Here is a 71,152-nt window from a genome sequence, read left to right as displayed (position 1 = left end):
AGGGCTCCGGAGTAGTGTGTAGGCTGCGGTGGCTGCTTGGCGAAAGTTGGCAGTGCCTCGGGCCAGGATGCTGGCGGTTTGGGGCGACAGGGGGCATGGGCGTTCAGTCCATTCTGGAGCCAGCATCAGTGTGACTCAGGGACGGGTTATCATCCAAGTGAGGGGCGCCGTCCTGCTCAAGATGGAATAGCTCACTGGCTCTCCCCGAAAGAAAAGCCCGGATAGGTGCAACCTGCCAATTCCTATGGCTGAAATATTCCCAACATGGCTGGAGTTGAGACCAAACTGAACCCCAGCCGGCTCCTGGTTCCTTGTGGTCACCGTCTTCTTCCTTATCCCCATCCCCTTTTGCCTCCCTCGTCATTACAGCCATCATCTACATCATCTCCATCATCTCCACCATCTTCATCGTCACCACCACCATCGTTTTCTTTATCACCATCCCTTCATCAGCAGCATTGCTGGGTTGAGGGATAAGAGGACTGCTCTTTACCCATAGTTTCAAATCTTTGGCCATGGCTGAGTCCTACTTGCCCATTTTAAACAGGGGGGCAGTCCTGTGGTGGAGAAGGAAATGGTAACCCACTCTAGTATTCTTGCCTCGAGAATTCCATGGGCAGAGGAGCATGGGGTCTCAAAGAGCCGGACACGACTGAGCAGCTAACACTAACGCAGTCCCGCAGTGGCACCGAGCTGGGAATAAGGAGATGGCCGGGACATGGGGGTGTCTGTCTGGATGGACGAGAGCCCCGCCTTATTCACAGCGCTGCGTCCAGCAGGACCCGACAGGCCCTGATCCTTGCACTGACGGGGGAGCCTGGGCCACCTGCCGCCTGCCCGCTGCAGCGCTGGGCCGCCACCCTCAGGCACAGACAAGCCGGGGCAGGCCCTTGGAGGCTCCGTGTGTGTGGTGCCAGGGGGAGATGGGGGGCAGCCTGGCTGTCCAGGGTTGGCAGGGCGCCTGGACCCCTCACCACGGGATGATGCCTGCACTGTTGGTGAAGACGTTCCGGCAGGGGAACCTGAGGCCCTGGGGCTAAACCATCAGGGGGCTGGGCCTGGCTCTGCTCTCTCCGCAAGTCCGGACGGGGACGGGCTTGTCCAGCTCTGGCCTTCCGGGACTCTGGACCTGACCCCGGGGCACCGCGGCCTTCTTCTTCCTTCTGGAGCCCAGCCTGCACCCTCTCTTTGAAGAGGGTGGGCAGACGTGTCCCCCCAGCCTGGGGGCAGAGCACATGTCTCTCTGCTCGGGTGCCTCCTGCTTGGGCACTCAGAGGGGGCTCAACGCTCGGGGGGGCTGCCCCAGGAGCCCAACGCCTCACCTCCGAGGGAGAAGCCGGGGTCCACGAGGGGAAGGGGTGCCTCAAGGGGCCACCACGCTGCTTCCCCTACAAAGGCCATGAAGGAAGACAGACCCCACTCACCCTCCAGGAGACGAAGACCTGCAGGGAGACGAGCGATGAGCACGTGAAATAGACTCACAGGCGCAGAAAATAAACTCATGGTTACCCGAGGGGAAAGGGGGGAGGGGCAGATTAGGAGTTTGGGGTTAACAGATGCTCGCTATCACACACGAAATAGACAGACGACCCTGGCCCACCGCACAGCCCTGGGAGCTGCCTCAGTACCTTGCAATGATGTGTAGCAGGAATCAGAAAAAGAGAATCACTTCACTCTCCACCTGAAGCTAGCCCAACATTGGAAATCAGCTATACTTGGATTAAAAAAAAAGGCACATCAAGGCGACGATGGCAGACCTTAAGCCCAGCGGGAGCCCTTCTGAGCCCCAAAAGCCTGAGCAGTGGCCCCGTTCAGAGGCGCAGCGGGGAGGGTCTGCCAGCCAGTCGTTTTCAGGTTAAGAGACACCTCACAGCAAAGGCATTTCGCAACACCTGAGTGTGGTCCTGAGCGCTTTCTCTCAGTCGTTCATGCCGTCATCAAGCTCTGAGCTCCCACCAGACCCTGCGTCCTACTACAGAGGCCCCACGACTGGAGGCTGGTCCTGTCTCCAGCCTTGGACGAGCAAGCACCCCGCACCCCAGGACTCCACGGCCCCTCCTCGCCAGGCCTCCCCACACCCACCAGCCCGGAGCTCCTGCTGGGCTTCTCCTCAGCAGTCAGATGCCTGGGGCTCGAGACCTGAACGCACCCCGATCCCTGGGAGGGGTCCCCAGAGCCAGCGGGGCATGGCATCCCGTCGCTTCCCACCGTCACCTCCCCCCATCTGTCCATGTCCTAGGGGCCCTCCCTCTCTTGCCTGCATCGCGCTGATCTGCAGTCACTGTTCACCCCACACAGTGGGTGTAACATAACTCACAGTGCAGTCACGCTTACGAAGTGTGCAGATGTGCGCACCCATGTGCCATCCCGCCGGTCACGACACGGGACACACCCAGCCTCCAGGAACGCCCCACCTTCTGACCCTGGTCCCCACGCATTGGTGTCGCCTGCTCGAAACCTTGCCATCAACGGAATCTCACAGAATCACATCTGGATCTCTGGCTCCGGGATCCACTCACGCGTGGCGGGAGGGCAGAGTCCCAACTGGGCAGCCTCGCCGGGCCCTCCATCACCGGCCCTGCTCATCTCCCCAACCATGTCGCTGGCTCTGGGCCGGCATGGACCTCACATTCCAGCCGTGTCGAAGGCACACATGTCACTTCTGTCCTTCTGCACCGACTGTCCTTTCCGCTCCATTGCCCTCCCCAGGGGGCGGCTGCCTTATCTTCTGAGATCTGACCAGAGCGTCTTGGAGACCTGCTGACATCTCTCCGGCCCTGACGTGCATCTTCCGGCCACATCCACCTGCCTGCTCGAGGCCACGTTGGCTCGAGGGCTCTGCTGAGTACCCTGGTTTGCACTGTCGGGGGGGGGGGGGGTGCCCCACAGTGAAGGCAGCTCCTTCCTCCCAGCAGGAGGCCTGGCACATGGGAGGCCTCAGTGAACATGCAGTAAAGACACATCTGCTCGTGCTAATGCCCACATGTCCAGAGTGTGCAGCCCTGGGAATCAGAGCACATCTGTGACCCTCGAGTGACCACCCAGATCAAGACACGGAGCACTCGGGGACCTCCGTCTGACTCTTATCCCCAGAGGTCAGTGTTGCCTGTTCTTGAACCTGACATAAGGAACCACACAGAATGTCCGCTCCGCGTCTGCCTGCCCCCGCTCACTCCAGACTCACTCACTCCTCTCAGAGGCACCTCCCCGGGCCTGTCCCGCCACCTCAGTGACCAGCAGCCTTGAGAGAGTTCCTTCCTCTCCCAAGATTTCTCTTCCTGCTTCTCCTTCCGTCCTCAGCCCGGGCAGGGGCTTTGTCAGCAAGTTACCCTTGAAATCCAGGGACCCGAGCCGTGGCCGTGCCCTGGTCCCACTCGGGGGTGCCCGTCACTGTCCCTGCCCCCTGCGCCTCACTGCGGCTCCTCTTTGCAACCCCTCCCCCCCCCGCTGACATCTGGCCCAGGATGTGACCCTGGTCCACCTGGCCACACCTCCAACCTGAATCCTCAAGGTGGGGCCCCCAGACCAGCAGCATCAGCACCCCCTGGGAGCTCAGAGAAGCAAGTTCACCCCAGACTCACTGTCTGGGAAAAACCCTCTCTTTCTTTCCTTTGGTCTCATACTCCCAGCACTTCTGACCACAGATGTGTGGGTGTCTGCCCACAGCGACTGAGTGTCAGACCCCAGCTCGGGGGGGGGGGGTCCTATAGTTCAATTCTGCCACTAGCTAGAGACTGCACAGACCCCACAAGTTAAGGGCTCAGTCTCACCACGTGACCCCACTTCAGATGACCCACAATTCTGTCCACCTTGGCCACAAATCAGAGGTTCCCATGAACCACCAACCCTTGGCTTCGCTATTTGCTGGAGGAAACCTGGGAAAACACTTTTAAATAGGATTCCCAATTTACTAATTACAAATGATGTTTTAATGGATACAAATAAACAGACAGATGAAGAGAGAGACGGGGGAGGTCTGGAAGGGTCCTGAGCACAGGCTTTTCTGTCCCCCGTGGAGCTGGTGTGTGCCATCATCCCGGCATGCAATCATATGCACCCACCTGGCAGCTCTCCAAACCCCATACTTTGGGGACGTTTATGAGGCTTCATCAGGTTCAGTTCAGTTCAGTCACTCAGTTGTGTCTGACTCTTTGCGACCCCATGGACTGCAGCACGCCAGGCTTCCCTGTCCATCACCAACTCCCAGAGTTTACTCAAACTCATGTCCATCGAGTCGGTGATGCCATCCAGCCATCTCATCTTCTGTCGTCCCCTTCTCCTCCTGCCCCCAATCCCTTCCGGCATCAGGGTCTTTTTCACTGAGTCAGTTCTTCGCATCATGTGGCCGAAGAATTGGAGTTTCAGTTTCAACATCAGTCCTTCCAATGAACACTCAGGACTGATTTCCTTTAGCATGGACTGGTTGGATCTCCTTGTAGTCCAAGGGACTCTCAAGAGTCTTCTCCAACACCATAGTTCAAAAGCATAAATTCTTTGGCGCTCAGCTTTCTTTATAGTCCAACTGTCACATCCATGCATGACTATTGGAAAACCCATAGCTTTGACTAGACTGACCTTTGTTGGCAAAGTAATGTCTCTGCTTTTTAATATGCTATCTAGGTTGGTCATAATTTTTCTTCCAAGGAGTAAGTGTCTTTTAATTTCATGGCTGCAGTCACTATCTGCAGTGATTTGGGAGCCCCCAAAAATAAAATCTGCCACTGTTTCCACTGTTTCCCCATCTATTTGCCATGAGGTGATGGGACCAGATGCCATGATCTTAGTTTTCTGAATGTTGAGCTTTAAGCCAACTTTTTCACTCTCCTCTTTCACTTTCATCAAGAGGCTTTTTAGTTCTTCTTCACTTTCTTCCATAAGGGTGGTGTCATCTACATATCTGATGTTATTGAATTTCTCCTGGCAATCTTGATTCCAGCTTGTGTTTCATCCAGCCCAGCGTTTCTTATGATGTACCCTGCATATAAGTTAAATAAGCAGGGTGACAATATACAGCCTTGATGTACTCCTTTTCCTATTTGGAACCAGTCTGTTGTTCCATGTCCAGTTCTAACTGTTGCTTCCTGACCTGCATACAGATTTCTCAAGAGGCAGGTCAGGTGGTCTGGTATTCCCATCTCTTTCAGAATTTTCCACAGTTTATTGTGATACACACAGTCAAAGGCTTAGAAAATAAAGCAGAAATAGATGTTTTTCTGGGACTCTTGCTTTTTCAATGATCCAGCGGATGTTGGCAACTTGATTTCTGGTTCCTCCGCCTCTTCTAAAACCAGCTTGAACATCTAGAAGTTCACAGTTCATGTATTGTTGAAGCCTGGCTTGGAGAATTTTGAGCATTGCTTTACTAGTGTGTGAGATGAGTGCAATTGTGCGTAGTTTGAGGTTCTTTGGCATTGCCTTTCTCTGGGATTGGAATGAAAACTGACCTTTTCCAGTCCTGTGGCCACTGCTGAATTTTCCAAATTTGCTGGCATATTGAGGGCAGCACTTTCACAGCATCATCTTTTAGGATTTGAAATAGCTCAACTGGAATTTCATCACCTCCACTAGCTTTGTTCGTAGTGATGCTTCCTAAGGTCCATTTGACTCCACATTCCAGGATGTCTGGCTCTAGGTGAGTGATCACATCATCGTGATTATCTGGTTCATGAAGATCTTTTTTGTATAGTTCTTCTGTGTATTCCTGCCACCTCTTCTTAATATCTTCTGCTTCTGTTAGGGCCATACCATTTCTGTCCTTTATTGAGCCCATCTTTGCATGAAATGTTCCCTTGGTATCTCTAATTTTTTTGAAGAGATCTCTAGTCTTTCCCATTCTATTGTTTTCCTCTATTTCTTTGTATTGATCACTGAGGAAGGCTTTCTTATCTCTCCTTGTTATTCTTTGGAACTCTGCATTCAAATGGGAATATCTTTCCTTTTCTCCTTTGCTTTTCGCTTTTCTTTTCACAGCTATTTGTAAGGCCTCCTCAGACAGCCATTTTGCTTTTTCACATTTCTTTTTCTCTGGATGTTCTTGATCCCTGTCTCCTGTACAAAGTCACGAATCTCCGTCCATAGTTCATCAGGCACTCTGTTTATCAGATCTAATCCCTTAAATCTATTTCTCACTTTCACTGTGTAATCGTAAGCGATTTGATTTAGGTCATGCCTGAACGGTCTAGTGGTTTTCCCTACTTTCTTCAGTTTAAGGTCTAGAAGGGCTCTGAGCACAGGCTTTTCTGTCCCCATGGAGCTGGCGTGCATCACCCTCCCGGCACGGGGTCACGTGCACCCACCTGGCAGCTCTCCAAACCCCATACTTTCGGGCCGTTTATGAGGCTTCATCAGGTAGGCATGATCAATTATTAACTCACTCGCCAGCCTTTCACCCCTCCCTGGAGGGCGGGACGGGGGCTGAAATCTCCGAGCTGCCCATCCCCGTGGTGTTGACCAGACCCTGGGGACATCCTGAAGGTGTCCCCGAGCCCGCCCAGAGTCACCTCATTACTACAAGAGATGCTCCCCTCACCCAGGAAATTCCAAGGACTGAGGAGCTCTGTGTCCAGAGCCAGGGTCAATGATCAACCATTAATATAAAGGATGCTGATGGCATTTTATCATGTGGGAAATGACAAAGGTTTTATATGCTCTGGCCAGGAGCTGGGGATGTGGACCAATACATATTGTATCCCAATATCACACTCACCAAATCCAAGACTTGGGGGTGAGGCTTGGCAATCTGGGTTCTCACAAACCCTTCAGGGATCCTGGTGCAGCTCAAGGTGAGAAGTACGGATCCCTGGTGTGGGAACACGCTGGCCATGAATCCATCAAAATGGGAACATGACTTCTCTGGAGTAGAAATGTGTAATTGTTTCTCTAAACACTGCCAAGGGGGTCCCAGTGCTTGGGGCTGACGTGGTCTGCCGTGTCATCGGAGCACCAGACCCCGCCCCCTCGGGCACAGACGCCCGCCCCACGCCACGGGGGATGAGGATCAGAACTGGGTGTCTCTTGCTGTGTTTGATCAGAGGGAGAGGAGGGCAGGAAGCAGGTCAGAGGGCAGGAGGAGAGAGCGGTCAGGCTGTGCTGTGCTGGCGAACACAGAACAGCCGGTTCCAGGGGGTGGACCAGCCCCAGTTCACAGTGTCTGCCGATTTCAGTGGTGTAAATGCTCCTGCCACGGGCGATTTCCCATTCCCCACACCACAGCCTTACACACGGAGCTGGGAAGAGACATGCAGGAGCATTTCCAGACACATCGATGTAGGCAACCTCACGACTGTAGCTCGCAGTGAAATGGAGCGAAGTCATTAGGGAGTGATGAGTTCTGAGTAGGCATTATCTTTGATGGAGTATGATGCGTTAATTGTAAGTTCACATAATTTAAATCTTCAGAACAGGTGTGCTTATAAACTGGCTCACAACATTCCTGAAGGGTTAAGCGTTGGCTGCTGTAGGCAGGCAAGCTGTCACGCTCGCTGTCTGCCGCTTGGGAGCGTCCCCCTGGGGTGCGCTCCACACCCGAGGTGCCTCCTCCCAGTCTGCCTCTCACCTGGCTCCCGGGACACCTTCTCCTCTTGCCCCTTTAGCCCGGGCAGAACTCAACGTCTCTCCTTGTGCCCCAGTTGGGGACCCCAAACCTGGTGTCCTGGGGCTGGGGAACAATGAAGCAGAAGCCCACCGCTGCCTGGACCCCAGCCCCCTCCACTTCTGCTAGTTATCACTCTTCTGCAGAGGATGGGACGGTTGGATGGCCTCACTGACTCAATGGACGTGAGTTTGAGCAGACTCAGGGAGATGGTGAAGGACAGGGAAGCCCTGGCGTGCGGCAGTCCACAGGGTTGCAAACAGTCAGATGCAACTTAGCAACTGAACAATGACGCAGTGGGAGAAATGATTCTGAGGCCAGAGACCAGAAACCTGAGGTGGGGGGCGGGGCAAGCTTCTGGAGGACAGAAAAGCTCTCTGTGAAAGTGCCTGCATGTGTGGGACACATGGATGGACCTTGAACTTCAGAGTCAGGAGAGTCTGCCTTCAAGTCCCTCCCCTGCAGCCCTCCAGTTCTTCTCTGATCCCTATCCCTGGACCTAATATATAACACTTTGCAACAACTTGCAAAGTATTTTGAAAATTAAATGAGCTAATTTACACACACACACACACACACACTAGAGAAAGTGCCTGCATCCCTCGGGCATGTGGGTGGGCGGGGCGGCTGGAACCCTCTCTGTCACCATGACACCATGACACCATGACACTGCCTTGGACTTGGCAATGCCTGGGGAGGTGTTTGTCTCAGAGACGGACTCGCACCTGTGCAAGACGCTGTTGGCCTCGAGTTACTCATTACAGCATTGTTCCGAAGAAAACAGGACACACGGCTCAAGTGCCGCTCAGCAGGAGACTCATTACATGTGGAGAAGGTTCTGGTACCTTCTGACAGTGGAATATTTCACAGCCATTCTTTTCGGGATGACGTGAAATGTTCTCCGTGACTGCGAGTGAAAACATTACATCGGGGTGGCGGCAAGGCTTTGCTTCCATTTGCAGGAAATGAAGAAAGGAAGGGAGTGGGGAGGACGGTGTGTGGTCTGGGAGGACGCCGGGCAGCAGGCGTCTCTGGGTGGGGACTCGGCTGGCTGGGGACCCAGCTTCTCATGGGAAACTCACTGGCGCTTTCTGGAACTGGGCCATTTTCATGTATCATACTGTCTGGTCAATCAAGAGATACAATTCAAACACAAATGAATACACACACTCCTGGTACTTAACAAACGCCTCCTCCTGTTCATTGTCAGCTCAGCCTCATCACCTCGGACCCCTGAACTTGAGTGAGGCCAGCCCCCCCAGCCCCCTGCTGGCTGGTCAGGGGGCACCCACTTGGCAGGACTCTGGTTTGGCAGGCAGGACCCTGTGTCTCTCTTGTCTGCGGGCTTCACGTCCATCCTCTCATCCCGCCCTCGCTCCGTGGGCTGAGCGTGGTTACACCCGCTTGAGAAGAGGGACGTGAGAGCTGGGTGTGCAGTGAGGTGCCCACGGCCTTGCCCGGCCACACACCCTGCAGCCTCCGCGTCTGGATCAGGGCACACCAGCCACGTCTGTGATTGCCTGACCGCTGCACCAGGACCCTGCTGCTCTCGACTGACACCTCCTTCCAATGGAGGAAGCCTGATTTCAGGCGTTTTTGCCTTCCTTTCTGAGGGGATGGGGTTTCCACACTGACACATCTGGTGGCTGAGTGTGTGTGTGTGTGGCTGTTTACAGCAGCATTTCCCAAACTTACTGACCATGCACCCATTCCTCAAGGTGCACTTTGCAGAACCTGTTCCTTGGAACACACTTTGGGATCCCCAGGTTAATTATTTACATAAATAACCCTTGTCACCCGTGGAGGCCTGGAGTCCAGGGACCTGGTGAGTGGAGAAGGATGATTGAGTCCCACAGGACTAGGAGGCCAGAGGACAGCAGAGCCTCCACCTCTCAGCCTGGCCCGCCTCATGTATTCACCCGGGGCCAGCTCCAGACACGTGGGTTTAATTGGTATGGGGTGTGGCCCAGGCACTGGGGTTTTATTCCCCAGATGATTTCTGTGTGCAGCCGGGCTTGAGAACCACCGCTCCAGAGCCAGGCTCAGCGGGTGGGGCAAGAGGGAGGGCCTCTGAACGGCAATCTTGGTCATGTTAATAATGGCATCACCTGCAGAAGGTGGGGGGTGATGTCCTGCTTGATCAACAACCAAGCAATGGGCAGGGCGTGGGAAGGGAGTGGGCTCGCTGAGGAAGTGACGCCTCCAATGTGACCAGGAGGATGTGGAGGAGCCTCCAGGCAGCGAGGACCTGGGGCTGGGAGGGCCGTGGTGGGTGCGAGGGCGGCCTTGGGACCCAGGGTGCTGAGCGCTGGGGTGAGGGTGGGGATGCCGGTGGGAGGGCACAGGGCTCTGAGCAGCAGGGCGGCAACAAGCTAGCCTCAGGGTTTGTTTCCCTGCTGTGTGGCCTGGGCAAAGTGACTTAACCACTCTGGGCCTCAGTTTCCCCACAGGTGAAATGAGGATAAGAGTAATAAGCACTACACAGGACTGGAGAAGACTCTTGAGAGTCCCTTGGACAGCAAGGCGATCCAGCCAGTCAATCCTAAAGGAAATCAACCCTGAATGTTCATTGGAAAAGCTGATGCTGAAACTGAAGCTCCAGTACTTTGGCCACCTGACGTGAAGAGCTTACGCATTGGAAAAGACCCTGATGCTGGGAAAGATTGAGGGCGGGAGGAGAAGGGGAAGACAGAGGATGAGATGGTTGGATGACATCACCGACTCAGTGGACATGAGTTTGAGCAAGCTCCGGGAGATGGTGAAGGACAGGGAAGCCTGGCGTGCTGCAGTCCATGGGGTCGCAAAGAATTGGACGCAACTTAGTGACTGAACAACAGCAAGACCACGGGCATGGGGATGGCACTTGGTGCTGAGAACTCTCCCTGACCACAGTGAGCCCGGCAGAAACGCCAGCTGCCCCCACCACCACCAGCATCGCCGTCCCCGCCGTTGCCGGGGGAGCCCAGGAGGCAGAGCCGGGGCTGGGGCTCCGGGTCTTTTCCGTTCACTGCTCCCTCCCACCTCTCCTCGCACACACACCCCGATCTGGAAGCTTCTGCCGCTGGCAGGGGCCCAGGGCCTGGAGCCCGTCCAGGCCCAGGAGCTTCCGTGTCTCTAAGGCTGTGACCACATCCCTGGGGAAGACCCAGTGCCCCGCCCACCCCTGGCCCGCCGGGCCTCCTGCTCCGAAGCGGAGGAGCTGGGGTGCGGCCTCCGGTTGCGAGGTGATGGGCGATGCTACGGGGTCACAGTCACGGGGGCCTTGCTGGGGCTCGGAGGGCAGAGCCAGGGATCCTCCTGGCCCTGGTGGGGACTGGGTGGGGCCGTGGCCTGGATGAGGGCCTGACTCCCTGTGCCAGGCTGCCCCCCCTGCGCCGCCGTCCCCGGGCAGGCGGTGACTGGCAGAGGGAGACACAGCCAGACAAAGACGTGGGGCCTGCCTGGGAGCCCAGAGCGGGCGCCCCCACTGCCCACCGACCCCTCCCCAGAGCAGTGCTCTTCATCCTCCCAGCTGCTCAGAGCCAACCTTTACACGCCCACCCGGCCAGCAGACCCCACCGACTGTGCCCGCAAACATATTGGCAATTTGACCACCTGGCACCCCCCTGGATGCCGCCACATCTCTGCCCTGTGTTGCTGCAAAGCCTTCTGTCCGCACGGGGTGCTGGGTCTGACCACGCATGGCTGGTCCTCCACGCAGCCGCTGGGACAACCACACCAAACATGGCCAGGTGGGGCCCGAGCCCTCCGGCGACTTCCCTCTCACCCGGCTGTAAAGCATCCTTTCTGACCTGGCGTTACCTATCTGATCTCTCCCTGCCTCTCTGGGCCTCTCCTGGGCTTGCACCCACCACAGGGCCTTTGCATTTGCTTCGAGAATGCTCTTCCCCCAGACATCCCTGGGCCTTGTTCCCTAATTCATCCAGGGCTCTGCTCAGATGTCTTCTCAGAGGCCAGAGCCCGGGATAAAACAGCACCCCCCTGCCCCCCTCACCTGTTTGTCTGCAGAGCTCTCACCACCACTTCCGTACCACACGCTTACTTGCTCATTTGTTTGTCTTAATCCACCTGGGGATGCAGCTTCCCAGAAGGCAGGGTGTTTTCTGCTCTTTTCCCAAGTGGGTGGCAAACGCCCAGGACAGGGCCTGGCACACAGGTGTTCTCTGAATACCACTGCATGAATTGAGCCCACAAACACTCCTTCAATGAGAGACAATTAAGACACCCCTCCGGGGCTCCGTCCTCTAGGGCTGACCGCTCAGCCCCTGCAGATGCGACATGGGAGCGGTCAGCTCTCCCAGGACACCTGCAGACCCCTGGCTCCCTGGTTTCTCATCTGCAAGTGAGCGGGTCCCCCGGGGTCCTCCCCGGGACTCTCCGCTCAGACATTCTGGGTGTCTGGTTCTACTGCTCCCACATTCTATATCAGGGTGCATGTTTGGGGGTGGGGGGTGTGCAGGGAGTGGCTAACAGGAATTGTCGGTCGAGATGCAAGCTTAGCCACAAGAACTGCTATGAGGCAAACCCTGTGTGTCTCCACGTCGGTGTCCAGACACCACCATATCCTGGGGAGAGGGGCCTGGACAAGAGGGTGAATGGCAGCCCCACGAAAGAAACATCTGAGTCCTAACCCCAGAAACCTCTGAACACGGCCTCGTTGAGAAAATCGGGTCTTTGCAGATCACAAGGAATCACGCTAAGGATGCTGAGATCTTCCAGATTGAGTGGGGCCTAAACCCAGTGATGCGTGTCACAGAGAGGGAGTTCTCACGGGGACAGGGAAGGCCGTGTGACCCCGGGGGCAGGGCGGGGAGGGATAGGGTCACAGCCAAGGGAGTTGGAGCCCCCAGGGGCTGGAAGAGGCAGGAAGGACCTTCCCAGAGCCTTGGGGTGGGGCCCCAACCACACCTGACTTGGGGCTCTGGCCACTCAGTTTGTGGTGGTTTGTTATGGCTGCCCCAGGAGCCTCCCGCAGGAGGACTTGCAGGGGATTAAAACCTGCCGGGAAGGTGACCTTATTGAGGATCACCTTTCCTTCCAAGTTTCAGGTCTGGGCTTTAAGCTCGGCCCCGCCCGGCTCCACTGCGTCCCGGGGTTGGGGTGTGGCGCGTCGGGGCAGGGAAGGTTCCGGGTGCAGGACCTACAGGGGCGCGGTGTTCGCTCCAGGAACAGGGGGCAGCGTGAGGGGTGCAGCCTGACCTTGGCTGCCTGTGACTGCGGCCCTGAAGCCCCAGTCAACCCTGCTGTCAGCCCTGGAGGCCGTTTAACACGCGAGAACGGGCGGTGAGGGCGGCGTTCTACCACCACGGGCTCTCCGCGCGGAGGCAGGGTGCTCCCCAGGACGCCACGGACGGACCACTCCCCGCCACGGGGCCAGCACTGCCCCTGCCGCACGTCACGGGGCTCCTCGGGGAGCGTGGGTTACAGACGAGGAACGAGAGGCTGCACGGCTCCCCAAGGGGACCCCTTCGCCCAGGAAGTGCAGGGCTGGGGTCACCACCTAGTGTGGCCACAGCATCCCCCGTCCGGGGGCCTTGGGGATCCTTGCAGCTGAGGTTCCTCTGCAGGACTCAGGAGGACCTGCACCCTCGGGAAGCCCTAGATAGGCCTCCTGGGGAGCTCGTTGGCCAGCGACCCTGAGTCAGGCAGCTCGGGCCGGGCTCGGTCAGCCTGACCAGCGCCAAGGTGGGTGCCAGAGGTCCAGGGGAACAGCGGCAGGAGCGGGGGGTCTGGCCACTCCCTCTCCCCTGGCCCTGGAGCAGCACGGGGTGGGACGCTGGCCGGAGCTGCTTCTTACAGAGGGCCCACGGGGGTCGGCTCCGGGTGGAGACGGGAGAGATGGTGGTCACTTACGAGGCTGATGACCTGCTTTGGCACCTTCTGCATGCTGTGGGGAAGGGAGGCGTGTGCCAGGGCCTCCCCGCGAGGGCTCCCTTGGCCAGTTATCCCATTTTACTGCTGGGGAGACTGAGTCTCAGGGGTCACGACACCACCCTCGACTGTGCAACCAGAGCCCAGGGCTCCCGCCTGGACCCCTGACTCCACAGCCCCCAGCTTCGCCCTCCACGCGCCAGGGCCACAAGGCCTGGTCACCACCTCTCTGGAGGCCTGCCTCCTCCCTGCTCCCTCCTCCCTGCAAGGCTGCCTTCCTTACCTGATGACGGGAGGGCTGGGTCTGCAGGGCGGAGAGGGGACCAGTGCTGGCTGGGGAGGAGTGGGCACCGTGGACCTGGCCCTCCCCTGGGGGACCCCCCCCCCCCCCAACTTGGATGTGGCATCAGGGGAGCGGGAGGACCAGAGGCTGGGCTGGCCCTTTTGTCGCATCACAAAGTCCTGCCCTGGGCTGGCCAGGGCTCTGCAGAGGGAAGCCTGGGAGAGCCTCCGCACTCAGGACCCTGCTCCCAGGCCAGCTCCCGCCCTTAGCAGTGCCTCCGCCATCCTCAGCCTTGGGGGGGACACCTCGAAAATGGGTACATCTTGTCACACAGCCAAGACGTGGGAGCCACCTAAACGTCCACTGACAGGAGCGGAGAGATAAGATCCTTAAACCCAAAGGAACACCACTTAGTCGTAAAAAAGAAGGAGACCAGGCCATTTGCAGCAGCGTGGATGGAGCAAGAGATGATCCCACCAAGTGAGGTAAGTCAGGGAAAGGCAGATATCATACGACACCACTTACACGTGGAGTCTAACGCAGAACACAAGTGAACTTGTCTATGAAGCTGAAACAGACTCCCAGACATAGAGAAGAGGCTGGTGGTTGCCAAGGGGAGGGAAGGAGTGGGAGGTTGAGGTTAGCAGATGCAAACTATTATAAATAGAATGCACAAGAAACAAGTTCCCACTATAGAACAGGGAACTGTATTCAATGTCCTGTGATAAACCATCACGGAAAAGCATGTAAATAAATACTGGATGTGTATGTATAACCGAACCACTTTGCTGCACAATAGAGATGAACTCAACACTGCAGACTAACTCTCCTTCAATGAAAGAAGTAAAATTTTAAAAATCCCTCTTCAGGTGCCAAGGGGTGAGGGGGAACCATTTTACAGTTTACCTGTTTTATAAACTAAGATGGTTACAACTACTTCTTGTAAACTCAGTAATGGCTCCATAGCTCGTAAGTGATGACGCAGGGTTAGAACCCATATCTGGGTTCAAATCAAACACATCCTAACCTCTGTTGTCACAGGTAGTCTTTTGTAATGACAAAAAGGGGGGAAAAACAATGGAAAGCGACAGTTTTTATGTGCCTGAAGGTCATTGTAGAGCAAAGACGGCCACACAGAACACGTGTGGGTGTTCCGTGGACGGGGTGGTGGGTTGGACGGTGAGAAGGTACAGGCGTGTCTAACTCAGGAACCATGCTGTCACTCTGGGTGGCTACCCCTGTCCCTGCTGGAATCCCCTGGGTTTCTGCCATGGGAAAGGCAGGACCTCACGCTGGGACGGTGTGTCTTCCTTCTCACCTGGTCTCTCCTGCCGCTCGCATGGCCCTCTGCTCCGGAGCGGTGGCATAACCCACCCGCCCACCACCCAGCATCGGGCACGGTCACCACCCAGTGTCGGGCATGGTGGTCTTTTGATTCAAGGACACAAAGGAACATGGAGAGTGTTTCTCTGGGCTTGACTAGTGTCACTGCAGGAGGTTTAGGTTGGAGGGACAGAGGTGATAAGTGTCCGTCAGTAAATTTCTCGTGTGTGTGTGCGCGCGTGCATGGGGGCGTGTGTGTGAGACCCTCCAAAGTCCATGCCCCTGGCAGCCCCCTCCTGCCTGGCTGACGATCCCCACTGCTGCTTCAGTGCACGACCTTCCTCTTCAGAAGGTCAGCTATCGGCCGCTGTCTTGCAGGGTGGCAGCCTCGTGATCCTGAGGTCATGGGTAAAAATCTCTTGGTGACAAGGCTGTTTTGAGAATTGCAGAAACTGGAACTGAAAGGTTAGGGGTGTGTGGTGCTTGTTTCAACAAGCTGACCCGTCTCCGTGACTACACAGAACCCTGGGGAGAGTGGAGTCATGCAGATAAAAAGGTGCAAATGGTCAGAGTTTTAGACACTGTTGGCATGGGCTTCATTCAGCTCAGTGGGTTTGGGGACCAGCCTGGGTATCTGAGGGCCTGAAGAGGTTGAGAGTACCTGGGGCCCCAAGCTCCCGTGTGCTGGCCTTTGAGCATTGCATTTATGGAAGGGCTGTTTCTCTGCAGGTACAGAGCCTCCACAGCAAGTATCTCATAGCCCCAGGAGGGCCACTAACACTAGCATCCATGCAGGGAGGTCATGTGCAGACCTGTGTACAGATTTTTTTTTTATTAGAAAATTTTAAAATATTTATTCAGCTGTACCAGGTCTTAGATCATAGCATGCATCATCTATTTTAGTTGTGGCACATGCGATCTAGCTCCCTGACCACGGATTGAACCCAGGCCCCCTGCACTGGGAGTGCGGCATCTTAGCCAGGGGAGGTCCTGTGTCCAGGTTTTCAAGTGAAGGTTTATTTGCGGAGCTCAGGAAAGCCCACAGAGCCCAGGCAGACCCCAGCATCAGGGTGCCAAGTCCTCGCCAGGTGGAATGGGGAGCCGCCCACCTCCTGGCCTGAACAGGCTGAAATGCCGGGTTCTGGGTTCTGCCTGCAGGTGGCTTTCCTTCTGGTCCTCGTACTGACCGCGGGGCCCTGGAGAGCAGAGCGGCAGGAGCTTCCGTGGACACACCCAAGGGAGAAGTGTGTGTCCAGAGACAGGACCCTTCAGAAGGAAGGTCCCTGGAGTGAGAGGCACGTGCCAGGCTGGCGGCTTTTGGACAAGGCCAGGACCTCACTGAACCCTCTTCCGATTCCCGTTCTTCCAAAGTCTTTCGAGTTCTGACTGGATCCTCAAGGGGAACGTCTGTAGATCATCTGGTGCTCTGTCCAGTTTTCCCACTCTCTAACACACATCACAGACGGCAACCACGTTTATCCAGAATTTTATAATACTGCTTTGTCTGTAACATATTCTTTATTGACACGAGATATTGAGTGTTCATTATGTCCATGATATAAAAATCGCCCCGGTTACCAAACGTCTGTAAGTTTGAGGCCACGGCCTCTGCATTTGCAGGATTTGTGATCTGGGCTCGGTGCTTGAACCAGAAAGTCAGTCTTGTGTCAGCCTGCGTGGAGACCCGCCTGCAGGCCTGGGGAGGGGGTGCCCTGGGACACTGGGGAACATTTCCACTCCTCTCCACTGGAGACAGACCGCCAGCTCCAGCTGGGGAGCCCTGAGAGCCCTGGGGATGGGGCAGGGGTAGGTGAAGCTTTGCGGAAGCCAGTGGAGCAGCAGGCTTGGACAGCTCGGGTCACTTGGCTTCTGTGAGAAGATGGGGCGCCTGCGGCATCTGGGGGCAAGTTTCAGGGGCTGCCCGGATCCAGTGGGTTTGTTACTTTGTTGTTTAGATGCTAAGTTTTGTCGGGCTCTTGCCTTGGGAGCCCATGGACTGTAGCCCTCCAGTCTCCACTGTCCATGGGATTTTCCAGGCAAGAATGAAAGTGGGTTGCCATTTCCTTCTCCAGGGGATCTTCCTGACCCAGGGATCGTCTGCCGCCTTGAAGGCGGATTCTTAGGGCTGAACCACTAGGGAAGCCCACTGTTACCGAGTTGCGGTTAAAGGGCCCAAGTTCAGGAAGGGGAGGGGCAACACCGCCCTCTAGTGGTGAACGGTGTGCACAGCACCCACGATGCCCACGGTGGGGATCCAGGCTCGGAACCATTCTCAGCATCAGATTGGTCTCTGACCCCGCGTGACGATGGCAAAGGGGGATTTGCGGGCTGCCTCCCCCTCCAGCCACGGCGAGTCACCACCACAGGGCCACCGACCTAAGAGTTTGTGTGTGGCGGACGCCGTGCTGGGCTCCTGTCATCCCGTACAGACTGCGTTCACCGCCAGGAGGGGGCCTCGGGGACACTGTGCAGCTCAGGGGAGGGGACGTGGGGCTGTGGGGAGGAGAATCGTGTCCTTGAACTTCCCTGCTCTGTGTTTGAAGGGAACCAGTCCCGATGGGTCTCAGGTCACAGGGCACGGCTGTGAGGGCAGCACCCAGCCCGTCCCCCTGGGCCTCCCTTCGCGTCCTCAGCCGGCAGTGGGGACACGGGCTCCTGTCACAGCCCCTGCGGGGTCTCACGCTGAACGCACGTCTGTGGGCAGCAGGACGGCCGGGGGTGCGCCTGCTGGGGTGCCGAGTGATGGGCAGAGCGGGCTGCCCAGCCCTGACCGCTGCTGGAGGGTGCCTGCTGAGGGCTGCTGGGGGCACTAGCCACGCTGCTGAGAGGTGGACCCGGAGTGGGTGAGGCCTGTGGGGTCCTCTCTGGGGCAGCGTGAAGCCTCTTCTCTCCCAGGAACAGCGTTTGGAACACTTAAGGCAGCTCTCTGGTCTCCCCCTTCCCTGCCAGTTATCGAGGTGGGACTACGTTATGCCTAGGCCTCACCATCTGAGGCACATGAATGAGGACCATTGTTTCTCCAGTGGACAGAAAATACCTCCTGGGCCCTGGCTGCGAGCCTGGCGTGGCAGGCAGATTCATAGGCACTTGAAATGCACAAGCCTGGAGGTTCCAGCCTTTGTCACCTACACACAGCAGGCTCCGTGGCAGGTGGGTTATGGCCCACCCTCGTGCACCCGCCTCCTGGGAACTGCCCCCGCCACTGGTCACCTCTCATCACCACGAGAACAGTGGACATGGCTCTACTACACAGGTCGGGAGATGAAGTTGTCTTCCTGCAGGGCCACTCCCAGGGCCCGTCTCCTCATTGCTCCACCCTGGCCAGGCCTGTTGGGGTGATTAGAGGTGGGGCGACCCCGAGAGGTGGTCCCTGCAGTGGTGGAGCTGTGGGCAGACCCAGGATAGAAGAGGGTCCCCAGTAAGTAGCCCGAGGCCTTGGAGAGGATGTGGGGTCCTGAGCAGGACCCCAGTGCGTGCCCTGCTCTCCCCCCCACCCCGGTGGTCCATGCTGCCTCTGCCCACGTGCTCAGCTGCCCTGGGTCCGAGGGAACAGGGGTCTTATGGGCCGACACTGATGCTGTTTGCCCTGAACTGGCTGGAGCCGGCTGTCTGAGCCTGACCCACGAGGACACCCTGACTGCTCAGATTTTAGAGAAGCCGCTTGCTGACAACTTCCTGGGAGCCTCCCCCTTTCTGGAATGTTACTGTCACAGGACGTGCCCATCCGCAGCCAGGCTGCCTCCCCGCTTCCCCCTTGCTCCTGCTGGGTGCTGGCCTCCGGCTCTGGGGCTTTGCTCGGGCGGTGGGGTCAGGAGGCAGGGCAGTGCCGGAGCCTCGGTGTCCTCATCTGCGAATGAGAGTCATTCCCTTGGGCTTCAGGGTGGGAGGCGTGGGGAGCGTCTGGCCCAGAACAGAGGTCAGTGCAGTTTCTTCCTCCTTTTCTGTGTGATGAAGAATTGTCTCGTCAAGGGACTTTCCTGGCGGTCTTCCTGGTTGGAAAGTCACCTTTTGGTGCGGGGTGTGTGTGTATGTGTGTGTGTGTGTGTATGCAAGTTTGATCCCTAGTCAGGGAGCTATGATGCCACATGCCTCATAGCCAAGAAACCAGGGTATAGTGCAGATGCAACACTGAATATAACACATTCAATGAAGACTTAAAAAATGGTCCACGTTAAAAAAAAATTGTTTTAAAAAATTAGCTAGTCGAGAAATGCAATTTGAAAAGAAAAAAAAAGACCTGGGGTCATCTCTCCCGCTTTTTCTAAACTGCAAAGAACGCAGCAGCTCTGTGTGGTGATGAGAAATTATGGGGACGCTTCTTTTTCTATCCTAGAACACCTCAAGATGGACTTTATTATTCCAATGAATGCCCTACAACTCTGTTAAAAATCAGAGACAGTTAGCTCCATTTAAAACTTAAATGTACCTTATGCCTAATTTAGAACAAAGCTCAGAGTAAGCTGATGATCGCCAAAGTGCTAAGAGAGCCTCCACCCTTTTAAGCCACACAGAGAAGGTGGCCCCCTTCTGCAGAAGGGTAAAGCCCCTCAGTGACCGAGAGAGGGCAGAGCTATGCAACCCTGAGCTCCCAAGAGCTAGAGGGCGGAGATGGTCCAGCCCTCCGAGATGAAAGATGCAGGGTGGGCGGGTGGGGGGGAACTGGGGCACGCAGGAGAGAAGTAGGGGGGGGGGGCCTGGTATCTGCGTGACTCCAGCCAGCACAGAGGAGCAGGCTCAGGGCCTGTTAGACAAGCCTCCGGCTGGAGAGCTCCGAGCTCGGGCCGAGCTGCTGAGCCCCCAGCCCCTCATCTGACAGTGGGGTGCTGCTTAGTTACTGGGGCGGCGAGGATGCCTCAGTGCACAGAAGCTCCTGGGAACAAACTAGTCCACTGAGTCAGTCATCTCGTAGGACAGAAGCCAGGAAACCATCACGACGCTAATTTCCAGATAGACCTACACCCAGGTGAGTGTGACGGTGGTCCCAGAGTCCAGATGTATGAACATGTGAGACCCGGTGGGACATAAACACTCAGAGCATAGCAGCCTCCATACCCACCCATCCAGCATGCATCATTAACCTGTCATCCACCCACCCATTCCATCCACCCACCCATCCATCCCATCATCCACCCACCCATCCATCCATCCCATCATCCACCCATCCATCCCATCATCCACCCATCCATCCCATCATTCACCCATCCATCCATCCCACCATCCACCCATCCATCCATCCCATCATTCACCCATCCATCCCATCCATCCATCAATCCCATCATCTGCCCAGCACCCATCCAGCATCCTTCATCCAGTCTTCACAGAGCACCTACGTGTGAGGTCTTATAAGAAATAAGACTTGACAAAAATGGAAAATTATCGATGACTGTGGAAGCTGGGTGATCAGCACACAGGGTCATTAAACTACTTGCCCACTTTTGTGTCTTCTGTTTGAAGATTCTCACATACGAGTTGAACAGAGATAAGGTGCAGAGTGCGGGAACTGGGTACTGCAGTCTCAGGCCCTGCCTGCCACATGCAAGCAGTCGGTGCCTGAACTCTTTCCAAGCTCTGGGGGGTGGTGACATTAGGCCCACAGAGCCCCAGCGCCTCCAGCATCAGCTCCAAGCAGCACCCAGGAGGACCCTGCTTCCACCAGGACACAGAAAAAGCACAGTTTCTAGCTATGACCGAGATCGCGTTATGTGTTACCAGGCCCCAAGCAGACACTGAAGATCACAGAGAAGGCCCAGGTGTCGGGAGCCATTATGGGAGATCCCACCCATGACGAGTTCATGAGGAGAAGACCTGACACGCGAGGCCATTCAGGACACAAGGGACCCTCCAGGGTGGCCCCGGCCTCTACCCCATCCTTTCTCCTCCCCACTTCTCTGCTGTTGTTTTTGTTTGCCCTGCTGCAGATTGTTGTGTTGCCTGCCGAGAGTTCTCCTGCTCCTCTTTCGATGAATAAAGACCAACTTAAAACCCTAATTAATAAATCTCCTGGACACTGGTACCCTATGAACTGACCAGGGATGAAGGAAATGCTTCAATTCAAACCCTTTTGCTGGCATTCTGGCTTGTTTGATAAATGTGTGCTCCCATTGCAAAAAATGCTCATGATTGTTCTAAACATCCTAAGCACAGTATGCTAACAAAAGAAACCATTAAGCATAGGTCCCTCCGCAGGGTGAGAAAAACTCCACAAATAAAATAGCCACAAAGGTGCCTAATAAAAAATACTTTAGATAGAGATTAGCTGGTGACTTCTTGCAGGTAATTAACTTTTAGACTAAGAGCCTGTTTTGTGCCATATCTGCTGTTTTTGCAATCCTTTGCATTTCTGTTCTGTAAAAATGTAATCCTATCTAGTTCCCATGGAGATGACACCTAATAGAAAGAAAATAGATTAACCACAAAAAAGACAGGGTCTGCTACTGAAGTTGCTTAAAGTTACACCAGGTGCAAGCCATAAAATGTCAACAGGCCTGAAGGCCAAAAGATATTATACATAGAGATTAACCATAAAAAAGGCCCTAATAGGCACAGGGCCCTTCGAGGGGTGAGGAAGCCCTATTAGAGAACACAAAAAATATTGTTTTAAAAGTGGTTATTGGATCAGCATTTGATTGCTGTTAATGTGCTAAGGTTGTGCAGTGGAAACTATTGTTAATATAGTTAAAGATCTAGAAAAATAAGAGTTTAGTCCTAGTGTAAGAACAATAAGATAATTGTTCATTTTAACCAGGAGTGCTAAACAGGGGCTCCCTCACCAGAGCTGCAGTCTTTGTGTGCTAAACTTTTTAGATAAATTTAGCTAAAAACTTCTGCAAAAAGACTGATTTTTGTGTTAACAGGATTGTACTTCTACTATGTTGCAACCTGCTGTACCATGAGATTGCCACTTTTCTGTTTTCTGCTAACCTCAAGGCCAGAAGATAATGTACAAAAAAATCTATGGAAAAGACTCATAAACAAAAAGTATACAGAGCACACCTGGTTTCGTGAAGGACAAGCTGATGTCATGTTAAACTAAGTCTATGTGCTTATCTCCCCTTAGAAAATGTACTAACTCAGGGTATAAAAGCTACGGTGAAAAATAAAGCGCAGGCCAGACTGCTGCACACTCCAGTCTGGTCTCTCTCTCTTTCTCTCACTCGCCGACGCCGTTCATCCTGAGGGTACCCCTGGATCCTGCGGGGGCAAGGACCCCGGCACCCAGGGACGGGTCTGGAAGGTGAAAGGCAAGGAAAGTGGGGGATCTTTCACTTTCACAAAGAAAGTGAATCAGATCTGCCATCTGATTCAACACCACATGCCCTGCGCCCCCCACAACCCCCTTCCCCTCTGTCCTCAGGCCACCCGCTCCAGGCCGGCTTCTCAGAGACCAGACGTGCCTGTGGGCTGGCTGGGGACCAAGGGCACAGCTAATGAGGTCTCGGCCCTCAAAGACGACCACCACGCGACTGTGAATGACCAAGCGTTTAATGCCTCACAGAACAAACCTGTTCTCTGCTATGAAGTTCATTATGAACTTGAATCACTGTGACTGTCGAGTCTATAATCCAAGTTAAATCCCGGGCGATGACAACTCTCGTGTCCAATAATTTAACCGAGTGAAGTTTGTGCACATTCACAAACCTTTCATATAGTCTTGATCTCCAAAATTTAACGAGTGAGACGCAGCAAGCCCTCCACCCCGCCGCCATCAGTGGAGAGAATCAGCTAAGGCGACCACGGCTGGACCGTGTTCTGAGCTCGGAGGAACATCCATTGTCACCTGGGCCATCTGCCTGGGGCCTGGCGCCCACCCCGCCCTGGGACGAGAGCTGGTTTCTGAAGGCCGTGGCCAGGGCAGCCGGCCAGGCCGAGGTCATGACGGAATCCCCGGGGGAGGGCCCCGCGTCCCCACCCAGCTCGCAGCCACTGATACCCACCACCACCCAGCGGTAATGCGCCTTCCCTCTTGCCGTGGAAGCCGGGGCCGGCCTCCCGTTGTGAGCCCGCCACAGGCCAGAGACCACAGTTCAACTCCGCTTTACTCTAGAAGCGCCTCTGGGTGCACAACCCCACGGCCCCACCCCGGGGGAAATCGTCGTTTCCCTGGCCGGCGGAAGTCCAGACGGCTTCCGCGAGCGTGACGCTAGAGTTTGCTGTTCTTCTGGAACTGGGCCACCAGGCTGAGGACCTGCTCGGAGGCCTTGATGCTCTTGCAGCCGAGGTAGGCGGTGCTGTTGGCAGCCGTGTCCTCCAGGAAGTAGCGGTAGTTGACCATGAGGCCGCAGGCGCCCGTGACGCCCTTGAGGCTGACGTCGGCCAGCCAGTTGATGCGCCAGAGCACGGCGCCGTTCTGCAGGTGGAAGTGCGCCACGGGGTTGAGCGCGTAGCCGCGGTGCTTCTCCCCGTGCAGGTACCAGGCGCACAGCCGCATGAGCGGGGCCTGCAGCGCCCGCGCCAGCCGCTCCGACTGCGCCCACTCGCCGCTGCTCAGCAGCGGCTGCAGCGTCTCGAGCGCGGGGCCGCCCGTGAGCTCGGCGATCTCCTGACTCTCGCAGTCCGTCAGCAGTCCACTCCGCCCGTGCTCCTTGGCTTTGGCCTTAAGCAGCCCCAGGAGCCACTTGGTGAAGCCGGGGATGGGAGACAGGCTGGAGAAGGCGCCCAGCTGGGGGAACTCCTTCTGCAGGCGCGGGGGCGGGGGAGGAGGGGAGAGAACACACGCAGGGTTCAGGGCTGAGGCGCGGACACGGACACCCCCGCCTTCACGGCCTAGTGGCGCGAGCCTCCCGGTGCTGCCGCCTGGCGGACGCGGCACCGCGTGCGGCGGGTTACTCTTCCTTCTCTCCCGGGACAGTTAGCAAGAATCTGACGTGCGGGGGTCCTGGAGGCGTCCTGCGGCCCCAGGACAAGCGTCCCCTAGTGCTCTGTCCGCCTGCACCACCATCCGAGCAGGCAAGCTGGGGGCTCGCCTGAAGTCGGAGCGGTGGGTCGCTGCAGAGTCAGGGGCCTGACTACAGCCCACCAGGCCCCTCTCAGGGACTCTGCTGAGGCCGTGTAATCAGGTTTGGGGCTCGGCACACAGTGACTGTCTGTTGAATGAATAACTGATCACCCAACAATACCATGGCCCGGGCGGAGGATGGGAGGGACGGGGCAGGGGCAGGGGGCAAGGGTAGGTCTCCACACCAGATGACACAATTCAATCACTGCTCTTCAAATCGCACTGCGACCTCAATGCTCGTTTCACAGAAGCCAGAATTTTCCAGCTGAAAATGTAACATACGCTCACTACAGAAGAAGCATCTTAAAGTTCAGGACAGAAGCCAAGGAGGCAGCACGCTCCAGTACTCTGAGCTGAGCGCTCTCCAGACAGAGAGGAACTCCTCTGTCTCCCGGCGGTGTTTACAAGGCTGAGACAGCTCTCTGACATCCTGCTGTCTGGATTTACATGACGAGGATTTACAGTCCTCATCGTCATGCAGGATTCAGAACCACAACTTTAACAACAGGAGGCTGTTAAGACCCTCGGACGCTCCTAACCCTGCTCCTCCCATCTTTCATAACCCCCCGTGCAGGCCTCTGTGGGGACAGGGCTGTGCTTCCCTCCAGACTCCCCGGATGGCTCTCCCGCTCCCGCTTCCAGCCCAGATGGGGAGCAGACATCAGTGGGCAGCGCGGCTCCTGGGCCGCAGGACTCGGGAGCAGAGCTCGTGGGGGGGTCCCGGGATGCACCTCCTCCTCCGACTGCATTCCTGACCCTCCTGCTCGCTCCCCCAACCCCGCCCCGTCATCAACACCTTCAGCAAAGAAGCAGAAGGGACTCAAGAGTAACTAGAACAGCTGGCTCTTATCACCTCTGGGGAGAGCGCGGCAGGGCCTGAGTCTAGAAGCTGATGCCCAACTGCATCCCGAGAGCTCAGAAGAGTCTACCATGAGGCATGCAAGCGTCTGAATTCCACCCTGGCCCGTCACTCTCTGAGGTGGGGCTGTGGAGGCCGCCGTGTGTGTGGAGACCACAGGAGCAGACAGCACCGCTCTCAGAGCCCGTTCTTAACCATCTAATTATTTTACCTTAAAATGAGGCTGTATGCATTGCAGTTCGCCCCAGCCCCACGTGAGATGGTTTCGAACAGCCCAGACCCACAGTGGGCCGGGCATTTCTGTGTGTTTCCAGGGCAACCCAGAGAACCAAGTGTTACTGCACGTACCCTCCAGTCGCCTGGTCTGAGCTGGGGGCTCCCCGCGGACACGAGTGGGTGAGGGTGGCTGGGGGTGCTTGTCAGGGCCAGGACTGGGCCGTGGGGGCCAAGGGGGCCATGGGAGCCCGCTGGTGACCGCGTGCCAGGCAGAAGCGGCCCCACCAGCCCGGGTGCAGGGCCCCCCGCAGATGCCGCAGCCCTCAGGATGCATCTGAGCCTCCTGGTCCATGAGAAGCTAGTTTCGGGGGCCTTTTTCTCAGCATGCCTTCCACCTCCTGAGGAGTCTCGGGGCTCCTAGGAGCTGCCAAGGGGCACCTGGTGCTTTTCCACCCCTCCTGCTCGCTCTGGCCTGGAGCGCCACCTTGTCCCTGAGACGAGGGCAGGACTGCTCGGCCACCCCAAGGCGGGGACGCACAGGGCGGGACCAGCGCCCAGCCTCACTCACCTGCAGCTCCTTCACCACCCGCTTGATGAGGAAGGCACCCAGCTCCACGCCCTGCAGCCCCTGCTGGGTCAGGCTCAGCGAGTAGAAGACGGCCGTGGTGATCTTGTTCCGCTCCTCTGTCTCTGACGGGGGGCACTCCTTCACTATGATCGTCTGGAAAACACAAAGGACCCCGGGGTCGAGACAGTCTCCCCCGACCCCCCAGACCAGCTCCACAGGCTGTGCATCCTGAGATCTCTCTGGAGGCGGTGGTCTCACAGTCTCCCTGGCTGTGTGCCCAGCACTGTATCATTTCTATCACTTCGGATTCTCATGCAAACTGAGTGGATCATGCCTCCTGGCCCTTAGGCAGGCCTCTCTGGGGCCTCCGTGCAAAACGCTCCCCTCGAGCCCTGGAGAAGCACGCTGGCCCTCCTCCGGGGCCCCGGGGCCCCACCCTGGCTCACCTCCCTGCCCTGAACCAAGGGCGCACAGGTACCTGGATGCTGCTGGAGATCTCGCTGGTCAGGGCCACATGCAGGACGATCAGGGGCTCCCCCGGCGTCGAGCAGTGGGAGAAGAAGTAGCACCTCCGGTAGGGCCCCACGCGCCGCTTCATGTCCATCCAGGTTTTCACGGGGTGCACGGCCTCAGCCCTGGAGGGGACGAGACAAAGAAGCGAGACGAGCGTCACGGTTCACGGGTCAGACAGCCGCGGCAGAGCCCTACTCGGCTCTCCACGCAGGTCAAAGAAATCCTGTAAATACAGCTTCGAGGGACTCGGGAGGAAATTCAGAGAAGGTCGCTTTAGCGTGAAGCAGCGCTGACTGAGAGGAGCCAGAGCTGGTGACCGTCTTACACACAGAACTGTGCTCTCGGCCCTGCTCTTAAAGACTAGCTCGCCGGGCCCTGGCGGGGTGGCTGTGCGGCGGAGTTTAACGCAGGCGCCTGACCAGATGCCTGTCGCTGGGGGTCCTGCGTCTGCTCTGAGTCTCCCAGTCTGAAGTCATCGCTGCCTGTGCACACGCATCGCCCGGCGGGTTCCGCTAGTCCAGCCACCTCGGCCACTGCTGCTCTGCTTCAACACCAGACCCGGCAGCAGCACTGTCTGCCTTTCACTGTGCCCAGGGCAGGCTGGATGCGCGCACTGTATTGTGAGTCTGGAGATTCTTATCCAAGGGAGACATTTTAACAGCTGGTTGTGATGATGCTGTCTGGGTGACTAATGCCACCTCCTGGTCTGTGAGTCTGGGCAGCTCTGATCATGGGGTTCCTTGGGCAGAAGTGGGCCTGAGTGCTGTCTTCCTTTTAGACATTGATTATTATCATTTACTTTTTGGCTATGCTGCGTGGCATGCAGGACCTTAGCTCCCTGATCAGGGACCAAACCCATGCCCCCTGCAGTGGAAGCGCAGAGTCTCTACCACTGGACTGCCAAGGAAGTCCCCCGAGGGCTTTAAATATGAGCATGTAGCCGAGACCCCACATGCGGGTTCACTGGCAGAAGGACCAGTTTCTAGCTGTGCCCTTTTCTCCTCCGTGGCCTCGGCATCATCTGCTAGGACAGCCACCCCTGGGAATACCGTGTTTGCGTTTTATCAGGCTTGGGAGAAAACGTACATGGGTGGGGAGGTGGGGAATGGAGGCTGGCTTTCAGCTGAAATCTAAGCAGAGCAGCAGTGTTACACTCACTCGCTGATTCTCTGGAGCACTTCGCACGGTGAATGCCAGGTGACCCGCTCCAGGTTCAGGAACCCTGAGGAAAACCACTCCGAGAGCATGTTTTTCAGCACCCCATTCATTTCCTGAAACGGAGAGGAGAGAACGCTGACCTTCGGTGGGGAAGACGTCCAGCCCATCCCCAAGGCGCCGCTGGGAATCAGACACGAAGCCGGGCAGGGGTGTGTGCTGAGACAGCCAGACAGCTGGAACGCAGCGCTATTCCTTCCCTCTTCCCATCACTAAGACAGCCAACTGGAGTGTCCAAGTCGAACCAAGTTCCCCAAGTCAGATAATGTGTTCTGGTTCATTCACCACCGTGGACACAGCTACGCACGTGACTTAGGCTGATGCTGAATGGTGTGTCATGGAGCGAATGTGGACACCCTCTCGGGACCATTCTTTGATTCACCAAGACATCCATCCTTCTTTCTTAAGAGAAATAAGTACTGGCTCCCGGCCCCACATTTCGACAACTCTAGGGTGTGTGTGTATTTTCCTGTTTTTAACATCTCGGAACTCAAGACCCATCTCTAGAGTGACAGCGGGTCATGGCTCAATCGGCAGCATGTTTTCCTTTCCTGAGTGGCTGTAGAATAATAGTGCATCTGGCAATCTGTGCATTTAAATTTGACATTATTCTAATTTCACTTTTTCACAGCGAATCTGCTTCCAAAAATGATCTGAGTCAACTTTACCATCAGAGATACATTCACACTGAAACTTTAAGGAACAGAATGAGAGGTGAATGAGGTGAGGACGTGGTTTAGTCTGGTGACCTCAGGCCAAATAAGTGGTGAGCTTTTAGTTTACATCCAGAGAGGAGGGGACACCCAAAGCAAGAGACACAGCTGTCGTTCCTTAATAGCTGTGTCCCTTTCTTCCAAATCAACAGAAGCCTCATCTTTAGCCGGGCACAAGGATGTTCAGAACAAAGCCTGCCCGGCAGCTGAGGGTAGCCACATCACTGAGTTCTGGCTACTCAGATGTAAGTGGAGGTGTTCTGTAGCAGCTTTTGGGAACCTTGAAAGATAGCAGGAGCAGCCCTTTGCCTATCTTTTTCTTTGTCCTTCCCACTGCAGGTTGGAAGGTGATGTGATGGCTAGAGCTACAGCAGCCATCTGGGGCCATGAGGTAACTTTGAGGATGAAAGTTTTTCAGGGAAGAGCAACAAACAGAAGTCTGGGTCAACTGAGGGCACCACAGAGCAGGAAGCTTCTCTTATTCAAACTACTATTGTTCTTGAGCCTCTGTTACTTAAGATGAGCTACATACTGACAGATACACTGAATATTATTACTGAATAACAGCAAACATCTCCGTTTGTCTGGTACAGAACTGACCTTATGAATCCCTGCATAGGAATCACAAAGACCATGACGGATAACACCCGTAAAACTGGACACAAGCTACGAAACTGTTGTAGGGCCATGTCACATTCTAATCCCTGGTAGAAGCTCAAAGGACTCAGAACCTTGTCACTTGAGGATACGGTGCAGGCATGCGGTTGGTGGCTCAGAAAGGGTTTCAGAATGAAGTGAGCTCCATCTTTAAACGCTGAAGGCCTGGGGCAAAGAAGAGGCCCCATGGGGGAGAGAAGTGGGGGGTAAGTCATCTAGGACCAACTAGAGGAGGCAAAGTCAGACTCCATGTAAAGAAGAACATTCGTGTAGTTGGGGCTGCCCATGGAGCTCCTCCTGGCAGAGAGCAGCCCTCCCCATGGGGATGAGATGGTCACAGGGTGGGCAAGAACATGGCAGAGATGTTTCGATTAGAGGGCCATATGACCTCTAATTCCTCTTCACTCTTTACCCCACGGTCTAGTCGGCTTCACTGGGCTCTCAGTTCCATAAGTGTGGAGGTCATTTCTGATTCATTCCTCTGGTTCTCAAAGCATCTGTGGGGTCTCCCACGTGGAAGATGATCAACGGATTGATGGCAAATGAAAAAGAGAAGACACCCTGGAGAACAGCGACTACAAGTAGCAGGGAGAGGGAGGGATGGCTTCCTGGTCAACACCGACGGCTTCTTGTAAAACTCTCTTTTCTGCACAGACTACAGTGGTTCAGTCTTCCTGGGGACCTCGCACACTCTAGAGTGTGCACTCAACACTGGCACCCTCTCCCTGGGGAAACGCAAACACATTAGTAAAACTCTGTATAGAATTTCCTGGGTTTCATGGACCCCTTTGAAACTCATCTATGGATCATCCCCAGGGGTCCCTGGATCCCAGGCTGGGGACCTCTGCTCTGAAAGGTCAGGAATGGACCAGTCGAGTTCCATGTGGGATGTATTGGCATCCCTGTGACACATGTAATAGGAAAAAGCTGGGGAAAAAAATCTAGCGTCAGTGTTAGTTCAGTTTAATTATGAAAGGAATGGTCTGGCTGATGGAAGTGGCCTCCTCTCTAAGTCTCTTCGTTCTATTCTGGGCTACTGACAGCTATAAATGTGACACTGGACACGAGATCTGGGAATCTAGGTTAAAGGTGACCCATCTCCCCTGCTCAGGGCCATCAGGGCCGCAGCTGTTGGGCTGAAATCAGGCACAGAGGGCAGTAAGGTTGCTGGATCTCTGACCATGGAAGGAGAGGGAACGGGTATGTGTGTATCAGCCTCAGGAATTCAGAAATTGTTCATCAGCGATCCAACACTTGAATATGCCAACTGCTGGCACAACATTCTTATGTACAAATAAGTTCATCTCTTAGTCTGGCTGACAGAACTTAGTAGAACCATGAGGACCACCAGGTTAACTTACTAACAGGACAAGCCACCAGGGGAAGTTTATGACACAGTGTCTTGGGCTGGGCGCTGCAGTGGTGCTGTGGGGACCTGGCTGGAGAAGAGCTTGGTCCCTTCTCCTGTGTTTTGCCTGGACTTCTATTAAGGTTTCCACAGCCTTCACCATAATTTCTGTGTTCAAATTTCCCATCATTTCCCAAATGCCAGCCCGCCTCTGCACATCGCTGATGGCACCTACACTCTCTGCTAGAATGGGCGCTCCTGTGGCTTCACTGGGGGTTTTATCTGTAAGAAACTTAATTCTTCAACCTAAAAGGGCTTTTGGGAAGAACTCTGCAGAAAACCAAACAGCCTGTAGCCAGGACACACAGGAAGCACACTCCACCCCGCAAAACACACATGCTGTGCACCCCGCTCGGCATGCGGCGGACGCACAACTGCAAGTTCACAGGGCGTCTCCTTCCGGAGGAGAGCGACTGGCAGGTGGACTGGATGCACGCCTCGGAGCCCAAAGCCCTCCCCAGGAAAGAACACGCAGATTCGGGCTTCTGGTCACACGTCCAGGCGTCAGAATTAGCCTCTCAACTCACTTGCAACGTCAACAGAGAAAAGCTTTTTTTTAACAAAAAGAACATTTGATCTTGTAAGCCAAGGCACCGCTTCTTTTCCTGGTATAATTAAGCTGCTTTGTGGGTTTGATATCACCCCCACCATCCCACCCCCATCACCACCAATGGATGACTGGTTATTATTCTATTTCCTATGGTTAAAATTGGTTAGGGGGGTGGGGTGGGGGGAGGTCCTGTGATCAGAGAATTAAAGGACATTGACAAGTCCCTTTGCTACAGAATCCTTAATTATGAAAACAACTAAAATGCCTTTCTTGGAATAACTCCATTAAGATCAGTTCACTTACTACCATCCAAGAAGTTCTACAAATCAGCATCAGATGGATAGACCACAGGAGTGGGGACTTGGGATGGATCAAGAAGTCCCAGGCTGACCTTCTGAGACACTCAGGCTCCTCACGACCTTCTAAGTAACAGGTGGCAAAGTCCAGCTTCTCAGCAGTGGATCAGCTATCTTGAGAACCACAGCACAAACATTTCACCTTTGCCGGATTGTACAAACTTTCCCCACAGCACTTGCATGTTCCCAGCAGAGACTTGACACTGACTCTGAATTTCCTATTGAGAAAAATTAAGAAACCTTATCTGATTTAAATTATCTGACAAAGGTTCGTATAGTCAAAGCCATGTTTTTTCCCGTAGTCGTGTATGGATGTGAGAGCTGGACCATAAAGAAGGCTGAGCACCGAAGAATTGATGTTTTCATATTGTGGTGCTGGAGAAGACCCTAGAGAGTCCCTTGGACATCAAGGGGATCAAACCAGTCAATCCTAAAGTAAGTCAACCCTGAATCCTCACTGGAATGACTGATTGCTGAAGCTGATGCTTCAATACTTTGGCCACATGATGTGAAGAGCCGACTCACTGCAAAAGACCCGGATGCTGGGAAAGATTGAAGGTGGGAGGAGAAGGGCACGACAGAGGATGAGATGGTTGGATGGCATCACCGACTCAATGGACAGGAGTTTGAGCAAGCCCTGGTATGTGGTGAAGGACAGGAAAGCCTGGCGTGCTACAGGCGGCGGAGTTGCAAACAGCTGGACATGACTGAGCGAGTGAACAAGAACGAGGTAGGGGACCCACGCCCGCCTAGACTCCTGCCTCGGGCTTCACGCTGGGCTCCACAGGGATGGAAGTGTCAGGCTTCCAGAATCTTCCTCTATTTCCAATTATCACGGCCCTCAGTCACAGACCAACATCTTGACAAACTGCCCTCACTGGTAACCATGTTTTCAGCGGAGCTCCACAGTACATCTTGGGGCATTTCTTAGAAGAGAAGCAGGCTGACCTTGGGCAGCCTGACCACTGGCAGAGTCTCTCACCCCGGCCTGTCGGCCCAGGACGGTGAAGGGATTGGGCAGCGCTCACCTAAAATCACGCTTCTAACCACAGGGCGGCAACAGGAGCCAGCCCATCCTCCACGACCTGCTGTGCCTTCTGCGGTACCCACTATCCCGTGTGAGACATGCAACGAGCCTCCTTTTGGGCTTACCGCTTGCCGGCGGTTATTCTAAAAATGCCTCTGTGCTCACAAGATCCAGTAAGTGAGAAGCTCTGAGAACCAGCAGACTGAGCCCACTGGAGGGCAATGCCCATGGCTGAGCCCCAAGCAGATCTTGTTCACCTGACATTACTTGGCAGCTCCAAAGGTCGGCAGGGCCCAGGGGATGCAGGGCTCCCACGCTAAAGCTTCGAGGGCCAAACCTCTGCTGGTTGCCTACACTGAACTCCTCAAAGCCAAAAGTTCTAGCTGCGCTGCCTCTAAAATGTGGCTGCAAAATCCCAAATCAAACAGAAGAGATGGGATCAAGATGGACCACACACACTAGGTGATTCTGTGGACAAATTACTGCATCAGGTCCCAGTGACAACTTCTATGGATTAAAATACCTGTCGGGGAGGAAGGAAACCAGTTCAGTAACTAACATATCACAGCATCGGAGAACAGAGAACCGGAGGCGACATCAGGAACTGCTGGGTGAGGGCAGCCCCGTCGGGCAGGATGACTCTTGGCTGCAAAGAAACTTTCCAAGGTCCCTGGGGCTTGGTTCCAGGCTCGGACCCTTGAGTGGAGCAGTCCGACCTCAGGACAAATGGGGGCGGTTAGCTGCCAGCTTTGCTGGACAGTGGGGCACCCAGGAGTCCAACTCACACTTCATCACTTGGCTACATAGGACGAGGTTCCTAGTTTCCCAGGAGCTGATCATCTAGTTGCAGGGTAACAATACATTCAAAGGCTAGATTCTGTGGTTAACACGTCTGAGTGGTACAGACAGTTACACACCTATGAAGCTCAGAACGGGGTGAGGCCACCCTGAGCTGGACAGGCTGGACAAGTCCAAAAAACAAGCTGGGGGTGGAGGCGGCTCCTACTCTTGACAGGAATCACGAGGGATGCGGGTTCAGGAACTTTCCATCCAGGAGCTGGCCTGGCTGGAGAGGAGGGTCTGTAGAGGGGAATGAGAAATGCTGGGGGAGCTGGGATGTGCAGGGTGGCTGGTGGGCAGCAAAAATGCCAAAGGACAGACACCGAGGGCCAGCCTTCCGGCCACGCGAAGTTTGATGATTTTTTTTCCAACAGAAGAGGAGAGACTGACCTGAGGCTTCAGAAAAAGGGGGGCACCGAGGTGGGTGTGAGGGAAGCTTGCACAGAGTCTTGAAAAGATAAACACACTCACAACTAGAGAACAGTAAACTCCTGCCTCAGGGAAACCGAATAAAACAAAGCCATTAATCGACTGGGTTGTTTCACCTTCCCTTCCGTTTTAGAGAAGAAGGCACATGCTAAGAGAATAAGCCAGCTTCGATCTAGTTAGGTTGTCAACTAAGAGAGTCGGTGTGCCATGATGGAGTACACAGCTGGAGTCACGGGCGCAGGGCTTGGGCGGAGGCGCTCTTACCAGCTCTGTGCCCTGGGGGCTGCATGGGACAAGCTTCAGTCACCTCATCTGTCAGGCAGTCCCCACGTCTTGCTGAGGATGAAATGAGCTAGTGAATGAAAGGCACTCACACCTACTGTGTCTGTGGTTAACTCTTCGTAATCTTGAAGGGAAGCTCCCGGACCACTCCACCTTGGAGCCCGGAGCATGCCTGGTACAATACAGCCAGCCAACAGATGGCTGAATGGATGGATGGATGGGCAGGGAGTTTAACTGTGGGTCAGGTGACAGACATCCCACCTAATTCTCAAGTCTCCTATGCAATGAGAATTTAGTTTCAGAAGGCTTTCAGGAGCACTGGTCTCTGCCCCAAAGGAAAAAAAAAAAAAGTCTGCTTGGATTGCAGACTAAACCCAAGACTCTCTTGGGAGGAATGGGGATGCCTGCAGGGTGTGGAACACAAGGTCTCAGCCTTTCAGATGGGGATTTAGTTGGGAACACTCAATTTAACACACTCGGAATCCAAGACTGACTTGGTGCTAATGCAATAAACCACCAAGGTTCTCAGCTTGGCCCTAGGTAACTCTAGTGTAGATCAGCCAGCCACTAAGAGCAGTCAAATCATAGCCTCTATTATCACCCCGAGATTAATCCTAACTACACCCAGTTTTTATGCATCTAAGGCTAAGAAAGTTTCTGATAAACACCAGAACTCATATAGCATGATGGGGATATAAACTGTAGCATATAGAACCCAGGAAATTTGGATTTGGATGGTGGTCAGACATTCTTATTTGCTCTGAGTTCTTGGTCAAGTCATATGAACTCATCTGACCTGTTTCCTTTACTGTAAAAGGTGACATATCACTTTCCCAAGAGTAAGGATATGAACATGAAAACCATCATGCCAGGTGTTAGGAGTTCTTAAAGGAATCAGGACATAATCCTTTTAAGTGTTCACTTCTTTCCTAAGCCAACTGGACTTGATAAAGTTCTGAATGTCAGAACTTTCTATAACGTTTACAGCATTTTTGGTTTGCTATAGAGCAAATTAGTGGTCCATACTTAATATCAATGGAATACAAGGACTATATTCAACTATCAGTCATCTTTCAAGTCATCATTATTTAAACCTTACATTCTTTGTTCACATCTAAAGTGGGCTCACTTTGCTAAGTGCCTGATTACCCAAGGAGACAACTCAGAATCCTATTTTAGGACTGAACTTGGGCTGGTGAAACGCCCTGCCCTGGGCGACGTGGCAGAGACGATAGAGGGCACCCGGACTCCTGGACGGTGGTGAGACCTCGAGTTCTAGTCACCTCTGTACGTTTCACGGGGTTTTTCAGGATAATGGCTCACACAGCTGGTGCTACAAGTAAGTTACCTTTTTGTTGACCCCATCCAGGTTTTCAGAAAGTTACCCGGTGCTCCGTTTGGTACTCATTCAAGTGTACCGCACAGACGAAATCTCTCAGGTAAGATAATAAAACAGAGAACTTTATAGAGCATGCTCATCAGGAACGAGGCGTGACAGTCACCTTGAAAGTAAGCGGGTGCCAAGTTTCTACCAAGACTGGAGCGAGCTGAGGCTTGAGTGAGGCAAGGATTCGGAAAGCGTGGGAAGGAAGGGGGACAGGGTTCAGGGGCTGTGACTCTCGGAGAAGTGGGCACGGCTCCAGGCAAGCGAAGGTGGAGTGTCTGGGGCTTGAGGGGCGAGGGCCGCCAAGGGTCAGCAGACCTGGGCACTAGGCAGGGGCGCGGCCCGGGCGGTCCCCGCCCCCACGAGGTCCGGGGACGGCCCGGGCGGAGCCTTACCCGGACGTGCGGCCCCTCCACTAGCTTGAGGGCTTGCGCCTCGAGCAGGTCGGCCCGCAGCCGCACCAGGAAACGCACGCCGCCCTCCATCTTGCTGATGTGGTGGAAGAGGCTGCGGTAGCGCGGCACCAGCGCGTAGCGTAGCCGGTCCTCGGCCTGCAGCAGCACGGCTGGCTCCCGCGGCTGCTGGCGCAGCTGGAGCACGCCGGCGCTCTGCTCGGCCACCTGGCTGTGGTCCACGCCGAAGCCGCGCGCCAGGCGGCCCAGCAGCTCGGCGCGCTCGGCCGTCTCAGCCAGGCCGCCGTAGAAGCTCACGAAGTCCGCACACTGGTTCTCCGCCCGCGCCGGCGTCTTCTCGCGCAGCTCATAGGCCGGCATCGCGGGCACGGCGCGGTGCAGCAGCTCGTCCATGGCCCGCTCCAGGGCGCCGGCCGCCGCCGGCCGCCCGCTCGACAGCCGGGGTCCTGGCGGCTGCGGCTGCCGCGGGGGTAGCCGCAGCCGGAGGAGGCGCCCGGCAGACAGGCTTGGCCCGAGGACTCGCATGGTGCGCGGCGACAGCTGCCTGGGGAACGCCGCCGCCGCCGCGCTTCCGGCTTCCGGCGCGCGCGCCCGCCCCATTGGCCGAGACTGAGGGACGGCCTGGGCGGCGACCAATCGGGGGTGGGAAGGGGCGGAGCGACGGGGACGGGGGTGGGGCGACGGGGGCGGGGCGGAGCGCGGCGCCAGGCCAAGTGCGGCCAAAGGTAACCCGGTCGGCGACCAATCCGAGGGCCGAGCGGCGGCCGAGAGGCTGCGGTAGCGGGGCGGGGCGGCCCCTGCCCTGTCACCTGTTCTCCCAAAGTCACCTCCTCTGCCTTCCTCTCCTCCAGGGCCGAGCTCTCCAGCCCTAAGAAACATGACAGTCACCCAGCGGACGTGTTACACGCGCAAATTCCTGGCTCGACTCCAGAGATTCTCGGAGTGTCTGGGGCAGGGGCGCAGGCATCTGCGTGACTCCGAAGTACCCTAGTGGTCGTTTCTGGCAAGGTAGGTCGCCTCTGTCTCGACCCCTTCCTGGCGCTCTCGCTTGCACAGATGACCCCCAGAGCTACAGGCCTTCGCTCTCCTGAGCTCCGGACCCAGGCTTCCAGCTGCCTGCTGGAGCGCTTTCTCACCGATGCGGCAAACGGGGCTCTCCCAAGCGGCTCGTGGCCCACCCTGTCCCCGTTCCCTTGGTCCTCATTGATTCATTCCCTCATTCAACAGAGTGTTTATTAACGGCCTGGCAGGTGCCAGGTCCTGCACTAGGCACAGAGATAAAACAGTGAACGACAGATCTGATCGTGCCCCCATGGAATTTACATTCTAACAAAGGAAAACAGACCATGGCATAACTACTGGTTGTGGTAAGTGCTATAAGGGAAATAAACTGTGGAGTGATATAACTGGGCCGGCGGGGACTTCCCCTCACCCTGTGGACAGGGTCATCAAGGAAGGCCTCTTCCCACAAGCTCAGGAGCAGGAGCGCAGGGTGCCCTATCAGTTACTAACCCTGTTCTCACTTGCTTCGCAACCAAATTCAAGCACCCTCTTCCATCGCTGGAGGGAGCACCACTTGGTAACACCCCTGTGTGTGGGGGAGGGGGGTGCCTTTGCAACACCTCTCAACATTGCAAACTGGCCCAGCAATTTGCACAGATAAATTCCTGCTGAATGGGCTAATGATAAGAATGGGTTAATCCTCCTGGGAGAGATGATTTCCTCCCCTAGGAAGTGAGGCTCCTACTGCCTTCTGTTGTTTCCTCCTCCTCGTCCCAACCCCATCCTGCATTCATGGGAGAATACCACACACCAGCCATGTCCCCCACGGAGCAAAAACTGCGGGAGGCCTGAGGAGTATGTGGGGCTTTGCTCCACTCGGATGGAAATCCAAAGCGTCCTTTGTTCAAGGGGGGAGAAAAGCCAGTGCCTGGCTGCCTAGATACCAGAACCACCCTAGAACTGTCTGGTCCAAGTGTTACGGTATAAAAAAGCCGAGGGGTAGTAGGGTAGTAGTTCTTTATGGGGCCAGCCTTTGCCCTGATCTTACAGGGCTCCTTCTGCTGAGGCACAGATACGGAAAGCTTTCTGAGGGCTTGGCAGTGGCTTCCGAGCCCACACTACTTCATCTTCACTAAGGAGGTGGCCAAGAAGCATCTCCAGCTGCTGAAAGGAGTCTGCCTAGGCCAGACAGGCTGCTCTGGTGCTTGAGCTCACGTTCCCTGTTCCACGTGCTCTCCTGTATCTGGGATACCCTGGCCTTGCAGCAGGAACCTGTCCACTGCTTAATTACTAATATTCGCTTAAAGTACAGCTCTCAATCCCTTTTCCATCTCCCTGCCTTTTCACATACTTTCTTTCTTTATTGAAGTATGGTTGAATTATAATGTGTTAATTTCTTCTGTACAGCAAAGTGATTCAGTTTTTTACATGTATACATTCTTTTCCATTGTGGTTTATCACAGGATATTGAATATAGTTCTTGGTGCTCTATAGTAGGACCTTGTTGTTCTCTGTTCTATATATACCAGTTTGCATCTGCGAATCCCAGACTGCCAATCCAATCCTCTCCCAGCTCCCTCCTCCTTGGCAACCACCAGTATGTTCTCTATGTTCTTGATACTGTTTCACAGACAGGTTCATTTGTGTTATCTTTTAGATCCCACATATAAGTGATATCATATGGTATTTGTCTCTCTCTTTTTGATTTACTTCACTTAATATGAAAATCTTTAGCTGCATCCATTCATATAATTTCCTTTTTTTCTGATAAATAGGAGGTTTTAATGTATAAAAAGTGAATTAAGCAGCTCCTGGGACACATATAATTTCTTGATTCTGCTTTTCTTTGTGTTCATAATTATCTTTCTCCAGGTGTCAACTGCCATTCTCTGCTTCTCCCTGCATATTCCCTTGGTTCAAAACACTGCCCTAATCCAAGACTGAAATTGAGAAAACAATTCCATTTACAAGAGTATTAAAAAAAGAAAAAATACTTAAGAATAAATTTAACCAAGGACATCTAGCACATGTACACTGAAAAAAACAGAACACTGAAATTAAAGAAGATCCAATTAAATGGAAAGACATTCTGTGTTCATGAGTTGGAATATTTAATATTGTTAAGATGGTAAAACTGCCCAGATGAATATGCAGATTCAGTGCAATCCCTATCAAATCCTCTTTGCAGAAATGGAAAAGTTCAGCCTAAAATTCAAAATGAAAATGCTAGAGGCCTTGAATAGCCAAAACTACTTCTTTGTTCTTTAAAAAGAGGAACAAAGTTGGAAGATTCGCACTTCCTGATTTCAAAACTCACTACAAATTTACAGTATCCAAAACAATGTGGTACTGACAAAAAGGCAGACCTATAGATCGATGGGAGAAAATTGAAAGTCCAGAAATAAACCTATGCATCTGTGGTCTGCTGATTTCTCACAGGGTTTCTATGACCATTGAATGGAAGAAAGAATAGACTTTTCAACAAATGGGACCAGAACAACTGGATATCCACATGCAAAAGAATGAATCCAGATGTCTACCTCACACCATATACAGAAATTAACTTAAAATGTATCAATGAACTAAATATAAATCTCTCAAGGGAAAATAGGTATAAATTTTCATGACATTAGATTAGGCAATAGTTTCTTAAATATGACCCCAAAAGCAAAAACAACAACATAAAAATAAAGTGCACTTTATAAAAATTAAAAACTTTCATGCATCAAAGGACATTATCAAAAAAGTGAAAAGACAATCCACAGAATGGGAGAGATACTTGAAAATCACATATCTGATAAAGATCTAGTATCTAGAATGTAAAAAGAATTCCTATAATTGGACACCAAAAAGATAAGCAACACAATTTAAAAAAAGGACACAGGAATTTGAATAAACATTTCTCCCAAGAGGATATGTATATGACCAATAAACATGTGAAAAGATTCTCAACATCAGTAGTCATTAGGGAAATGCAAATTAAAACCACAGTGAGCTATCACTTCATATCCACTGGCATGGCAATAATAATTACAAAAACAGTAACAACAGTCAAGTAAGTGTTGGTGAGGACATTGAGAAATTGGAACTGTCACACACGGTGGGGATGTAAATGGTGCTGTGCGTGTGTGTTGAGTCACTCAGTCATGTCCGACTCTGCGACCCTATGGACTTGTAGCCCACTGGACTCCTCTGTCCATGGGATTCTCCAGGCAAGAATACTGGAGTGGGTTGCCATTCCCTTCTCCAGGGGAATCTTTCCAATCCAGGGACTGAACCCGGGTCTCCTGCATTGCAGGAGGATTCCTTACTGTCTGAGCCACTAGGGAACCCCAAAATGGTGCTGCCATTGTGGAAATTATTTTGGTAGTACCTTAAGAAGTTAAACACAAGAGTTACCATATGGCCCAGCAACTCCACTGCTAAGTATATGTTCACAGTAAAACGTGAATACAAATATTCACAGCAGCATTATTCATAAAGTCAAAATTAAAAACAGCCCAAACATCCATGACTGGATGAATGGAATAAACCCAATGTCATATATCTACAAAATGGAATACTAACAACCATCAATAGATATGGAATACTGATACATGTTGCAACATGGATGAGTCTGGAAAACATTATGCCAAGTGAAAGAAGCCAGATACAAAAGACCATGTTTTGTATAATCCTATTTATGTGAAATCTCTAGAACAAGTCTATACAAAAGTCTATACAGACAGAAAGTAAATTAATGATTACCTAGCACTGTGAGAGGGGAGAATTGGGAGTGACAGCTCATGGGTGTGGAGTTCTTTTTGGCTGGTGGAAATGATCTGGAATTATACAGTGATTATGACTGCACAACATGAATGTACTAGAACCTCTCAAATTGCACACTTTAAAATGGCTGAAAGAGGCACAAACTTCCAGTTACAAAATGAATGAGTCACACGTATGAAATGTACAGTGTGAGGGATATAGTCAATAGTTATGTAATATCTTTGTATGGAGACAGATGGTAACTAGACCTGCTGTGGTCATTTTGTAGAGAAATACTGAATCGCTATGTTGTGTAATAGGAACTAACACAGTGTTGTAGGTTAATTATACTTCAAAAACAAACTCAAAGAAAAAAAAGACCAGATTGGTGGTTACCAGAGGCAGGGATGGAGGTAGTCAAAAGGTACAAAATTCCATTTGTAAGATAAAAAAGTACTAGGGCTGTAAGGTACAACATGATTAATATAATTAACACCGTTGTATGTCCCATTTGAAAGCTGCTATTAAAGAGTAAATCCTGAGTTCTCATGATAAGGATAAATTCTTTTTCTACTTCTTTTTTAATTTATATGCAGTGATGGATGTTCACTCAATTTGTTGTGGGAATCATTCCATGATGTATATAAGTCAAATCATTATGCTGTACACCTTAAGCTTCTGTCAATTATATCTCAGTGAAACTGGAAAGAAAAAAATAAAATGGTTAAAATAAAAATTAATTTTATGTTATGTGGATTTTATTAAAAAAAAAAAAAAAAAAGGACCATCTCAGAAGGATTTGCATCTCTCTAGCCAATTTCAGTTCAGAGAATCTGATTGGTCCAGCTTGGATTAGGTGACCAGGCTAGGATAAAAGGTAAATGGGACTGGGGGATGTACCCTTTTGGGAAGGGACACAGTATTCAGAGGAGAAGGTTCTGGGCTGGGCAGCTGTCCCCAAAGATATCTGTTGTTGTTTAGTCACTAAGTCATGTCCAACTCTGTGATCCCTTGGACTGTAGTCCACCAGGCTCCTCTGTCCATGGGATTTCCCAGCAAGAATACTGGAGTGGGCTGCCATTGCCTTCTCTAGGGGACATTGCCCACCAGGGATCGAATCTGCATCTCCCTCACTGGCAGGCTGATTCTTTACCACTGAGCCACCGGGGAAGCCCAAAAGATATCTACTTTTAAGTGTAAAAAAAGAGTTAAAAAAATCTTGGAAAAAAAATCACCCATAATTCTAGCATCTTAATTACGACAGTTTTTATTTCTGCAAATCCTTCCAGTATTTGTCCACAGGCCAACGCATTTTTCTGAGTTGTAATCACTGTGTTTGTGCTGTTTATTTCCTGTTCTTTTTTACTTCCCATCACATCACAAACATCTCCCATGTTTCTAAATCACCTTCATAATCATCCTTTTTAATGGCTGCATAACATTCAATTGAGTTGATGTACCATAATCTCTTAATCGCTCTGCCATTTCTGGATATTTACACAGCTTCTAATTTTTTTTCTGCTAATATATAGATCCTGCTGCAGGAAATATTTTCATGCATACTGATTTTTTCTTTACTGGAGTTGCCCAAATTACTTAAAAACGACCAAATAGGATAAAATTTCCCATGCATTGTCAAACTAATCCAGAAACCCAGAGTAGAGAGAGACTTGTAAACTCTCCAGGGCTCCCTGGGCAGACAGACACAACGCCTGGAGACCCCACCTCCCCCAGGGGAGGCTCTTCCTTCCCTCACTGCTGGTGTGTTCATGCCTGTCTCCCCACGAGCTGTTCTCTGAGGTGTCTGTGCTGTGAATATGTGAATGTGGATTTCTCCTTTGATCTGATTTGCATCCAGGTGTGTTTGGCTCAGCAGTAAAAAATCAGCCTGCACTGCAGGAGATGCAGGAGATATGGGTTCGATCCCTGGGTCAGGAAGATACCCTGGTGGAGGACATGGTAACCCATTCCAGTCTTCTTGCCTGAAATCTCCCATGGATGGACAGAGGAGCCTGCTGGGCTACAGTCCATGGGGTCACAAAGAGTTGGACATGACTGAGCACACACGCACACAGGTGGGTTGTTTTTGCTGTTACAGCGCTACCATGAACATCCTTAGACACGTATCCAGGTCCTGGGGCACATGTGTCCCTGGAGAGCTTCTCACCCTTGACACGACAGACATATTGTGTTTGTGTGACGCGGAGCCGTCCCATGCATCCTGGCCTCTATGCACTAGATACCAATAGCAGCTCCAGTGGCAACAACCAAAAATGTCTCTGGCCACTACCACACGTCCCCTGGGGAACTAATGGCTCTCAAACTGCTGCACTTCCGAATCATGTGGGGGACACTTTAGCAATCTTCCATTCCTTGTATCCGAACAAAACTATAATTCAAAAAAGTACATGCACCCCTGTGTTCATAACAGCAGTATGCATAACAGACAAGGCATGGAAGCAACCTTAAGTGTCCATTGACAGAGGAATGGATAAAGAAGATGCGCTGTTTATACATACACTGAGTTGATTAGCAACCATAATTCCATCTGCCACCTTTTGGTGGCATAGTTCCCTTTTGCCATATGTAATGTAACATATTCACAGGTCCCAGGGGTTAGGACGTGGACATATATGGAGGATGACATTCTGTGGGCACCCAGGGCAGCCTCCCTCATGACGATCACAAGTTGCCAATGTGAAAAAAGATCTCATTTCAAAACACTATTATACCATGAATCTATTTTTATTTTAAAAAACAAAGCATTCTGAAAAAAAAGTTCACCAAAATGTTAATGCTAAGTTATTTCTGGGTGATGACTCTAAAAAAAGAAACCTTAAAATATTTTTTAAAACCCTATTTTTGAGTTGCTAGACTTTAAAAAAAAAATTACAGTGCAGATGCATGACTTTTAATAGTAATAAAAAGCCACAATTTCTTCATTTCTATTCTGGGTGGGAAAAAAGAACCTATATTTATCTGGTTTCATAACTTGTGCATCTTCCAGGAAGCTACATGTCACCCTTTATTCACTGCGATTTGACAGGGTGAACACTTGGAGGTGCTGGCTCTGTGCCAGCCCTTGGGCCCCCGTGTTTGTTACAAGGATGAACAAAGCTCAGCCACTGCATCCAGACAGCTCAGGGTGCCTGAGCCATTACTTCCCGCGTTCCTGAACGTCTCACGTTTCCTGCTTTAATATTAGTAACTATATTACTCAGTTCAGTCTCTTCTTGGGAACTCAGGGTTCTCATCAAGACCCACCTTGGTGTGAAATACTTTGTGGGGTCTCAGTTCCTGTCTCTGGACATCACGCTCCTGGGGCTTATGCAACATGTGGGGTCACTCACTCCTTAGACTGAGTGGTCATAGACAGTCACCATTTCTTGCTGGTCAGTACTGATTGTGATGATATTCATGTTTCAGAGCACTGACTGCATGCTAGGAAAAGTGCAAAGTCACATGTTTCATCTCATCTAACTCTCAGATAACCCTGAAGGAGGGGCTTCATTACTTTCCCATTTCACAGATGAGAAAACTGAGGCTCGGGCAGGTTAGTAATGTGTTCAAAGTCACACAGCTAGTTAGTGAAGTGTCAGTCACCCCATTTCTGGCCAATTCCAAGGCATAAGGTATTCATCTCTCCCCGATATCATTTCCTACGTGCAGTATATAATCCCATGGATTGCAGCATGTTCCAAAGACAGTGGAGATAATTCCTATCCTCCTAGCTCTAGCTCTCCTCTCCGTGAATCTGAGTGGGCATGTGTAGTAGCCGTGCAGGTCATTGCTCAGATCTCCCTTCCTTGTTCAGCTACAAGGAAGACTGTAGCTGGTGCTTGAAACTGTTAGTGCCTGCACTGCACACTTCAGCTTTTGAGCCAAGGCCACACTCTTCCTGGGCGGCCCTCTTCCATGACTCAGCAGGGCAGAGGTCCAGGGCTTGGTGTTTCCCCACTTGGGGAAACCCCCAGCAGACAACCTTCCGTCCTGAGTCAGGGGAGGCAGGGTTGGCCCCAACTGTCCCATGTGCACCAGCCTCAGTGGCTCTTCCTGCCCCATCCTGCACACTCCACCCTCTTCCCTTCAAAGGTGTCAGATCTACACTGTGGTCTGAAGCCTTTCCCGGCCCCATTTTGCCTCCTCCCGTTCTCTCTCAGATGCTACCCACAGCAGACCTCTTGTACTCTAAGCTCCATCCCAGTGGCTGCTTGTCAGAGAACTCATCTGACACAGCGGAGTGCTGTCAAAAGAATGGGGTGGAAGTGTTGCTGCATGATTTCCAATACTGGGGCATAAAAGGCCAGGCAGCCTCCTCGTTGTTCACTGGAACACTCGCTCTTGGAGCCTTCAGCTGCCATATTGTGAGGAAACCCAAGCCAGCCCATGTGGAGACACCACATGGAGAAGCGCCGAGATGACATGAAAGGGGTGGGGGAGAGGAAGAGGGGGAGCGGGAGAGAGGAAGGGGGAGGAGTAGAGAGGGAGGGGACGGGGAAGGGAGGAGGGGGAGACAGCAGAGAGATCGATGTGCTTGGCCAGCCACCATTTACTCCAATCTCCTGCTGTTCTTGGAGGAGGAAATGGCAATCCACTCCAGCATTCTTGCCTGGGAGATCCCACGGACAGAGGAGCCTGGCGGGCTATTGTCCATTGGGTCGCAAAGAGTCGGACGCGACTGAAATGACAGCACACCTGCGGTTCTAGTTCTGGCCATCGCTGGATTAAAAGCACACAAGAGCCACCTGCCCAGACAAGCCCTTCCCCAGTTCCTGACCCACTCAGACAGCAAGAGGCAAACTGCCATTGGTGGTCTCAAGCCACAAAGTTTTGACTCAGTTGTTACGCAGCAACAGATAACTGGTATGAGCACTCTGTGGACAGAAGTGTGTGAGGCTGAGGCCTGTCACTTTCCAGAATACTTCAGCACCTTTGCTGCTGACAGCTTGGCACATCGTAGGTGTTCAGCATACATCTGTTACTGCTTTGCATGTTCAATAAGATTATAAATATGGACTGGATCCGAGCTGCCTAGAAAAACATGTGTAGCTTTGAAAACATTTCCTTTCTAATTAAATTGTGGTAAGGATTCATTCTAAGATGCCCTCCAAACATTTGTTAATTAGAGAAACAGAAGATGCTTCAGAGAATTGGGATTAAATGATGAGACTGAGACTCAGAATCATGAAACTTCTAATGTCAAACAAGCAGAACCTGACCAACGTCTCTATGCGGATGAATGCAACTGAAATAGGAAAGAAAAGTTGTTCTTGGGTATGGCCCATCCCAAATCCTGACATAGGCTGTGATATCTTTAAAAAGGGTGGGACAAGAAGAAGGGAAAAGAGAAGAAAGAAATAGGCATGATATAGTGGAAAGTTCTGGGCCCAGAAACACATGGCTTCAGACACTGATGGTTTGTCTGGTTTCAGGGAAATTCTTAACCTTCACTGGGTTCGGTTTTCTCATCTGTAAGTGGGGAATAAAAACAGCAATACCTCCCTTAATGGAAAGTTGTGGGAATTCAATGAGATATGCATGTGAAGAGATATGTTGCCCACAAAGTACTTTACACACGGAAGCTTTGCTCAGTTAAAACTACTAAGAGGAGATATTTGTCTTCCTGTTGTAAGGATCCCTTGTCAGGTAGCTTAGGAAACAGATACTGTAGTATCTGTTCAGAAACACGAAGGTTTCTGAGCTGGACACATCTGGGTTTAAATCCCATCTTCACTGATGTAAATGTAACGTGGTTGGTAAACCTGTTGGCAGAATCTACTGGAACTGAATGACCCGGAAATTCCCTCCCAGGTGTGTACCAAACAGAAGCGCTCAGCGTGTTCACCAAAAGGCACATGCTAGAATGTGCACTGCAGTCTGGCAGTTTAAAAGCCCAGACCTGGATGCGACCCAAACGCACATTGCATTTGCCTTCTCCTGCTGCATAATGAATGGCCACAAAATTAGTGGCTCAAAACGACATACATTATTGATCCACAGCTTCTGTGAGTCAGGAATTTGGGCTTTGCTTCAGAATCTCAGAAAGCTCAGTCAGGTGTCTGCTGGGCAGTGGTCTCATTCCAAGGTTCAACTGGGGAAGGGTTTACCTCTGAGCTCAAGAGCTTCCAATGTGGTCACTGGCAGAGTTTAGATCTTAGTGGCCGTAACCTTGAGGCTTCAGTTTCTCACAGGCTGTCGGCTGGAGGGTATCCTCAGTTCCTTGTCACACGGGCCTCTGCAGAGCCAGCAAGAGACAGAGTCTCCTTGCAAGATGGCAGTCACCAGCCTACATAACCAACAGATGTGAGGGAAGTCTTGTTGTATTCTATTGGCTACAACTGAGTCAGAGAATTGAAGTCTTCCAACTGTGGTGCTGGAGAAGACTCCTGAAAGTCCCTTGGACAGCAAGGAGATCAAACCAGTCAATCTTAAGGGAAATCAACCCCGAATACTTGTTGGAAGGACTGATGCTGAAGCTGAAGCTCCAGTATTTTGGTCATCTGATGTGAACAGCCGACTCATTGGAAAAGTCTCTGATGCTGGGAAAGATTGAGGGCAGAAGGAGAAAGGGGCATCAGAGGAGGAGATGGTTGTGTGGCATCACTGATGCAATGGACATGAACTTGGGTAAACTCAGGAGACGGTGAGGGACAGGGAGGCCTGGCCTGTTGCAATCCACAGGGTCACAGAGAGTTGGACATGACTGGGCGCCTGAACAACAACAACAACAACAATTGAGTCAGATACCCTGCCCACTATTAAGGGGAGGGGGTTAGAGTCTGTCCATCACTCCTATCAATAGCAGAATGGATACATGAAGCGTGAAATGTAATACAGTGGGATACTCTGCTGCAACGAGAATGAGCAAATTCTGCCTCATGCAACAATATGGAGAAATATCCAAACACAGTATGGAGTGAAAGAAGCCAGACACCAATGAGTGATGGTGAAACAGGAAGGAAGGGGGCATAGAGCCATTGAGCATATGACAGAAAACTGATTAGAACCAACTAGGCACAGGGTAGTAGAAGATTCGCTTTCCAGGGGACTTGGAGCGTCATTGTATGCTCACTGTAACACATCAGTTAAATGACATACTCACAGGCATCGGGACATTTCCAGGGCCCGTCTATAAAGGGCCAAAAAGTAGGTGGTAGCCCAAATTCCTGGAAATCACCACCCCTTCCCCCCAAATAGTTGGAATAATCCTCCTACTCATTAGCTTATGAAATTACTCAACCCCTAAAAACTAGCCACCCCATATTTCAGGGCCTCTCACTCTCCAAGACGGCCCATTCTCTGTCTGTGGAGTGTTTGTCTCTAAACAAATCTATTGCTTATCTCTCACTTTGTCTCTCACTGAATTCTCTCTACGATGAGACATCAGGAACCTGAGCTTCAGTAGGTCTTGAGACCAGGTGTGATCTCAGTTAAAAGACTGTGGGTTCAGGTCCCATCTGAGTTGTGTGGTTTAGATTGCATTGTATAAAGTTCAATAACTGTCAAAACCAACCACTGCTGTCAGAAGCGAGGACGGCGGTCACCTGGGAATGTGGGAAGACGGATGACTGGGATGAGATGTGCCTGGGGCTTTGGCGGTGGTGGTGGGGGTTGTGTTGTTTCTCGGCCTGGACGCGGGCTGCAGGGGTGAGGTCATGGGCATGGAGCATGTTCATGGCGATGTGTCCCCTCCCCTGCCTGGACCATGCCTCCCCACTTGTCAGATGGCCAGCTCCATCACAGCCTTTAATCTCCCAGAGGCCTACCCTTATCAAAACCACCTCCTTGAAGCCTTTAGTTTCCACCATAGCACACCTATCACAAATACGCAGTTAAGCTATTGATTTATTTTCAATTTGACTTTTGTCTCTCTCTCCCCCACTCGGACGTCGGCTCCACAAAGCAGGGACCACACGTGTCTTGGCTTTCTGCTGCAAGCCAGGATCACAGTATTCTAGTGCTGGCCCGTGGTATTTGTTGGCAACATGCAGTCCTCTTCCAGTTCACGTGTCCCGTGAGGGACACACCAGCAGAGGCTGAGTGGCATCTCTGAGCCATTTCCAGATGCTGAAGCCTGGGAGCAGCCCTCATTCCATCAGCCATGGCCAGACGAGCTGGGCGCGAAGCACTGCTTTCCGAAAGCAGTGGAAGGAGATATAGAAATGGCTCCAAGGACATCTCCCCCAAACCTCCCATTACACATTTCTTCATCCTCTGAGCCTGAGCCAACCCCTCGCCTCCCTTTGCAAATTGGGTTTCTTGGGACAAACGGCATTGCTCTGTGTGTCTTCTCCCGCCAGGAGGCAGTGACAGGTGGCCGGCACCCAGCTCGTCTGCACAGGCTGCCGGCAGCAAGGACTCTGCTCCACGCTCTCCCCAGCACCTGGTTGTGTGCGTGAAAGGGGAGCGCTGTCACCATGGGACGGGACATCAGTTTTCTGAGTTGATATCCTTCCTGACAGATGAAGGGCAAAGAGAAACAAATCTGCTCCTTGCGCTGAAAGTTTCATTCCAGCTGTAGACTTTGCCAAAACGGGATGAGAAATGGCAGGAGTGAAAAAGCAAAGCAAGCGAATGAAAAATAGTGGGCATTCTCTTTTCTCAGCATCACCCTCTGTGTTTTCAGCTGCCAAGCACAGGGCTGCCCTAACCCAGGGCATTGATTCAGTCACAGAAATGCTGGTGTGCAGCCACCAGAGGGATCGTTCTGAAGTTCTAAATGACTCCATCGCTCTCCTGCTCAGAGCCTGTCAACACTCTCAGTCGCACAAAACAGATTTTTCAGCACCGGTTCAGAATTACGGCATTTGCGGTTTGGAGCAGTTGCAAGTTGTATTCCAAATCACGTGTTACTAAGAAAAGTTAAATCATGGCTGTTTTCATATGACTTAAAAACATTTTTGTTTTTAAATTAGGAATTTCTGAAAGGTCTCTATAAGAATGTTTACAGGGCTTCACTGGTAGCTCAGTGGTAAAGAATCTGGACCAATGCAGGAGAGACAAGGGTTGGAGCCCTGATCCAGGAAGATTCCACGGACTACAGAGCAACTAAGCCTGTGTGCCACAACTACTGAGCCACTGCTCTAAAGCCCGGGAGCCGCAACTGCTGAGCCCACATGCCATAGCTACTGAAGCCCGCACGCCCTAGAGCCCATGCTCCACAACGAGAGAAGCCGCTGCAGGGAGAAGCACACACACCACGGCTAAGGAGCAGCCCCTGCTTGCCATGAGAGCCAGCGCAGCTAAAACTAAATAAATAAAATTATATATATATATATATATATATAGTGTTTCTAATAGCACAAACTGTAAATAGCCCAAGTATTAATCAGCATGAGAGTGATAAACTGCAATCTATTCATACAATGCAATACTACTCAGCACCAAAAATAAAAAGAACATGTTACAGGGGCCTCCCTGGTAGCCCAGTGGGAAAGAATCCACTTGACAATGTAGGAGACACGGGTTTGATTCCTGCTCCAGGAAGATCCCACATGCCTCGGGGCAACTAAGCCCATGGGCCATAAGTACTGAGCCTGCGCTCTGGAGCCCGGGAGCCCCAACTGCTGCAGCCCGAGATCCCTCGAGCCTGTGCTCCGCAACAAGAGAGGCCACCACAATGAGAAGCCTGCGCACAGAAACTAGAGAAAAGTCTGTGCAGCAGTGAAGACACAGAACAGCCAAGAATAATTTCAAAAATAAATAAAATTTTAAAAAGTTACAAATCAATGGGTAAAAAACACCCAGACACAATGACTATGTGATGAATATTCCATTTATATCAATGAAATAAATGAAAGATCAGGAAGAACTAATCGATAGCAACAGAAGTCAGAACAGAGGTCACAGCAGTGATGGTGGGGTGTGTGTGTCTGTATTCCCTGGGACGGGAGTCTTTTCAGACGGCAGAAAAGCTCTGTATTTTTATTGGAGTGGATTACACAGATGTATGTGGAGAAACTATAGATTGTAGATTTAAGCTTCAAGCATTGTAGCCCTGTAGAAACAGTAGGATTGCACTGACCCGCATATTAACCATCATATCACTCTCAGTTGCATTCTGAGACACTTTTGGGGGGATGAGGAGAAGAAGGGGTGATGTGTTCAGAGTGAGTCTGGGATGCGGGGTGCCTGCCCAGGCTGCACTGCCTGTGGGGATGCTGCCTGCCTCACTGCTGAACATCTGGAACCTCTGACCTAGAGAAAGCCCTCTGTGACCTGGCCACTTCCCAGCACTGCAACGCCACCACCTCCAGCTCCCCAAACACTCCCTGAGGTTTGTGATTTCCAGAACCATAGGGGAATACATTTCTGTTGTTTAAAACCACAGCTTCCCTGCTGGCTTAGATGGTAAAGAATCTGCCTGCCATGCAGGAGACCTGGGTTTGATCCCTGGGTTGGGAAGATCCCCTGGAGAAGGGACTGGCAACCCACTCCAGTACTCTTGCCTGGAGAATCCCATGGACAGAGGAGCCTGGTGGGTTACCGTCCAAGGGGTCACAAAGGTCGGGCACGACTGAGTGACTAACACACACAAGTCTGTGGTAATTTGTTATTGAAGCCTTAGGAAACGGATACAATTATTGTTATTATTTTTCGTATGTCCTTTTTTGATTTTTTTTTTTTTTTTTTTTGGTCTTCCTTCAAGAAGACCAATGTCAAGAAGCTTTTCCCTCATGTTTTCATATAGGACTATTACAGTCTCAGGTGTTACATTCAGGTCTTTGATCCATTTCGTGTTGCTCTTTATGGATGGAGATCCTCTTGATTCCTTAGATGTGACACTAAAAGGACAGGCAGCCAAAGCAAATATAGACAAGTGGGGCTACATCAAACTGAAGGCTTCTGCCGGTCAAAAGAAGCGACAGAGCGAAGAGCCAGCTTATGGAGCAGGAGAGGATAGCTGCAAAACCAAATGCTCAAAAGGGGGTTAGTATAAAAAAATGTATAAGAAATGCCTACAACTCTATAAAAAACCAAATAACACGATTAAAAAATCATCAAAGGGGACTTCCCTGGTGGTCCAGGGGTTAAGACTTCACTTTCTAATGCAGGGAGTGCCAGCTCCAGAGCTGGTCAGAGAGGGCTGATCAGAGAGAGCCAGGATCCCACTTGCCTTGTGGCCAAAGCATGAAACAGAAGCAATATCGTAACAAAACCAACAAAGACTTTAAAAAATTGGTCAAAGGACCTGAAGAGACATTACTCCAAAGAAGACATACACATGGCCAACAGACATATGGAAAGGTACTCAGCATCACGAATCACCAGGGAAATGCAAATCAGAACCACAGTGAGACACCACCTCACACCACCCAGGATGGCTGTTGTCAAAAAGACAAGTGATACCAAGCACTGGTGAGGATAAGGAGAAACTAGAGCCCATTTAACTGTCGGTGGGAATGCAGCTGCTCTGGAAAATAGCACAGAAGTCCCTTAAAAAGTTAAAAATAGGATTACCATTCAATCCAGCAAGTTTACTTTTGGGTATTTTTCCAAAATTATTGAAATCATCAACAGAGGAATGGATAAAGGAGATATGGTACATATATATGATGGAATATTACTCAGCCATAAAAAGGAACAAGATAACGCCATTCACAGCAACCCAGAAGAACCTAGAGACTGTCACAGTAAAGTTAGACACGGAAAGACGAATGTCACGTCGTATTGCTTATGTGAACTTATTTACAATGCAGAAGTAGACTCACAGATACAGAAAACCAGCTTGTGGTTATTGGGGATAAACTGGGAGATTGGGAGTGACATGTACACACACTGTATATAAAACAGGTAACTAATAAGGACCTGCTGCATAGCACAGGGAACTCTACTCAATACTCTAATGACCTATCTGGGAGGAGAATCTTAAAAAAAAAGGAGAGGATATATGTATGCATGTAATCGATTCACTTTGCTGTATACGTGAAACTAATACAACATTGTAAATCAACTATACTCCAATAACATTTAAAAAAAAATAACTGAAATCAGGGTCTGGAAGAGACATCTGTGCTCCCGTGTTCACTGCAGCGTTACTCATAAAAGCCATGCTATGGAAACAATCCCAACATCTGCGGACAGATGACTGGATGAAGAAGATGTGGTGTACACATATGATGGAATATATTCAACCTTAAAAAGGAAGGAAATCCTGCCACTTGGAACAATGTGGATGGATCTGGAGGACGCTATATATGTTAGTCGCTCAGTCGTGTCTGACTCTTTGCAACCCCATGGACTGCAGCCCGCCAGGCTCCTCTGTCCATGGGATTCTCCAGGCAAGAATACTGGAGTGGGTAGCCATTCCCTTCTTCAGGGGATCTTCCCAACCCAAGGATCGAACCCAGGTCTCCCGCATTGCAGGGGCACTCTTTGCCACTGAGCCGCCACGGAGGACATTATGCTGCATTAAATAAGCCAGACACAGAAGGACAAATTCTTCATGATTCTGTTTGTATGAGGCATCTAAAACAATCAAACTCACAGAAGCAGGAAATAGACTGATGGCTCCCAGGGACTGAGGGGTGAAGGAAAGGGAGAGTTGCTGGAAAATGGAAGTTTCAGTTGATTTAAAGTCTCAGTTATGCAAGACAAGGACGTTCTAGAGACTTACTGCAGGGTACAGTGCCCATGGTTAACAAGATTGTATTGTGCATTTAAACAGGGTAGGTCTCATGCTAAGTGTTCTTACTGTAACCCAGCAGGACCCTTCGAGGCCTGAACAGACCCCCACCATGTCCTCCACCTGCCTTTAGTCTGTAGAAAAACTTTAGTCAGAGAATAAATATAACTGGAGAAGTGAGAAAAAGCAGAAAGCAAGACAAAAGAACAATATTTTAGCCATTAAACAAAGTCAAGGACCTTTAGCTCTTCCTCCAGGACTAGAGTTAATATTCTGAGCCATGTCCTTTGAGCTGTTTTGCAGATACTGAAAACCCCACCAGGTGGGAGAAGTTGCCTGCATGCTGCCCACAAGCATGTAGACCCCAGCAGAAGGTTGATGATGCTGACTCCTCACCACCAACCAATCAGAAGAGTGTCCACGAGTTGGCCACACCCTGCTCTTTGAACTTGATAAGGCTCCTCACTGTCCCCTCCAGGGGAGACACATAGTCTTGAGGGCATTAGCCTGCCCCTTTGCCTGGAAAAGCCACAAAGCCATTCTTTTCCACTTCACCCAAAACTGTCTCTGCATTTCTGTTTGACATCAGCAAACAGAGGCCGAGTTTCACCAACATCACCATGAAAAAAGAAAAAAGAAAAAGAAAGAGGTTACAAGGAAACATTTGTAGGTGATGGATATGCTTATTACTCAGATTGCACTGATCATTTCACAGGTGTATATATGTGTCCAAATTCATCAAAATGTGTGCATTAAATATGTGCAGTTTTTAATATATCAATTATACTCCAATAAAGCTGATATGAGAAGATACAGGTTTCTTGAGCTTGAGAAACTCTGCATTTTCTGAGAACCCTGATATCCACATTTCTCCACCACACTATCCTCTTTCATCAGAAATTCATCAGAACTTCTCCTGAGAAGTCCACGTGTGTCGAACTCACTGGGACTGGAGGTGGGCGGGTTTAAATGTGGATCTGGGCCCCGCTCCATCCTTATTCATTCTCAGTCTTAGGCGAGGGACCTTCCTGGTGGTCCAGTGGTTGACAATCTGCCTTCCAATGCAGGGGACACAGGTTTGATTCTTGGTCGGGGAATGAAGATCCCATATGCCGTGGGACCTGAAGGCCACAACAAGAGAGAAGCCCCAACACCACAACAAAAGATCCTGCATGCCACAACTAAGACTGATGCAGCCAACAACAACAACAAAAGAAATCTTAGGAGATGGGCATGAGGGTACAAATAAATCTCCATAAAATAAATCTCCTGGGAAGCTTCTGACACACACAAGAAGTTTAAGAACCACTCATTTGGCTGCAAAAGGCATCCCATGTTCAATTTTAATCTGTTCTTAATAAATACTGTAGGGGCTTCCCAGATGGCGCAAGTGGTAAAGAACATGCCTGCCGATGCAGGGGATGTAAAGAGACGTGGGTTCGATCCCTGTGTCAGGAAGATCCCCTGGAGAAGGGGTTGGCAACCTACTCCAGTATTCTTGCCTGGGAAATCCCATGGACAGAGGAGCCTGGCGGGCTACAGCTCATGGCATCACAGAGCGACTTAGCACGCATGCAATGAATACTGTAGCAAAACCTCCAAGTTCCAGCAGAGGGGGATGTTACTGCATGAAAGAAAAAGCCTTTGGCAGGAACACGGGGTTGGACAAGCCCCACTTCACAGAGCAGGAAAATGAAGATGTTTCCTTGGAAAGGATGCTCACCTGTGGAAAGGTGCCCTCCCCCCAACGTTAGAGGTCTCAGAAGGGAGCCACGGCACTCTGGTGAATGAATACTGCCTGATTTTGTTCATGTTCTGAGGATTTGGGAAATTGTTAAAGCGAAATGCTGTTCAGTTAGGAAGACCTTTGTTTTTAATGGGTTTTTAAGGAAAGGATTCTGACACCCATCACCCTGTCAAGTGTGAGTTTCATTCTCAGTTTTCTGACTTTCACTGAAGTGCGTGGTACTCCTTTGAAGAAGCTGTGAATGAAGCTGTATGTTTCTTAATCCCTGGATGAAACAAGAAACGGCTGCAAAGTGGCATTCACACTTGGACGCCATTTGCTCTCATGTTTCTGCATCTTTATGGACGAGGCTTTGCAGAGATGGAAATTCTTACTGGAAGAGCGGGAGAAGTTGACATTTTTTCAGCAGCCTCTTGTGCCAGAGCAGTTTATACACTGTAGTCTCTAGTCTCTGGGCCATTGTGCAAAGTCTGGGTTAGTTTCTCTGTGTTTTTTTTTTTTTTTTAATTTGTTTGGCTGTGTCAGGTCTTGGCTGTGTAACAAGGATCTCTTGTTGGGGTACACGGACTCTCTAGTTGTGGTGCATGGGCTTAGCTGCCCCGAGGCATGCGAGATCTTAGTTCCTGGACCAGGGATCAAACTTGTGTCTCCTGCACTGCAAAATGGATTCTCAACCCCGGGACCACCAGGGAAATCTCAGTTTCTCTGTTTCAAAGAGAGGGTAACTCAGGATCAGAGGCACTGGGGAATTGATCCAGATCATACAGGGATGACAGCCTGAATCAAGATTTGAAACTCGGTCTAGCTGACTCAGCAGAAAACAAAAGAATCATCCCAACCTCCTGTTACCTAAACAAGAGGAGGTTTATTACCTGTAGTCAACAGGACAGAAATACGACAAAAGAGACGCTACGTGCCTGAGCTCAAGATGAGGTCCGGCTGCCCCTCAAAGTGCAGGCTGGAAAGTGACCTTGTGGGAATGGCCCTGGAGTGGGGCTTTCACACCCAGTTGGTCATCACGGTTTCTTTCTTCCAAGGTCATTGTGGCAGGCTGTCTGATGGTCCCCCTAAACAAGTGCACATCCCAATTTCCAGAACCTCTAAATATGTTTTCTTAAGTGGAAAAGGGGCCTTTGCAGAGGTGGTTGCATCAACAACCTTGAGATGGGGGAGATGAGCCTGGATTATTTGGGTGGACACAGTGTCATCACAAAGTCCTTGTGAAAGAGGGGCAGGAGTGTCAGAGTCTGAGAAGGAGACAAAAGCAGGGTCAGGAGCCAAAGGATTGTAGGCACCTCTAGAAACTGGAAAAGGCAAGGAAGTGGTTCTCCCTGGAAGCCTCCAGAAGAAATGCAGCCCAGTGAGGTCAGCCCTCCCCTCCAGAACTACAGGATAAGAACTTGGTGTCCTCTGAACCTAGTTATGGTAATTTGTTACAGAAGCCACAGGAAACAGAAACAGTTTCCAAACATTTTTGATCATTCGTACCTATCAGTAAAAATAAACTGACACTGCACAGGTATATTATGTACATTATAAAGCAAACAAAAACAGAAATGAAAAAGGATAAGATAAAGAGGACATAAGAGATATTTCAAAATGCATTTTTAAGTTTAGATATATTACCTGCAAAAAACCCCTTTTGGTTATCATCACAATTATCTGTATTAAAATAGTATTTTTAATCAGTGAAGGACTGAATATGCTTCATTACATTTTGAACCCTATTAACACTTTTTTTTTTTTGGATGCCAAAATTTAAGGACCTGATTCTGAGGTTCAGTAGATTTTAATACATGGTTTGGAAGACTACTCATAACTGAAAGATATGTCCCACAAAGATGTGTGGCTCTCTGTATAAGATGCTAGTAATGATCATTTTCCAATCCCAGCCACCAAAGATGCAGTTTCTGTTGACACTTGGCTAGTAAATTTCCCTGTTTCCCGACCTTGATATTGCTCTTAAAAACTAACTGGAAGGTACTTCTTTTTGTATTTTTAACAAGTGGGTTCAAAACCCACTATAACTTTTCCTACTAAACTCCTTCCAAAACTTTTTGAGAAAATTCTGTAAGTAGTTAGAATGGTTTGCTTCCAAGATTTTAGGCACACACTTATGGGCACTCTTCTAGCTGATACTTTTAAAAGTGAGTTTCTGGGGAGAAAGGGACACAATAATGAACAGCTTCCCTCCAACACTCTTTCCATAGCAGGAGTTTCTCTAGAAAAGCAGTTTCTTTCTCATTTGTATTGAGTGGAATTTTTATGTGACAGATTGATTATACTTTTGAAATTGTTTGCTGGGTTATTAATTCCTTGGAGCTGCTTATCATGGCAGGAAACGTCAGCAAATTTGAAACACTTGTCATCTTGTTTTTAAAAAGTGTATCTTCTTTAAGTCCTCACTCTCTTCTAGGCTTCTGCTGCAAGGTACTCAGGTGTCTGGAGGCTTCTACCCATCTCGCTGTGAGCTGTGGGAGGCCCGGAGTTAACTGCCCCGGTGACACCCCGTGCCATTGACAGAGGTATTGTTCTGACCGCCAGCAGCTGCTTCTTCCTTCCCCCTCTTCCTCCTCTTCATCTTCCTCCTTTCCTCCTTTTTGGAGCTTGGGTAGAGACGCAGGGGTTACATAACACTCTTATCACCGGTCAGGCCAAGGTCCCCTTGTGAGACTGAAACCTTTCTCTCTGATATCCTCACAGGTCACTCCAGATTCTCAAGTCCACCAAGCAAGGTTCTCATGTACTCATGAGGTTTTTTTTTTTGAAGGGAGGGGGGCCCCGGGTATACATTCTTGCAAAATATGTACTGTTGTTCTGCGTGATGTATTTTCACTGTATGTAAATGGTTATTTTATCTCCTTACTTTCCCCACTGAGCACCTGCTTTAAAATCCATCATACTGCTGTGTGTGCCTCTCAACTGTTCCCTCTAAGTGTCTGCCACCATATGCAGCCCTGTATTTTCCTTCTTTCTCTCTCTGGAATGGATAGTCAGCATGCCTCTAACTCCCTGCCACCATGAAAAAATGAACACCCTAGACATCCTTGTTCCCCGACCCTTTGTAAAACTGTGTGAGCCCTTCTTTGAATTGCAGACCCAAGAGCAGCCCTGCTGGGCTACGGGGCACGTGTGCTGTTTCTATTGGACCAAGAGCTGACTTTTTCCTCCCCAGAACACTATGTCACCCTGTTTTCCTGACCATCACACACAAGGGTCCAAGGCACTCACATCCTTTGCTAACAACTGGCATGATTCAGCTTTCTAATCATTGGTCTAACAGGGATAAAATGCCATCATACTGTTTTAACTTCCATGATGACTAATGCACTGCAGCATCTCTTCAGATGCTGTGAGCTTTTGGAATGTCCTCTTTTACAAGTTGTCTGGTGATGTCTTTTGTTCTTTTTCCTACTGGGATTACTCTCTGTTCTTTCTGATTTTCAGGAGTTCTGTGAATAGTCTGTAATTGTGTCTCCAATCTGGTGGCAACTAAATGCATGTGGCTTTTGAACCCTTGAAATGTGGCTGCTTCAAAGTAAGACATGTTGGGATAGTATGAAATACACTTATAGACTGAAAGACTCAGGATGAAAAAGAGGAAGCAAGAGTCTCATTAATAATTTTTACATTGATTTTATGTTGAAATGGTTATATTCTGGACATATCAGGTTAAATATATTATCAAAATTAATTTCATTTGTTTTTATGCTTTTAAATGTGGCTACAAGAATAGTTTAAATTACCTAAGTGGCTCAAATTATATTTCTAGTGAAAGGTGCTGGGTTAGATATTAAGTCCTTGCCCACTTTTGACTTTGTAAATGCCATATCCCAGGCCGTCTGCTTTGAATTTTTATTTATTAAAAAAAATTCTATTTATTTTTGGCTGTGCTGGGTCTTTGTCACTGCACAGGCTTTCTCTAGTTGGAGTGCACAGGTTCCTCACTGCAGAGGCTTTTCTTGTTGCAGAGCACAGGCTCTAGGGCACATGGGCTCAGCAGTTATGGCTCCCGGGTTCTAGATCACAGGCCAGTAGCTGTGGTCCATGGAGATTAGTTGCTCTGCAGCATGTGGGATCTTCCCGGACCAGGGATCGAACCAGTGTCTCCTGTATTGGCGGACAGATTCTTTACCACTGAGCCACCAGGGAAGCCCCAGCTCTTTATAAAAAGGGGGAAATTTTATTCATGGTGTCTTTTTTTTTGAAAGGCCTTAATATTGATGTAGTCAAATTCACTGATTTTTTTGCTTTCTGGCTTATACTTTGAACCATGTTTTGAAAAATTGTTCCTCTATCTTGGCCCACAAATATTTTCCTAAGTTTTTTCTATTAGCTTTATAGTTTCAGCTTTCACCTATACCTCTTTAGTTCATCAGAGTCTACTTTTATATAAGGTACTACATAGGGATCTTGTCTTAGCCAGTTAGCTCTCCTTATACCATCTATGAAACAATCTATCTTATTATTATTTTTTGGTTGTGCTATGTGGCATGTGGGATCTTAAGTTCCCCAAGCAGGGATCAAACCCACGCCCCCTGCATTGGGAGCACAGAGTCTAAACTACTGGACCACCAGGGAAGTCCCTAGCAATCTACCTGTTATTCACTAATTTGTGGTGCTACTTTTATTGCGTATTAAATTCTTACACACACACACACACACAGGCCTGAGCTATCCTATTTCACATTGGTTTTACTTACACAGCTTTCCCATAAAATGTTACTGTTATTAGAGAAGTAATATATTGCTGAGAATATACATACATACATACATATATATATATATATGTATATTCCCAGGTACATCTTTCATTTAATGGCTCACAAAAAGTGGTCTTTATGTATTTTTATACTGAAACAAAATCTAACAAGCTACGACATGTTTTTTTTTTAAATCTATACTCTCAACCAGTTGTACAGAAAACCTCCCACACAGCTTACTTCTAATTCTAGGTTGTTCAGATCCACAGTGTTTTTTATGCCGTTTCCAAAGGCAATGCTGACAAAGAGACGAATTTTACTTTCTGCATTTTTCTTTACTATTTTACCCATTTTTACCGCAGCAGGAAGAACAGGCATTTCCCCAATGGTATGTGTCTCTCTCGCCTATTGCTATGAAATTCTCAAGAGAGACTTTTGTATATTCATAATTATATGCTCGGCACAGTTTTATAAAGCACTGAGCATTGTCTGGTTTTACAAACTGCTGAAAAAAATCGTGTGGGTTTGTCTTCATGTTTCCAAAGTTTAGTTTTTCAAGGTCATGATACCTCGACTCTCATGATCTATTATCTACCAACATAACATCAGGTAGGCTGAATGGACCCAAAGTCCATTCCTCCTTCTCAGCATGCCCACCTTGATTCCATTCAAGTCATCACCCCCTTTTACTCTCAAGGGAGTTTTTATGCAACTGATGCCAGCCGTCTCAGAAGTGGGCACGTGACTCGGGCCCAGCCAATAAGCTTGTTCCATCCTTTTGGTCCTGATTGGCTCATGGGTGGGCACATGACCCAGACCAGGCCAGGGAGGTGCAATTCTAGGGTTTGGTTGGAGTATCTGGAGAGGGAAGCTGCCTGTCCGCTGAGGCTGCGGTACCGGAGGATGGAAGCCTGGACCTAACTACCTGGGAAGAGTCTGCCTAAACACAGGGGGCCTGATGGTGTGGTCTGAATTCCCTCTTCAGCCTTGCCTGCCCCCTGGGATGTGGACCAAAAACACACTCATTTTTTGTGTATGGCTGCATGGGTCGCTTATGGTCATTTTAAAATTATAGAACATGGGAGGAATGACTAACCCTGTTCTTTGTCTTCAAGGCTGTTTTCTGTTTACAGAGGTCTCTGCTCAAGGCACAGGGCATAGTGACTGTGCCAGCTGAGGCTGGCTCGTGGCTTACCTGTGACCAGCAGGCTTCCCAGTGACCTGTCGGAGGGGCCCTGCGCACAGGTCACTCTCCAGGCCTGAGCTGATGACAGGCACCAGGCCGTCACCAGCTTCACGTCCACCTCCCACCTTCAGTTCAGTATGTTCACAGTCAGCAACAACACAGGTATTGTGCTCCTGAGGTTTCCTAAGAGGGTCGATCTTACATGTTCCTATCACACACACACACACACACACACACACACACACAGAGAAAATGCTAACCATGTGAGGTCATACACACCTTGCTGACCTTGATTGTGATGATCATTTCACAATGTATACTTCTATCAAAACATCAAGGTATACACTTTAAATACATACAATTTCTACTTGTCAGTTACATCTCAGTAAAGCTGAAAAAAAAAAGTGCAATCTGAGTAACTTGCCTCTTATTTCTGATCTTTGCAGATGTTCTGAGAAAAGGGAGGGTTTGCTAACTCAGCAACCTTCTGTGAACCTAATTACCCAGAGAATTTTGCGTTGGGAAGACAATGACACAAGCATTGCAAGAGAAGCACAGAACCCCAGTCTTGAAATGATCTCGGAGATTCTGATTTGTAGCCTCATTATCAGAAACTGTATCATCCTAACAGAATTTCAATGCTTTGTATACAGTTTCATGACAAAACACTATAGAAGGAGGTCTGGAAGTTTCTTTTAAAATTAAACGTTCACTTACTCTCCAACCAAATCATTCTATCCCTAGGTTTTTAGGCAAGAGAAATTTAAAAAAATATGTTACACAAAGACATGCATACTAACACTCTCTATAGCTCTATTCATAGTAGTCCCAAACTGGAAACAATCCAAATGTTTGCAAATGTCAGCAGGACAAAGAGGTTTTTTTTTTTTTTTTTATTTTTTTTAAGTGATATATCCAGGCAATTGATTACCTCTCAGCAGTGAAAAGAAATAGACAATTCAACAAACAATCCAATACAGAAATGGGCAGAGGAATGGAAAAGACATTTTTTTAAAGAAGACACACGAATGACCAACAGGTACAGAAAAGGTGCTCAGCATCACTAATGATCAGGGAAAAGAAATACAAATCAAACCTGCAAGAAGCGATCACGTCACGTGTAGAATGGCGCTCCTCAGAAAGATGAGAGGGAAGTGTTGGTGAGGATGTGCAGAAAAGGGAATCCTTGCACGTCGCTGGTGGAAATGTAAGTTGGTGCAGCCATTATGGAAAATCGTACGGAGTTTCCTTAAAAAAACAAAACAAAACTGAAAAGAGAACTACCATACGATCCTGCAATCCAACTTTTCTGGGTATATATCCAAAGGAAACGAAAACCAGATCTTGAAGATCTGCATTCTCAAGTTCAGTGCAGCATTATTCGCAACAGCCAAGACATGAAAAACAAGTCAAGTGTTCATCTCCAAATAAAGAAGGATATATGGTGGGTATGTACACACAACAGGATATTATTCAGCCATGAGAAAGAAGGAAGTCTTGCCATCTGCAACAACCTGGATGGACCTTGAGGGCATTATGCTAAGTGAAATAAGCTGAATAGGGAAAAACAAGTACTGTACAACCTCACTTACATGTAGAATCTAAAAAAAGCTGAGCTCATAGAAAGAGACTGGAATGCTGGTTGCCAGAGGCTGGGAGATGGGGAAAAGGGGTGATGTTGGTCTAAGGGTACAAATATCCAGATATTAGATGAGTAAGTTCTGGGGATCAAATGTACAAAGTGGTGAGTACAGTTAATAATTCTGTATTATACTTGAAAGAGTAAACCTGCAGTGTTCTCAACCACAAAAAAGAAAGGGTAATTATGTGATGTGATAGGTGTTACATATGGTGGTAATCACTCGCAAATGCATCAAATCAATCCATTGTACACCTTAAACTCACACAATATTGAATGCCAATTATATCTCAATAAAGCAGGAAAAAAGCTAACAGGAATGAATTCCTCATACAAACAACAACACGGATGAATCTCAAAAACATTACGCTGAATGGAAGAGGGCAGGCCCCCAGAGCTCACAGTGTGTGACTTTGGTTATACAGAGTCTTAGACAGACAATCTAGGGTGAAAAAAACAGGACACACGCCCGTGCAACTCCAGATCCACAGCGGGCCGTCTAGCAGAGGCTGGGACCCTGGAGGAAAGGCGGCCACTGCCAAAGATGATCCAGAAACACTTTGCCTTCTCCCTTCCTCCTGCGCACTGATCACTGCCCAGAGCAGACCAGCCTGCATGGAGTCCGGAACACAGCCCTCAGAAGTACTGCCAACATCACAGCCAGGAACAGAGCTGACAGGCAAACCCGGGACTGCCTTGATCCTAAGCGCAGGTTGTCAGATTTAGCAAGTAAAAATCAGGTGCATCTGAATTTCAGATAGACAAAGAATGATTTTACAGGGCAAGTATATCTCATGCAATATTTGTAGTATTTGTTGATGTTGTTTAGTCATTAAGTCGTGTCTGACTCTTTGTGACCCCATGGACTGTAACCCACCAGTCTCCTCTGCCCAAGGGATTTCCCAGGCAAGAATACTGGAGCGGGTTGCCATTTCTTTCTCCAGGGGATCTTCCTGACCCAGGGATCAAACCTGCATGCCCTGCATTGGCAGGAAGATTCTTTACCACTGAGCCACCAAGGAAACCCTATTTGTGGCATATGTATCTGAAAAAGTCATTGGTCATCTGACATTCAAATTTAGCTGTCCATCCTGAATTTTATCTGGCAACTCTACCCCAAACTCCTGCTCTTCCGACATCTGTCTCTCACAGAAAGAGGCCACGCTGCACGGACTATCATATCAGTGAGATGCTTGTACATTCACAGGTTGGCATTTTAGCTTGCACTCCTGTAGTGATCAGAACTTTCTGGGTGACAGTGAGGGAAATCCAACAGGAACTGCTTAAGGGAAAGGGCAGCTCACTGGCTGACGTCAAACCTTGGAAAACGACGGGCCTCGGGGACTGGAACCAGGAAGCCGTCACCTCCCTGTCCGCCCCTCTGCCCTGCCTGGCTTCTTTCTCTGCTCTGCCCCTCAGCTGTGCCCAGTTCCCAGACTCACATATTTCCATGAAATGGGGGGGTTTTCTTCTTCTACTGAGACCGGAGAACAGTCCACGGGAAAGCCCATGTTGGGTCACAGGGAAGGAATCCCCCCCAACATCCCTGGGCCTCCAAGTGTGATCTGGAGCAGTGGTATCACCAGGACCTGCCAGGAACTCCCAGCCGCCTCCAGGTTCTCTGCATTAGAATATGATTTAACAAGTCTGCACGTGCTGGTGAGCGCTCAGGTGTGAGAACCAGCCCAAGAGGAATGAGAGCTGCTATTTCTGGAGGTCTTCCTCTGTGGTTCCGGGCAGAAATCAGTGAACTGTCATCCGTCACCCACCAGCCTCTCTGCACCGGGTCTGCCTGAGTTCTCACCACGTTTTGGGAAACGCCCGGGAGTCTGCAGGAGCAGTGACCCTGTGGCCTGTGCCGCGTGGGGCCTGATGACCCGCCTTCCTTCCCCACCTGCGTTCCCAGCCAGGTGTCTTTCTACCCTCGCCCCCTCCCTCCCGATCCCGCCGGCCTTTCCACCTCCATCTCTCCTCTCTCGGTGATTAAACCTTAAACTGTAATCAGTCCGTCATTAGTATCCAAGACAGGGCAATTAAGTGGTAAAAATAAAGATGCGGGCTTTAGCTGTCCCTTTTAAAGACAGGACAAGAGCCTTTTACATTTTGTAAAAATATGCTGCTATATTAATACGCCTAACCTGATTATGGTTTCTCCAAATGCCGTTCCCTTTTCACTTAAGACATTAAGGCAGACATTTTGAGCCGGATCTTCACGCATCTCCAGCATTAACAAATTATCAGACACTAATTGCCCTGGTTTCCAGCCACCTCTCTACACAGGCAAAGTTTCCCATTTGCGGAATTTAAAACATAGCAAAGCAATTTGTGTTCTTTAATAGCTACAAATTTGTTAGCTTGACTCAGAACCAGCAAAACCTGGGAAGCTATTATGTAAATATAGATAATGTCTCTCCAATGATGGTAATTAATGCAGAGATTTCCAGAAAGGCACTGTTTTTATGATTGGGTCTATAATGCCAGCGTTTGAAAGCCTGGTGGGTGAAGTGGCACGAAGAACCCCTCCTTGGAACATGTCCCTTGTTGGGTGGTGATTCTTTCTGAGTCTGAAAAATTCCCTCCGTTTCCTCAAAGGGAGTAAGAAATAGAGGCTGAAGCTGCAAAGCTAGCCATGAGCAGAGTGGCCTTGGCAGATGGTTGTGACCTGTCTCCCTGACTCTACCTCTCAGATGGTGGGTTCCATTTCAAAACAGAGTGCTGTGTCTCATGTCATCTAATTTCTGTTAAAACCAGTGTAATTAGAGTTGTGTTCACTCTTAACCAGGGCCCAGGTTGGCATGTATCCAGTAATTCTGGGCTATGAGGTCCTATTTGCCTTGCAGGAAGGGCCTTTCTGATGAGCTGACCTAACATTTGTGTTTTATGGAAGGGGAAACAGGCCCAAAGAAAGGAAATGATCCATGGAACTAAAGAAGCAACAGGTTATGGACGGGGACCCAGGAACCTGGACTGCCACCCCTCCCCCAAGGGACAGACTGGTGTTCATAGTTTCTTCTGACTTAAAAATCAATGGGGACTTACCTGGTGGTCCAGTGGCTAATCAAACCCAGTCAGGCAACTAGGTCCCACATGCCACAACTAAAGATCGAGCATGCCGCAATTAAGACCTAGTGCAGCTAAATAAACAAATAAAAAAATATTAAAAAAAAGATTTGAAAAATCTTAAAAGGTTGGATGCTAGAACAGTTAGATAAATCAAACAAGGGTGAATGCCAAGAATTCATCTTAAATACCTCCAACCCCACAAGTATAGGACAAAGCAGACCTAACTTTAGAGAGGTTCATATGAATTCCCAGGAGGCTTAAGTACCTCCAGACCAGCAATGGGAAGTGGTGGCTACAACGTAAATGCAACCCAATGGTTATATTAAAAAAGGTATTAGGTCCAAATGCAGGGAGGGGATAGTCACACTGGAAAGGAAGTTGTTCTTGACTTGCTAATCACACTAGTACTATTATGATTACTGACCCCCATCCCCCATTATCATTGTCCTCCTTATGCTATGAGCATCTTTCTTTGGGACATCACTAAAATATTAGGGCTTTGAGAGAACCTCAGATAGAGCCCAGTGGAAGGGGAATAGGCTTCCTGACCAGCTGTCCTTTAGAATCTCAGTTCCCCGCTGTTGAGCTGAGCGACACTGGTCAAGTTAGTTTCCCTTTCTCAGTCCCAATTCCACCAGTATGTGGAGAATAGTTTTCTCAGTCCCAATTCCACCAGTATGTGGAGAACAGTATGTGAAGACTAAAGAAAACAGTGTCTACAGAGTCTCTAAGGTAGGCCTTCAATTACCCCGAGGTCCCTTCCCTGTAATTTCTAAGATTGGATGTGATTCTTTTGCTTCTTTCCTTTTCATCGAGATTTGATGGATGCTTAAAACATTCCACAAAGTGAAAGCGAGGGTCATGTCACCAATCCCAATTAGACATTACAAAAGCCCCATAAATCTGGATGAGTATGTTACAGGGAATTGAAAGCTGAAATTGTATGGCCATCGCTCTAAAGAACAGAGCAATCACTCTCGTAAAGCCCTCGTGTAATTTTTTTCTGTCTGCTAGCAGTGCGTGTCTATCAATAATCGGTGTGTTATTGATTTCCTAACCCTGAATAATGCAGCTAATGGGCCGGCTTTCCCAGCCAGAATGAAATGAACAGGCCAGGACGTGCTGAGTGATGGCTACTTGCCTCGTTATGTGGGAACATGTTAACGCACAGCTCCAATGACCTGCACAGAAGCTGGGTGTCTCTGGCATTGAGGATGGAATTGAGTATTGATTTCTATACCATCTTCTTACTGTTTAATTAAACAAACCACAGAGTGTGTGCTGCTGACCCACACTCTTACTTGTTACCAAGCTGAACGGCTTCTCACATGAGCCATCACACACCTGTCATAGACTGTGTGCACTGGGGCCTGTGGTCTCTTGATATTATAAAATGGAATTGATAGCCCATGTCCCACTTTCCATGTAAGATCAAGTCCACTCAAATCTTTAGCAAATACCTCCGTTGTTCCACAGACTCAGGCAGAGGAATGTGTGATGGTTAATTCTCTGTGTCAAGTTGACTGGCCGTGGGGCCCAGAGGCACTGTTACTGTGGGCCTGTCTGTGATGGTGACAGCACTTCTGGCTGATTAGCGCTTGAACCTGTGGACTCAGTGAAGCAGATGCCCTCCCCAGGGTGGGCGGTGGGTGGTGTGTGTCTCATCTAACCCAATGGCTTGAGTAGAACAAAAGGCAGAGGAAGGAGGAAGCTGCCCGCCTTTTCCTTGCCTCCTGCTTGAGCCGGGACTCTCACCTCATCACCTGCCTTCACGTCTGGATCTTCGCCATAGCTCCCTGGGTTCTTAGACCTTTGGACTTGGACTGAATTATACCACCTGCTTTCCACGGGCTCCAGCTTCTAGCCGGGAGCTCAAGGGACCACTGAGCCTCCATCACTGCTCACTGCATGGGCCAGTTCTTCATTATGCACATTTTATAAACATATATTTACATTTTATATGTACACTTATATACATTACTGTTTCACGGGACCCAAACTCTGAGCCAGGGGTTTTTTCTGCTTTGGTCATGTTTCTCTGGAAAAATCCTAAAAATCACTTTCTTTTTTTAAACTGAACTACAGTTGACCTATGATGTAGGTGGCAAGGGCAGGTCATACCTGCAGTGGGCAGCTTGACCTGCACATGGTTCTCACAGCCCTCCTGCTCTCATGGACACATTGCTGTGGGTGGGGTCGGCTCCTGACACTGACTCAGGGCTTAGCCTTGTGATGTGCTTTGGCCAGTGGACCATAAGTGGACGAAACACATGCTGCGTGTGACCAGAGTCTTTTCATCTGCTTTTGTGGTTTGACTTGGCCTCTTGTGCTCTGAATCTGGCCTTGAGGAAGGCATGTCCCAGAAAGCCATCAGCCCTTCAGGAATAAAAGACCCTCAAAGTGAATGGAAACCCAGCCACGGCCAGAACAGAGCTGAACGTGGCTCCCCTGCTGATGCATGAGTAAGAAATAAATGCCTGTATGCCTGGAGCTTGGGCCTGTTTATTACACAGCATTACTGCAGCAAAACCTGACTGCTATATTAGGAGCAGGCAGCAGGGATGGAGTGCAGAGTGGGGGTGGGGGTCTGTCTCACGGGGCCCGAACTCTGAGCCAGGAGCTTCATCTGGGATTCAGATGGTGGCTCCTGTCAAACGCTCCTCCTCCCCCCGGAATAACCTCCCTGATGGGTAACTATACCTGTGGGCCATTGTCTCGGGTGCTCATGCAGCCGTGGGTGGGGACGGTGCTTGCAGCACTGCTTGTCCAGAGGAACGACATAGACGTCCACCCACAGGAGCTGGGCTGAAATCCATGGGGTGTATAGTAGCAGATCGAATGAGCCAGACCACGGACATCCACTTGGAGGCATTTCACAGTCTGGGCTGAAAAAGCACGTCATGGAATGATGCGATCTGAATGACCTAAAACACAACACCGGATATTGTTTACGGGTAAAGAAAGCTGTATTAAAAGTGTGAGAACGTACACTCGAAGGAGAAACACCAAACTAATGATGGGAGACCCTCAAGAGAGGCGTGAGGGAAGGGCCTGGAGCGGGTAAGTGGGAGGCCTCAGCTGAATCGGTGAGGCTTCATTCCTTAAGAAACACAGAGAGGTGAGCAAATGTGCCCTTCAGCTAAGATCTGATACAGCTGTATGGGGCGTCAGGTCGTCATCACCCCGTTCCGTGTGTGTGTGTGTTGGAAATATTTCAGATCAACCTGCTTTAAAGGAGGAAATGTTCGTAGTGTGTGATGTTCGTGGGGCAGGACAGATGTGATGGTGGAGGATGGATGTAGGAGTGTGAGCGGACGTGGCGGGGGGATGTAGTTGGAGGGGCCTGTGGCAGGTTGGACCCCCAGGAAGCCAGCCCTGGAAGGAACTGATGCATGAGTGTCTGTTGAAGGAGGACTTGCGTCAGCACTGTGGGAGGAGGGGGCAGCTCAGGTGCCACCCCCAGAGCTATGGAGCTGAGGTGGTCCCCCAGACCTGTCCCCAGCTGGCTTGACATGGCCAAGCCTTTATGTGGCAGTGTCTGTGGGTCATGGAGCCTGGGTCGCTGGGAAGGGGCCTGACCACGGGTGTGGCTGACCCTGAGGGGTGACTGCAGAGCCTGGAGCTGGAACACGTCCCCATCGAGGGGGTCTGGGTGGCCTGATAGGTCACCTGTTACCACAGGTCACTGAGGCAAATTCATGAAGGACTGAGGAATCTGGGCTGAGTTCGCAGTTCCTTAGCACCCATGGGGATCACACCCATCAAATAACGCTTTAAAAAAATGTTAATTTGTGAAAAATTCAAACCTGCAGAGAAGTTTCAAGAACAGAACAATGATGCCCACCTCCCTTGTACCCCCCCACAAAGCCCCTCACCCAGATCCTTACCTGTTAACATCGTACTCTGTCAGCATCGTCCTAGGAAGCCTCCCTCGACTCCTGGGGATACACGGCGGGGTCATGGCACTTTATTCTTCTAGAGGTCACATGTGTCCCCTAGGAACAAGGAGCACCCTTCCATAATCAGGGTCCAAAGATCAAGTTCTGGAAGAGCTGAATATGATTCGATACTATTAGTCAATAATAGTCATTATTTCATTATTGGGTCCTATGCTGGGTGGCAACTCCCTCCTGCCCCATCCAGGATCCACCTAGGTTCATTCCTTGCATTGTAGAATCTTGTTAAATAGCTTTTCAAAAGAACATTATTTGTGCTTTTTTGAAGTTTCCTGACATTTTCCAGATTTAACTCATGGGGAGTCTCAGCTTGGAAAGAGAAGCCACCGCCTCCCAGCCTCAGCTGGCCGCTCAGTGGGAGGGTCGGAGCCTGGGCTTTCTCTCAGTCTAACCCTCCTAGGTCTGCCCCCTCACCCCCCCCCCCCGGATGCTAATGGTGAACCAGGGAAGGTGTCGCCTGGCGCTTTCACTTGGTGGGAGGCTGAAGCCACCGAGAGGCCAAGCCCCTTATGATGAGGGCTCTGGTCCCAGCAGGGTTTTCAGGCATTTGTCCCTGAGCAGGGCTGCTGAGCTGGAGGCACACGCACCTTAGGGTGGGCAGAGCTGGATTGTGATGCTTTTAAACCCTGTGTAGCTGCTTCCATCATTTCCAACGCCACGTTCTGCAGGCCCATTGGAACAGGTACCAAGAGCAGGAGCCTTGGTAACAAGGGCACAGCATCAACTGTGCCCTGAACCATCTTCCACTGTCAACCAGGCCTCTGACAATGCACTCAGCAGCTGCCTTCTCTGTCAAGCAGCAGTGCAAATGCCTATAAAAACACATGTAGTCATAGATACTGTTAGAGATGCTTCGAGGTCCAACAGACGCTGTCACACACAATTCACCACTGGCGCGTCACACACAGCAGTAATTAAACATCTCTGGATGAAAAGCCCTATTTGTTCAATCGGCTGGAGCTGGAGCTCCTGTTCCACCTGCCAAGCATTCCTAATTCCTACAGGAACAGCTGGCTACAGCCTGGAGTTCACAGCACCGGATGCTTGCTCTATCATCTGTCACTACTAGCAACACTTTGCAGGCAGATTCTGGCCCACGAGACAGACTGCTTGGGTTTAGGTCTTGACGCCGTTCAGAGTGACCTGGGTCAAGTCCTGAAGCCCTTGGAACCTCCATTTCCCTCATCATCAGATGCAGGTAATAATATGAGATCTCAGTGAGTGGGGGCGGGGGCAGTGCCTGGGTTGGCAAGCGTGCACCCTGCTAGCACCTGGCATCAGTGCACCCTCCAGCCCACCAGGGGTGGCTCCACCCCACAGGCCTGGAACTCTCCCATGGAATGAATGTGGTAAACAAAATGTAATCATTTTATTTTTTGCATCAGTAAAAAATATTAAAGCCAATGGAAACCTATTTGGACCATATATACAGATTAATGATCATATTCGCACAACATAGAAAGATCCTATGAAACAGAAAAAGAAATTAACAGCCCAGTTTTCACAAACGGACAAAGCGCTTGTGCTGGCAATTCACAAAGAACTATAAATGGCCCATAAATAACCACGGGTTCCACCAGCAACTGAAGAAATGCAAATTAAATCAACAGAGACATATTCTAGCTACCATTTTCAGATGATAGCATCAGGCCCCAGTGTTGGTGAGATTGTAGGAAAACACGGCTTTATACCACACTGCTGGTGCAATGTAAAATTTCTGTCATTCTGGGGTCAAATTGGCAGCATCTATTCCCTTGTGACTCAGCTGGTAAAGAATCCACCTGCAATGAGGGAGACCTGGGTTCGATCCCTGGGTTGGGATGATCCCCTGGAGAAGGGAAAGGCTACCCACTCCACTATTCTGGCCTGGAAAATTCCATGGACTATGTAGTCCGTGGGGTTGCAAAGACTCGGACATGACTGAGTGACTTTCACTTTCATCAAGGCTTTCTAAGCATTGAGTATCTATGAATTTGTCTTAAGGAAATAAT

General features: G+C 50.5%; 1 protein-coding gene and 2 long non-coding RNA genes across 5 annotated transcripts; 2 read left to right on the top strand and 1 right to left on the bottom strand.

The window, feature by feature from the left end:
- The first annotated feature begins 12,752 nt into the window (after positions 1-12,752).
- On the top strand, positions 12,753-16,532 carry LOC133050044 (uncharacterized). The gene is made up of 3 exons (XR_009691521.1): positions 12,753-13,276; positions 14,080-14,230; positions 16,227-16,532. It is a non-coding gene; the product is annotated as an uncharacterized LOC133050044 (long non-coding RNA).
- Positions 16,533-22,534: 6,002 nt separating this feature from the next.
- MLYCD (malonyl-CoA decarboxylase) lies at positions 22,535-36,030 on the bottom strand. The gene is made up of 5 exons (XM_061138285.1): positions 35,476-36,030; positions 27,378-27,490; positions 26,185-26,341; positions 25,707-25,859; positions 22,535-23,742 (listed from the first exon to the last, which is right to left on the bottom strand). The coding sequence occupies exons 1-5, from the start codon at positions 36,016-36,018 to the stop codon at positions 23,209-23,211; spliced, it is 1,500 nt and encodes a 499-aa protein (XP_060994268.1). The 5' UTR covers positions 36,019-36,030; the 3' UTR covers positions 22,535-23,208.
- A 258-nt stretch (positions 36,031-36,288) lies between these two features.
- Positions 36,289-40,937, top strand: LOC133053859 (uncharacterized). 3 transcript variants are annotated; one of them, XR_009692338.1, is made up of 3 exons: positions 36,289-36,501; positions 36,721-36,860; positions 38,935-40,937. It is a non-coding gene; the product is annotated as an uncharacterized LOC133053859 (long non-coding RNA). The 3 variants fall into 3 exon arrangements; XR_009692337.1 differs by having other exon boundaries at positions 38,368-40,937; XR_009692339.1 differs by having other exon boundaries at positions 37,546-40,937.
- Positions 40,938-71,152: the final 30,215 nt, after the last annotated feature.

The sequence above is a fragment of the Dama dama genome, chromosome 4, assembly GCF_033118175.1.
Source record: "Dama dama isolate Ldn47 chromosome 4, ASM3311817v1, whole genome shotgun sequence".
In the NCBI taxonomy this organism is placed as follows: Eukaryota; Metazoa; Chordata; class Mammalia; order Artiodactyla; family Cervidae; genus Dama; species Dama dama.
Note: the sequence above shows the minus strand (reverse complement) of the source record. Positions and strands in the feature narration are given on the sequence as shown.

Bases quoted from the DNA above. Each gene is read 5' to 3' on its own strand.
- MLYCD (XM_061138285.1), bottom strand. From the start codon at position 36,018: ATGCGAGTCCTCGGGCCAAGCCTGTCTGCCGGGCGCCTCCTCCGGCTG. The intron at 26,342-27,377 runs GTGAGTGTAACA...CGTCCCCTCCAG, and splicing joins GTGCTCCAGAGAATCAGCGA to GGCTGAGGCCGTGCACCCCG. The intron at 23,743-25,706 runs GTGAGTGAGGCT...CCGCGCCTGCAG, and splicing joins GGGTGGTGAAGGAGCTGCAG to AAGGAGTTCCCCCAGCTGGG.